The following is a 72,089-nucleotide window of genomic DNA, read 5'->3' on the forward strand; positions in this document are numbered from 1 at the left end:
CTCCTCCTCCCTTTCTCCTACTTTTATTAAACATAGATTCTTTTCTCAGAGAATGTAATCTGATTACAGTTGCCTCTCCCTCTCCTCTACTCCAAGTTCCTCCCACCTCTTCTCCCATCTGGATCTAATCCATTTTTGTCTTTCATTAGGAAAAAAAAATAGTCTTCTAAGAGATGGCAACAAAACATAACAAAATAAAATATAATGAGAAAGCATGTTCTGCTATACTCATAATCAGTGCCTTATTCAGTCCTTATCAGAGAGGCTTCCTCCCTCCTGAAGCAGATGGGAACAAATACAGAAACCTGTGGCAAAACATGAGAGAGAGAGAGAGAGAGAGAGAGAGAGAGAGAGAGAGAGAGAGAGAGAGAGAATGCAACACACAGCTCTAAAGGAGGTGTCCATCAAATCTTTTCCCTTAGAGCTCAGGGAATCCAGAAGAAGAGGAGGCAAAGGGAGTGAGACAGAAGGGATGGAGGACACCAGGAGAACAAGGCTCTTTAAAACAACCGAGCAAAGCTCGTATGAACTCAGAGACTGAGGTAGCCTGCACAGGACCTACTTGGTTCTGCACCAGTGTACTCTGCATGCTTCAGTTCAGTACCTTTATGGGACTCCTGGATGTTTAAATGAATGGGTCATTGATTCTACTGCCTGCACTTAGACCCTTTTTATTTTTCTGTTTGTTTGTCTTGTCCAACCTTGATATGGTAGGTTTTGTCTCATATCTGATTATTCAATGTAAATATAGGCATAAACTTCCTGCTTGAAAACTTCTGGCTGTAACTAAGATTCTGAGTTGTGTATGAATTCTTGATCCTGGGAAGTTTTAAATTTCTTCTCAAAAATTTTTAATGACGCATTGACCATTGAAGTGTATGTAATATAGTTATCCATGTATTTGTTTAGTTTCTGATTTTTCTTGCTGTTTATTTCTTATTATATTCCTCAGAATTCTCCCGCCTTTTCCTCCCCAGTACTAGGATTACAGACACACCATCATGTCTGTCCAGTTTGTCAATGCAGACATTGAGGATATGAATTTAGGATCTCATGCTTGCATGGAAAACGCTTTACCAACAGAGCCATCTCTCCAGACCTAAGAACAATGCTTTTTGTATGTATTCATAGGTAATATTATACAAACTCAAATTCTAGTATTATAACTGTAGATTGATATATACTTCTATATCCTACAGCCTATATTAAATATTCTATATCACACATTACATATTATGTATTATACATGTATTTCATATATTATACATTACATATTATACATTTCACATTCTGTATTACATATATATTACATTGTTAATTATAACTCTCATGGCACTTGCAAAGTAAATAGCTGAATAATACACTCAAAATGGATAAAAATAATTAAAAATTTTCTTTTTATAAGATTAGATTGATGCAAAAATACCACAACACAGAAAATGATAGATAAAAGCACTATAAGCTATACAGAAAATTAACAAAATAACAGAAGTAATTCTTTTAAATGGATAAACTTTCCAGTTGAGAGACAGAAACTAGAAGAATGCGCTCCCCAAAATCATCGCAATATATGCTATCTGAAAAAGACTCACTCAGGTCCACAGTCACAGCTGGGCTAAAAGAGGAAAGTGGAAGAGTGGTGCCCACACAAGCATTAGCCAAAAGGAAGCGGAGCTGATGTTGCAGGTGAGCTGAGGCTTTGCTCCTCTCCTTGAGAACTCAGTGAAAACAGATAATTTTTCTGTGGTGAAAAATGAATAAACAGAACTTTGCCAAGGAACCAAAGGAAGACCTTGATTAAATGTAGCCTAAGCAAAGCACAGTGCCAGGGAGTTCTGGGACTTAAATAGGTAGAATCCAGCCATGGGAAGAGCAGGCATTTTTGTAAAATATATGTTCAGTGGCAAAGGCATTGTGTAAAAACCCAGTGAACACCTCCCCCCTCTGGTATGTGTATGCGGTGTGTGTGTGTGTGTGTGTGTGTGTGTGTGTGTGTTCTGTTAGATGTAGCAGCAAAAGGTTGCTGACTAATCAAAGTCCTAACCAGACAGTAACAAAAGTCAAGACTAAAGAGGTAGGTTGGTATCCTGTAAGCCACACATCCCAAGTGGAAAAAAAACAAAAAACAAAAAACAAAAAACATTGCTCTTTATGCTGAGGGCAACATGCAAACATGCAAATGCAAACCAAGGAGAGATAGCTGAGCTGGGGTAAAGAGGGGAGGATCATTATTGTAGGAGACAGACTGGTTCCACAGACCTCACAGTATTAAAGCAGGAAACAGTAAAGACCTTGGCCATTTTTAAAAAGTAATTTCAACATCAAGTTTATTCAGATATAATTTACTTTTCTATATGTACAGCTTAATATTTGACAAATACATAAAATTATGTACCTATACCATTATAAAAAATAGAGAACATTTATGTGATAAAATGAATTTTAACCCATCAAAATTTATCTAAAGTCCTTAGGAGACAAAAGTCAACCACAAAACGAATCACCTATTTGGCCTAAAGACTATTTTGAGAAACAGACTCTGGAGGATTTTTAAAGACAGTGCATAAATTTTCCATTTATGGAAATGTGCAGTCTCCCATTCTGCACCAGGAGCAAAGCTGCTGATTACAGGAGGCTCTGATCAGTGCAGACCACAGCAAGCCTTGCCCTGATTCACAACACTCTCGCTGTTCTGCTCCTCTACTCTTAGGAGTTGCCTGCCCAGACCCAAACTCATGTCCTTCATTTTACCTCTAGTTGATGTACTAATTCAAGTTCTAGTCATCCTTTTGAGCATAGCCTACCGCCAAATCTATCCTGTGATTTTATAAAGTAATTATGTCAATATACTATTCCTTTACCACTATCTTTTACAATAAATCTAGTTTTGTTAGACAGTCTTATCTGAGAACCTAGAAGCATACAAGGGAATGTTTTATTCCTTTCAAATCCTAAGTATGTAAAATTATCTTATTCTCATAGGAACTCATGTAAACTTTAAGAGATAAGGCCCAGTACATGGATCTGTAGATCACTGGGGAGTGTATCCTTAAACAGGCCTGTGGGACCCTGGACTTTTCTCTTGATCTCTTTCCCTTCTTGGCCATAGGGTGAGAGGTTGGACTCTACCACAAACCCTTGACATAATGTGTGGCCACAAAAATCCAATCAACTGGTCTAAAGATCAAGAACTCAGCCTCTAAGCTATGGGCCCAAATGACCCCTTTCACTTTATAATTTTGTTATCTCAGGTATTCTTGATAATGATGGACAGAAGCACAGTGGTTATGTCAGATGCACAAGGAGTCTTGAGGATTGAAGGTTCCAGCTCATCTCTTGTCAGTAACAATAGTCCCTCCAAAATTGCCCCTCTGCTCTGGCATCCAGTTCAGCTTCTCCTGCAGTTTTCTGGTCTGACTCAGCTTAATTCCAGGAACTTCTAGGAAATTGCAAAGGTTGTAAAATGACAGGAAGATCAGATGGACTTTTGTTTAAATTCAGTAGAAGCACTTAAGAAAGTGACATAGACCTTAAGGATGTCTCATTAAAATTACCAGTTATGCTCTTTTGAGCGATTCACAAGTTGGAGTGGTCAGATGAGTCATGTGCTTTTGATGTATGAATTGATATTCATTATAAATGCAAAATTTGTGGAAAGGGTGTTCACAACAAAGCTCTATGTAAATTTCCTCTGACTTCATTTCTACCTCCATTAATACTTTTCAGTGACTCCTGCCTCAGTCCATTCTTTGCTCTCTGAATTTCTTTGAACAATTATGAGAGTAGTCAATTTCTTATAAGCACATAACCTTTGCATATTAATTAATACATTTCACGATTATGTATGTGCACAAGTTGTGTTTTATGACATTTAATCTACTGAAGGTCAAGAGTCACTCAAGGAGCATGGGAACAAAGCCTTATAGAAATGAGCTGATCATTTGTGGATAAATATTTATGAAGCAGCTGCTACCTGCTCAGTGATCTGTACATGCCAATACCCCCCAATGTACTTCTAATTCTTCTTTTGCTCTCATTTAACTCAATCAAGTCCCTATAACTCCTATATAGCCCATCAGGACTAAGAGACAAGATTGAATTTTAACTGTGGCCCTGTCACTTACTGACCACATGATCCCTGACAAGCTTTTGAACACCTTACCACCTCTTTAGTCACCAACAATACCTCACTTAAAGGACCTAAAATAATATATGCAGTTAAGCACTCAGGAAATGGGGATTATGTTGCTTATTTTTACATACACGATGGAATTAAAGCTCAGAGAGGTGAATTAATTGTTCATGATCCCAGGTAAGTTGCAGAGCTGATAATGAGACAAAGGACATACACTTTACAATTAACCACATCCTCTACTGATTTTATCGTTTCTGCAGTAACTTGTCACACCTAACTACTTAAGACAGGCCTGTGTTAAATGAGTTAGAGAAAAAGAGTTAACCCCGGGCAGGAGTTTCTTTGCCCACTTAGTGACTGATTTTCCAATCCAATTCTGTTCCCTGTTGAAGCCAAAGTTACACTGAGATTAGAAGAGCCACATCCCTATGGACTCTACCATAGTCTCTGCAACTGTACATACTGCCTTGACCTCCTACAAATGGGCCCAAATAAGACACTGAGTTTCCTCACTAGACCTCATTAAATAATGCCTAAGGGACCCTTGAACCCTAGAGTCAAGAGGAAGATTAATTTAAATGAAGATTTTTCATCTGAGATACATTTGAGAAGCCTTGCTAATTGAATGAAATAAAGAAATGACTACTGCAAGGTATGATTGAGAAGGATTTTATTGTACATATGAGCAAGAGTACAGCCAGAAGCCTCTGAAAGAGTGCAGACTGAACCAGGCCATAGAATGTTTGAGAGTAGGTTGGAGTAAAAGAAGAAGAGAAGGAAGAAAGAAAGAAGAGAGAGGTCAAGCAGACCAAGAGAGGAGCTACAGACCAAGAGAACTACAGTAGGGGACCATGAGGGTGAGATCCAAGAGTGTTAGTGGCTGAAATGACAAGATTATGTAGGAAAGCAAAGCTGGGGAGACTTGAAACCTGAGATGGAGAGGTTTAGGGTAGGAAGAAGGATAAGAAGTTCTTAGTGGAGCCCCTGGTCCTGAATGAGCCTAGAGGCCAAGCAGACATGTTAGTATGCTAAAAGGCACCATAGGTACCCATTTGTCCCCAGTTTCTTTAGGATTTGAAACTAAGATTTTTCTTGCTTGATGAAAAGGTCTTCCAAAAAGAAAACTGCCACAGTCCTCCATGAGAGTGAGTTTCCAGTTAGGAGATGCCATTCCCTCACCCTCACACTCAGGTCATCAACAAACTGACAAGCCACCCTACCCTTGCTTAGTTCCCAAAAGCCCATCTGTCACCCATAAGATCCCCCTCCCTTGCCTTTAAATTGATGTTTCAGCCCAGTCTTTAATTGTTCAGACAGCCCTTCATCTAAAGCCTCTTGTATTATGCAATATTTTTTCTCTGTATGTAATAATTAATCTGTCCACTCTCAGGTAATTTGTGGACCCCTGTTCACAAAGCTTAGATTAGTCAAGGGAGAATAGTTCTGAACAGGAGTTTTCTACATTTTCACACTTGAATTTCTGAAAATTGAGCAGTTGGGGGATGGGTGGGTCCACCACTCAACTGTACTCTGTTACTGGGTCAGTAACATCCCTAACACTTGTGTGCAGCACTCACCAAGCCTTCTGGGAATCCAACAGACAAAAATACTTGACGATGTAATAGTGCCTCATTACCTCCCCCAGGAGTTACTGTGGAAGCCAGTTATGGTTTGATGTGTCCATGCATGACTGTTTGTGTAACACCTGTCATTAGCTGTGCCCTCTTCCACTGGTACCCCCTGTTCTTACTTATCACAGCACAGGTAATGCTATCACCAATAGACCAAAGTAGCAGATACAGAGATAGATCATGGCTTATTTATTTATGGTTATCTTATTTAAGGATTTGTGAAGAATTTTTCTGAACTCCTTTTTCTCAAAAGTTGAAGTTTGATGTGTTTTCCATGTCTTGACTGCTAATGCTCTGTCTCTGCAATGACCATCAAAACTAAAGAGTGGACATCATTCACCTGTGTTACTGAAATCACATTATAACGAACTCCTTATTTCTACATAGCAACTAGTGGTCTTAGAGACTGCCATACCTGAGGATCCATCCCATAATCAGCCTCCAAAGCTGATACCATTGCATATACTAGCATGATTTTGCTGAAAGGACCCTGATATAGCTGTCTCTTGTGAGACAATGCTGGGGCCTAGCAAACACAGAAGTGGATGCTCACAGTCAGCTATTGGATGGATCACAGGGCCCCCAATGGAGGAGCTAGAGAAAGTATCCAAGGAGCTGGGGGGATCTGCAACCCTATAGGTGGAACAACAATATGAACTAACCATACCCCCTGGAGCTCGTGTCTCTAGCTGCATATGTATCAGAAGATGGCCTAGTCGGCCATCAGTGGAAAGGGAGGCCCATTGGTCGTGCAAACTTTATATGCCTCAGTACAGGGGAATGCTAGGGCCAAGAAGTGGGAGTGAGTGGGTAGGGGAGTGGGTGGGGTAGGATCTGGGGGACTTCTGGGATAGCATTGGAAATGTAAATGAAATAAATACCTAATAAAAAATAAAAATGAAAGGCAAAAGGGCTTGATCAAACCTCAATGGTTAATAGTAAGAACTTGCTGCTTTTCTAGAAGATCCAAGTTCAATTTCCTAGGTCAGTAGGTCATACTCGATCTACTGATCCAAGGGATTCAACACTCTCTTCTGGCATATTAGGGCACCTGCACACATATGATATAGTCTCACACAGACACAAAGAAATAACCACTTTTAAAATGTAAGACCAAGGAGTCTGTCAATGCTTATCATCCAAACTCTAATGTTGTCGTCAACACCCCCTCATCACCTGCTTCATCTCTTCGTTCACACTTTGATTAACATTTTTTTACATGAGCTGTTTCCCTTGCTAGGGTTCAGATAAAACATTCATATCATGATGTAAATACTTACTGTTGTGTATTCCACTAGAACACAAATTACTTAAGACCAAGTATCTGGCTTTTCATGCATATAACTAAGTGCCTAAAACATAAAAGGTATTCAGATTGTATCAATAAATTAGGTACCACTCCCATCTCTTTTCTTCTGCTGTGATCTCTCTCATGATCTCCCCTTTGGTCTGAGATGGTCTATAGGCTTCTTGTCTCCATAGCAACAAACATCAAATGTCATCATCTGTCTTCAATATTTGCTTTCAGAAACCTGTTAATTTTACTCATCTTTCAAAAGGTTTCTAATGCTTAAAAAATACTAATGAGAGAAAGATATCCCCTTGAGGCAATATGAAAGAGCCTTGTCTACCTGTTATCTTCTAACTGTTTCTTCAATATGATACTTGGCAACCCTGTGGTCAAACGCAACTGAGCATATTAACATTTGCATAAAGGATAAACTAAAGTTATAAAGGTCAATGGCCCCCTAGCCACGGGGATAACATTCTTTCTATTATACCACACAATACTGACTCATTATTTTACTATTTAAGACTTTCCTCCCTCTACAAATCCTTAGTCCTTCCTTTCAACCTCAACTTCTCTCAAATATTCCAGTTCTTTAATTAGCTCCACCATACATCTGCATCCTAATCTTCTATAATTTTAATGTTGTTCATAGAAGATATCAAGAAGAGTGGGTCTGATGGGTACTGAATTCCAGAACCAGCCTAAGATGCCTTTGACTCCAGCTTCTTATCCTATGAGCACAGTCTACTACCCGACTGGATTAATTTCATTGACTCAAAACCCCCAAGCCACAACATTAATTATAAACAGGATGAATAGCCTGCTTCCTAATGATGCGCTCCTACACTGAAAGTGTTCACATAACTTGCAAACTGAACACAGGGGAGCGACTACCTACTTGTGGTTTTTGTCTGATGAGCATTAGGGATTCTAGAAAGTGGTTGGAGCAACAGAGAAATGAGTTTCCTGCTAAGTGAGCCATCTGGGATTGCTCCCAAGAAGCTTCTGAGAGCCAGGGATGTTGCTTGAAACAGCATTTGCATTCTCAGCACCAGCTGCCAGGATCCCATCATATAATTTCAAGGATACCCCATTTAATGGCCACCTCGAACTAACAAGTGCCATGGTTAGGAGAATAAGCAAACTTCTCCCTAAGCAGCTGCCTTTTTCTTGTTAACACAGCTTCTGACATCTCAGTGAAACTGAGATCTCCACACTGACAAAGCACTTCTTCCTTAGGAAATGCTGTTCCACATTGGATTGTTTGCCTGTGACCTCTTAGTCCTCCTACACATACCACCCATATTAAGAACATTAGATGATGTACATGATTCTATTATCTTTTGGTTCCAAGTATTTTTAGCACCACTAGCCACTACTTTTTTTCTGAAAGGAAAAAAAATAATCTCTCCTCTCTTGTTTAATGACATGAAAACTAAGTGGTGTTTCATTTCGAAATGTCCTACATAAGCTAGTACATTCAAACACCTAGCCCCTAGTTGGTGGTATTATTGGGGAGGTTTAGGAGGCCACTGTGGGTGGCCTTTGAGGATTTATAGCCTACTCCTGCTTCCAGGTTGCTCTCTGTTCATGTTTTTGGTTGAAGATATAATCTCTAAGCTTCTTGCTCTGGCTGGCTGATGTTATGCTGTATTCACCATTATGGGTTATAATACTCTGGAGCAGAGCATCATAATTAACATTTTTGTCTATAATTTGCATTGATTGTAGTATTTTATCATGGTAACAGAAAAGAAACAAATACATCAAGTAAATCTCTTCAGATTCTGACGACCTGGCAGCACAGCAATCTTCTTTTTTAAGATTTATTTATGTATTATATGTACGTACACTAGCTGTCTTAAGACTCTCCAGAAGAGGGCATCAGATCTCATTATGGATGATTGTGAGCCACCATGTGGTTGCTGGGGTTTGAACTCAGGACCTTCAGAAGTACGGTCAGTGCTCTTAACTGCTGAGCAATCTCTCCAGCCCCCCCTCCTTTTTTTAAAAAACAAAGCAATCCCCTTGTCTCTGCATTATTATTGCATTAACTCTGGACCTTTATTTTGCTCCCTGCATTATAATGGAATTTTTTTTCTATCTTTTTTTTTCAGATTTTCATCATATATACATCAAATCCCTGCAATTAAGAGAGTATCAAGAATCACTGTAAAAGTTAATAGTAATAATAATAATAATAATTTTTAAAATCGATGGATTGAAAAGGTTAGCTCATAGGTTAAGAGTACTGGCTGCTCTTACAGAAGATCCACATTTAGTTTCCAGCACCACATGGCAGCTCACAATCATCTGTAACTTCAGTAATAGGGAATCTGATGATAAAACATGCACACAAACAATCATACACACGAAATTAAAATAAAATCTTGAAAAAGAAAAAAGAATCACTGAAAAGGCAATTGGAGACACCTTAAGCAACTAGTAATAGCATTTGCCACTATTTTTTAAACTCATTTTTTAAGAGCGATGTATATCCAGACTATCTATAATCCCAGTGCTATATGATGAGAGAGGGGAGCAGAGAAAGAAGGCTCCTTGAAAACTTACCAGTTAGTTTTGTGTACACAATAAGCAAACAACAAAGGCCCTGTCTCAAACAAATAGAACAAGAAGACTAACAATCAAAGTTATCTTTTGGTCAAGGTACTCTTTTGATCTCCACATTGACCCGATAGTATCAGTGCACCTGTATTCCTATACACAGAGGAGAAGGGGGGAAGCAGGGAAAGAATTAGTGAATCTCTGGAAATCCATGAAAAAAAAGCATGCACATACATATATATGTATAATTATCGAGTCATTCAGATGATTTCAGGCTACATGTGTTTAAGTGGCATAAGTTAGCACTCCATTTCTACATTTCTCTACAAAAGTAATGTTCTATTTAAGGACTGTTCACTGGAGAAATGATGTGAAAACATTATATTAGAACAAAACAAAATAAAAATACTTGAATTCATGCTATGCATGCAGATAATCCTGAGAGTCATTTATAACCAGAGTCAGTCTGATTATTGATTATGCAGCAAAACACATAACAACCCACCTAAGCTGTTTTAACTTCTGCACTTGTCATTGAGTATAGAGGTGTTGTGATTAATTTCATGAATGAAGTTTACTGTGTTAAAGGTTAACTAGATAGGTGGTGAAATACTTACCTCTGTGTGTGTGTGTGTGTGTGTGTGTGTGTGTGTGTATGTGTGTGTTTCTAGAAGAATTTCCAGACTAATAAAAAGTCTCTTGACTCATACAGATGGTATAATCAAGTCTGCCATTTGGTACCCAGTGGTGCCAAAATACAAAGAGGGGAAATTTTGATCCCCTCTTAAGCTGATACACTCACCTTTTGAAAGTCAGAACTCACTTGAAATCTGGCTGAGACTTATACCACTTCACTCTATCTACCCAGCAAGCTTCAAGCATCCAACCTAGAACTATGAATGGTCCCCAGCTTCCAACCCCATTCCTTTTGCAGTCAGAGTGAGTTATATCACCAGCTTCATTGTCCCTCCTGTCTTCAGGCCATTTCCAGTGTGTTCAATTGTTAAGACCACAGAAAGGTTCTCCCATTTTTCAGAGGGCATGTCCTGGGACATCTCAGTCCTCAAAGCCAGAGAAGCAATATCCATAATCAACTTCCTATGACTTACTTGCATACTGCATATCTAATTGGTTCTGTTTCTCTAGAGTAGCTTGATTAACATATTCTGTATATATGCATACACATGTGTATGTATATATATATGTATATATATATATACATATCACCAATTCATATTTCATTAGAGCATATTCATAGCGTCATAGACTCATTGTACTACAAAGACACTGAAATTTAATTCACAAACTTTGAAGGACTTAGTTTTCTAAAGTCTCCCACTGAAATAAAAATTCCCTGGTTGATCGGAAAACCTGCCAAAACAGATCTGGGATCAAAACAATCTTTGATTTGTTAGATACAATAAGTAAAATGCATAGATTCTCAAAGAAGTAGTGTGGTAGAGAGTGGCCTCATGGAACCCTCCACATAAGTGAGAGGCCCTAAGCTGCTACCAGGCTAGCAGGTACCTCATGCTGATAAGGTACTTTTTTTATGAAAAGACATCAAATGAGAATTTTAACAAGCTATCAAGTCTCATCCTAAAACAGCATGATAATCAGAAAAGCTACACATGGGCAGCATACAGCTTGCAATTCCACAAACCTCCCTTATTTTTGTTGTATTCATACATGTGCAGGCATATGGAGAGAGTGTGCACGTGTTGGACCAAATCAGCAACTGGGGGCGGACGTGCAAGGGATGTTAGTGGCAGTGGACTAGGATTAAAAGGTGAACTCCTTGCTGTGTTAAAACAAGTATCAGTATTTATTGCTGAAGCTAAGACTGTGACAGGAAGAAAATTAGCTTTGCTGCTACCATACTTAATTCTCATCTGGGAGCCTTGTAGCAAAAGACAGATTAAGAAAGGAGAGTTTATACCCTGGCAATGAGCAAAGAGACACTTTGTTGGTGTTGGTGTTCTTGTATCAGTCAGGGACAGAGCAGATGGCAGTCCTTCAGTCATCCTAGTTTGGTGCCTGGCTTGGTGGCCAAAGCTGTCTTATGTCTGAGTCTTGTAAAACAAAATAAAACAAAACAAAATAAATCAAATTAAAACCAGGTAGGGAAGCATGAGAGGAGGAAGACAGAGGCCTGAGGACTGCCATGCCACCCACAGACTTGCCCTCCAGTCCATAACACAGGCAGGCCATAGACACCTGTTTGCCAACTTGTCAGGCTGCAGAGATGGAGGATGTCACCCAGAGGCCTGCCAGCTGCATGGCTAGCCTGAAGTAGGAGCCACTATAATATGGAAGTATGGAGAGGTCAAATGGAAAAGAAAGAGAAGTGAAGAAACTTGGGCACTATGAAGAAAGATGGAACTGGAGACTGAAGGGTGGAGAGGAGTAGCCTGCCGTGAGTGGCCAGCCCTGCCACCTGGAGCCATGGTGAAGTCTCAGTCCAAGCCTCTACTGAAAGTCTTATCTAAGTCCATGACTACGCAGTACTGGGGGTCAGTGTCCATGGCTCATGTATGTGTGTGTGTGTGTGTGAGTGTGTGTGTGTGTGTGTGTGTGTGTGTGTGTGTGTGTGTGTGTGTGTGTGTGTGTGAGAGAGAGAGAGAGAGAGAGAGAGAGAGAGAGGGAGAGGGAGAGGGAGAGGGAGAGGGGAGGGAGAGGGAGAGGGAGAGAGAGAGAGAGAGAGAGAGAGAGAGAGAGAGAGAGAGGAGAGAGAGAGAGAATAACAGTAGAAGGTACCAAGCAAGGTACAAAGGAGATAATAAAGATATATATTGAGAATTTGTTGAGTCTAAGAAACATGTTTCTAGACCACTATACCATGTGATAAATAGGGTTTAGTACCTTCTCATGAATATCTTTCGACATTTTGATCATCAAGTTTAGAGACTTCTCCAGACACTGAATCATAGCATCATACTAGATTTAGCCAATAAAATCATAGTCACCACAACCAATCCGTGTATTACAACATTAAAGTCAGCTGACAACACAAAGCTAAAATCTACTGTATTTCTGCTTGATTAAGCTATTCCACATGTTCTATGTGGTGATTGGAGGAACTGAGCTCCACAGAGAGAACATTCCAGAAGCAGTAGAGTGGGCTTCCCTGCAGCACCTCATATGGAAGTGCCCTAGGGACAGGGCCATGACTGGAGATACAGAGATAAGGTCCAAAATCTCTAATCAAAGCAGTAGTATGACAAGGATCGTGAAACCCATGCCATAAGAGACACCGAGTGAAACAATGACCTTAGCTTGTGTTGGTGTCAATTTTACAAAAACTAACCAGCACACCCGGGGGCTGTTACTTCTGTGAGTATTCTGATGTTCTCTCTGTCTGTCTATGTCTCCCTCTTCCTCTTCCTCTCTGACTGTTTCTTACCTTTCTCTATACCTTTCTCTATGTATCCTGGCCAGAATGTCAACAGCTTTGCTTTATCTTCCCAACTCTATAATATGTCATCTTCCTACAGGATCATAAGCAATGCAACAAATTGAAATGATACTAAAGTCTTTAAAACTGTGTGAGCCAAATGAACCTTCCCACTTTAATGGTTTAATATCTTGAGTAATTTGTTATAGTTACAGAAAGCTGTCACAGCCATTAACCTCCAACACTATTATCAAGACAAACAGATTTATACTATGAAAAGAGATAGGGACCAAGGAAGAAATAGATCTAGGATCAAGTTTTAAAATTTGTGAAAAGTATAAGCCTCATACTGTTTTCCTCCTTATAATACAATCTTAGTAGTATCAAGTCTGAGTCTACTCATTTAAAGTAATTAAAGCTAGCATACATTTCCATTTTGCTCTTTAACGTGCTACCCAGATGGCAGGACTGATGGTCTCATCAATGATTTAAAGAGTTGCTTAGAAAGTATTGGAGCTAGGTGACCATTTTAAATAATTTAAAACCCACTTAGACTACTCTCTTACACCCAGGATAGAAAGAGCTCACATTCTCAAATTGAGACTAAGGCTAAGGGTGTTTATTCTGAATAAAATTAAGCTGAAAGCAACGAATGCACAGTAATTTGCAGGAGGTGATTTATTTGACAATATCTAGTAATAACTTCTGTTTGCAACTGGATTCATTGTGTAAACCTACCTGTGCCTTACAGAGAATTAGTCAACAGGGCAGAAAAGGGAGACAGTGCCTGTACAGATTTCTAAAAATGATGGTCAGACCTGTTAAGAAAAATATGCAAAATGTAAACATTGAATTACAGTAAATCACCATATTCTACAGACAGGTTGAGCCCGGAATTGGCATGCCCTCCTTCATCCTAATGAAAGGTAACCATTAGAAACAGAAAGGTAGTCTTTATGTGAAGTGCCTTCTTTCAATAAAACCTGTAAAGTAAGATCTAAGAAAAACACTCTGAATATTTCCCTTTTGAGAGCTTCAATTTTGTGAACATTCATCCATTTGATTTTCTTTCTTTCTTTCTTTCTTTCTTTCTTTCTTTCTTTCTTTCTTTTTTCCTCCTCCTCCTCCTCCTCCTCCTCCTCCTCCTCCTCCTCCTCCTCCTCCTCCTCCTTCTTCTTCTTCTTCTTCTTCTTCTTCTTCTTCTTCTTCTTCTTCTTCTCTTCTTCTTCTTCCCTTCTTCTCCTTCTTTTTCCCCTTCCCCTTCCCTCCTTCCCCTTCCCCCTTTTCCCCTTCCTCTTCCCTCCCCCTTCCTCTTCCCTCCCCCTTCCCCCTTCCTTCCCTCTTCCCCCTTCCCCTTCCCCCTTCCCCCTTTTCCCCCCTTTCCTCTTTCCCCTTCCACTTCTTCCCCTTCTTCCCCTTCCCCCTTCCTTCCCCTTCTCCCTCTCCCTCTCCCTCTTCCTTCCCCCCTCCTCCTCCTCCTCCTGCTCCTTCTCCTTCTGCTGCCTATTGGCTTTTATTCTGCCAGGGGGAAATGACTAAAAATATAAACACATTGGGTGCTGAGTCTTCAGATGAAAGCAGGGATCTAAACACAAAACCATAATATTTAGCGAAGAAGCCCAAGTGCTCATTACTGGCCCCACTTCATGTCCTGGTGTTGGCATTCCACAATCAAGTATCATGGACCAAGGGTCTAAGCAACAGGACATTCCTGTTACATTTATTGCCATGTTGGCAGCTATGGGACCGTGCAGTCTGAGGTCAGCATTGACTTTCTTCAAGCCTTTCTCTTCCATGTGGATATGGTTCTCACCCCTGTCTTCTTATGGCCTTTTCTCTGGGTGAATTTACAGCAGAATCTCCTCTTTCTGTGAGGATACCAGACATATTAGATTAGATCCAAAACATATGATTTCATTTTTTTCTTGAAAGGTTAATATGAGTTTGATCTTCATACTAATTTTTTAAATGTGAGATTAATATTTAATATATTTGATACTGTTTTATTAAGAATTTACTAAGTATACAACATAATGAGTTGGTGACATTTTTGTAGATTGTATCACTGTATTTTGATCATATTTACTCCCCCATCATCCTCTGGTGTACTCCCAGCTCCCTTTTCATTCAGTTTACGCTTTCCTCTTTTAAACTGATTTGGATCTCCACGGCATGGACCCTCTGATTGGTGCAGTTTGCTCTCAGGATAGGTTTCTTGTTTTCCTAGATTTTATCCTCAATAGTTTTGACCTCTGTAACAACCATGGCTCTTTTTTTTTCTTTTCTTTCTTTCTTTTTTTTTTTTTTTTTTTTTTTTTTTTTTTGACAGGGTTTCTCTGTATAGCCCTGGCTGTCCTGGAACTCACTCTGTAGACCAGGCTGGCCTTGAACTCAGAAATCTACCTGCCTCTATCTCCCAAGTGCTGGGATTAAAGGCATGCATCTCTGCCCTATCTTGAATGCTTCCTCCGCAAAGCAAATTAGTTCATTATTTTAAATTTTAACATCATGGAAATTCACAGACTTTGTGGTGACACAGGAAGGAGTTCAGCTGCTAGTGTTGCAAGCATTCTCAGGAATCAGCATGAACCAGGAAGTGGAGCCAGGCTATAAACATCAAGGTATATATACTCAGTGACCCACTTCCTCAAATGAGGCTGTGCCTCCTAAAAGCATCACAAACTTCCCAAACAGGACTACCATTTGAGGACTAAGTGTACAAAGATGTGAGTCCTTGGGGAAGGAAGACTCTTGTCTAGAAGAGATACTGAATTTTGTTAAAAGTGTGTGTGTGTGTCTAATAAAATAAGTATAACTTCCTTATTTTATTCATTGATATTGAATGTTGAAATGAAGTTTCATCCCTGCAACCAAACAACTTGATTATAGTGTATTTCTTTTAATTTTTGGTCAAATTGAGTATATACATTTCATTGAAGCTTTGGCCTCTACATTCATCAGAGAAAGTCATTTATGGTTTTCTTTTCTGTTGTTGTTGTGTCCAAAGTTCTGCCCCATACTGCAAAAGCTGTGATCATTAAAAATATGTTCCCTTTCTCTGTCTGTTTGCTAAAGACTTGTGCTACAATAATGACTTTAGAACTCATGGAATTGGGTCACAATGGGTGTGCCCAAGGACTACATATTTTGACGTCTTCATGTTATTATGAAGCATCAGTCTGCTTGTTGTTCTCAAGGTCTTCATGTCCTTCTTAATCTATGTTTTATTCTAAGAGGATAAGTGAAGATTCTAAGAGGACTTCCAGCCTTCCACTGGGCTGTATCATTGGCATTCACAATAACAATGCTTGACCTTTCTCAACCATTGCCACTGGAACAGATTAATGATTCAATCACCAAACTTATAAAGACCTTAATATAACTAAATGTAGATTGTTAGTAATGACCACCATCCTTAGAAAGATATAGATTGTTAACAAAGTTCATTTAAGATGTTTTTGTCAATGGCTCTGATGTAGAAAATCCTAGAAAGTAATTTGAAGTTTAAAAAGGCACACTCTTAATCATTGAGCTGGGAATTCTTTAAGGTCAGGGGATGAGAACAATGGCAGCACTGGCTGACGCGATGCTGGACTGGTGATCAAGTTGATGATTGATTTCTCTTACCCATTTTTGTCCTCAGCTTCCTAATATAAATTAATAAAATATTGGTAATGAGAAAATGTGAACCTGAGGATATAAAGTTGAAAGAACTGATTTTTTATATAATTTTAGATTTGTGATTCTTTTAAGATTTTTATAAGATTACCTTTTAAGTTAAATACTAAAATAATTGATTCTTTTTTTTTCATTTTGTGACCACATTACAGCCTGGCAGTAAGAGAAATTGACTGAGAAAACTACCTTGCTTGCTTATATTTTGTTAATCTATAACAAGTTGCTTAGTTACAAATGTATCTGGGTCCTTGGGAATAATACATTTTTCACCAAGAATACCTAGGACACTGATCATGTGATGATATGGGGAACATGTTTTTTCTTATGTATACTCATTGTAATTATTCACTTAAAGAAAATTAGATACATGTATGTATATGGTTGTAAAGTGGTTGAAGCTTTGCCCCATACTCCCAATGTGTGAATGCATGTATGTATGTATGTATGTATGTATGTATGTATGTATATGTATGTGTGAGGTTGTTGGAGCTTGTCTTGTTTCATCTATTGACTGTGTGTGTGTGTGTGTGTGTGTGTGTGTGTGTGTGTGTGTGTGATCCTCCTCCCCCCAATTTTTTTCTTTTTTCCTTCTCATTGGCCTTCGAAGCATTTAGAGACGTTCTCACTGATCACAGGAAGTGGTAGCCTCAGCAAATCTAGCTTTATTCCATCAGAGAAAAGCCTACTTAGTGAACAGTCACTGACTCTAGGCCCTCACCTCGGTTTCTCCTGACCTGTGGGAGCTGGCCTTTGACACTACAGATCCTCTCCTCTGCATTACGGCTGGGAAAGCTCTCACTTCAAGACTTGTCTAGCTGCATGTAGATCTGTCTTTAAACTGGGAGATAGAGATATTGAGGTAAATATTCAGAGGAATCTAAAGACACTTCAAAGAAATACCCACTGTACCTGTAGGTATGCCTAACGCTGGATAGTTGGGTTTCTGAGGGTTCAAGACAGCAGTGCCTGGCCCAGAATAAGAGATTGGCTGATGGGAACAAAACAGGGGGCGGGGAGGCTGGGGTCCCTAGGGAAAAGTGGAGAAGAAAGGGGGCCTAACATCTGGCCAGAGGTCCTGTGTTTTGGGCAGGCGGACATAGGCAGAGCTGCTGGACACTTTTCCACTCTGCCCCAGGTGAGCCTGCCTGCCCCATGCAGCTGGAGGTGAAAAAGGGGAAGCCCCCAACCGGGGACCTCGGAGTTACCTTGCTAAAGCCCCGGGGTTGTAGGAGAGAGGGAATGAGGGAAGGAGTTCCCAACACTGGTGAGAGTGGCACAGCAGATCTAGATGGAGCAGAGACTCTCTATGGTTTAAGAGCTTCATTATAGAAATGCAGGGGAAAGAGAGAAGGTAGAAAGAGAGAGGGGAAGGCTAGAGAGAAAGAGGGAGAGGGGAGAGGAAAGAAGAAGACAAAGAGAAAGGGGAGAGGAGAGAGAAGTGAGAGAGGTGAGAGATAAAGAAACAAAGGAGTAAGAGTAAGAGAGGCAGGTGGGGACTGAACAGCCCTTTTTATGGACTTTCCTGTTGCTAGGTAACTGGGGAGGAGTTTAGCCTGAAGGTCAGAAGCTTGGGCCATTGCTTATGTGACTACTGGCCATGCTTCTCTTGTGGGGCTATGGGAGGTGGTACCTTAGGCAGGGGCCAGAGTTCCAGAAGCATGAGGGAACGCCTACCATGTCATGAAGGTGAATTATGACCATCAGGGTTCAGGCCTCAGCTCAACTGGATACCAGCCTGCAATTCGCCATAATTGGCCAATGTTCCTTCTCTAAGTTGGACACTTGAGTGCAGAGAGCATCCCAGACTTATGCTGAGATTCTTTTGTCGTTTTCCTTTCCTTTTTCCTCTGGGGTGCACGAGTGGGTAAGGAAGATATAGCATAACCCCAATATACATTTACAAAGTAAAAGACTTTGGCCTTTGGTGACAATAAGATGGAAAATGAATCTTAAGGGCATCTCTGCTTCTAGCATTAGCATGAGAATGGGAAAGGGGTTTGGGTTTAGGTTTATGTGACTGGCTTTGTGTTCTTACAATAATGAGGTTAAACTCAGCTTTTGAGATGCAGGTTTTTCTGCTTGGTTTCTAGGAGGGGACAGTTGGGCATCAGACTTGTACGTCACTGAGGGCAGAGTGTTGCCTCATGATTCACTTTGGATCCCACCTCATATTTCCTTGGTAAGATTAGGAAGGGAAGGTTCATGTTCTCCTTTCTTTAAGATTTAAAACACCATATGGAAAGATGGCCTTCCTGGGGCTTAGTAGAGGCCTCTTTAAGGAAAACTTGCTCTCTTCTGGCCAAAAGAATAGATTACATTTGGCTCTAAATGAAGTCAAGACTTTCTGAACTGGTTTGCTATGGTCTCCTTCTGTGGGAGTTAATGGACCAGAGTGTAGAATAAATCACTGCTTGTTTGATTTATCATTTATCATTTTGTAATTGCTGCTGCCTCCCCTGACAACCCATCAAATGTGCTGGAGCCAATCAACCACTTGGCCAAGAGTGAACTCATTTGGAAGGCTAATTCCCTCATGGCATGCCCAGTATATGGGAGGAATAATTATCTCTTTAATGAAAAAACGCACTTGCTCACTTAACCTGTTTCATAATTTTCCGAGTTTTAACCCAGAAGATTTCATCTTTACCTTGACATTTTGGGCTTTCTCGGTCATTCTCTGAAGCTCTCTCCCTCTGTACTATTCCTCATTGCTGTACATGCTGACTTTACCAGACTCTAGCTCAAATGGTATGGCTTCCTCTCTTCTTCCCCATCATCCTCCCAGTAGCTGCTGGGATTTTCAATTTGCCAACCTTATTGTTTTTCTTTCAAACTCTATTGAAAAGATAATTGAGCTTCCTTCTTGAATCTGTTTCAATAAATATTTTTAAAATTTATTCTTCTCTTATATATGACACATGACCACAGTTACCCCTCCCATCTCTCTTCTCAGTCTCTCCCCCACCATCTCCCCTTCCCCCCAGATCCACTCTTCCTCCTCTCTCTTCAGAAAGGGGTAGATTTCTCAGGGACAGCATATAAACACGAAATACCAAGTTATAAGAAGTCTAGGCATATGACCTCATATTAAGACTGGGTGAGGCAACCAGTAGGAGAAAAGGGGTCCCCAATGCAGGAAAAAGAGTCAGAGATAACCCCACTCCCTCTGTAAGTAGTCCCACAAGAACACTGAGCTACACAACCATAATGTACAGGCAGTGGACCTAAGTCGGACCCATACATTGTTGGTTCAGTCTCTGTGAGCCTTCCTGAGCCCTGGTTAGTTGATTCTGTGGGCTATTTTCCTGTGGTGTAGTTGACTCCTCCTGCTTCAACAATTCTTCCTTACGCTTTGCTGCACAATTTCCTGAGCTCTGCCCAATACTTGGCTGTGAGTCTCTGCTTCCATAGGCTTCATCTAGCATAACCATCAAAACATGTTTTTAATTAATAAACCTGAGAACCCCTGTCCCTAGAGGTGTTGCAGGTGTAGCTGCTGTGACACATATGAGTCAGGAGGTGGCAGAGAGAAGAGAGGCTATGTAGGCTCAGTGTTCTGAGCTGTGAATTTCTGAATGATTAGTTGCCTAACACTCCCTAAAAACAAACAAAACGGAGACACCACCAAAGGGGCATCAGGAGCCAGGAGAGGGAACTAACCTGAGAGACCACCAGTTGGTGCTGTACAGGCCCAGAAGGGCTTTCCAGGATGAGGAGCAAGCAGGAGACTAGAAGAACCCTGCCTGGGGTCACAGTGGGTGAGCTGGCGATAGATGACTCTCACATGGGGGCACTCAGGTAAGCCAAGAAAAGGAGCAACCACTAGACTATGGGGTTCAGGTGGGGAGCTAGCCTGAGATGATTACCAGTTCAATACCACGTAGACCTGGGGAAGAGCAGACCAGACCATATCCAAGTGCCACAAAGTACAAGTGGGGCATAGCACTCCTGAGGGGACACCTGGGTGCCACTATGAAGAGCAAGTAAGTGGTGGAGAAATGGAAGAGGAAGAGAATCAAAAGAGTATAGGCACAATGAAGAGAGCTGGCCCAACAACTTGCCTGACATGTAGCAGAGTGGGTGAGAAGAGATGCCTTCCACATCCACACCCCTTGCCATCTGTGGCAGGCAGTAGAGCTTGCCTTGGGGTCATGAGAACAGAAGAGCTGTACCTGCCCCTCATCTACTGCAGCACTTGGGAGAGTGAGTGGGGCCTGTACCTCACCCCAGCAGCAGGGTAGAGCTGACCCTGGTTGTAGGGGCTGCTGGCGAGCCATCCCAGATGTTGTGAGACCAGAAAAGCCAGTAGGCTGACCAGCTCAGATACTTCTCAGGCCCAGATCCAGGGCTTGGAGTTGGCCTGCCCCAATATCTACCCCGTCAATGAACTGCTGGGATTCTTGAGAGTCAGGTCATTTGGTTCCAAAACTACAGGATCTCCATGACACTGGGCAACAGCAGGACATGTCCCAGTGAGATACTAGTATTGGTAGAGTAGCAAAAGCCAGTATTGTACCAGATCAGTAGGTTACTGGAAAGAACAATTGCAAGCAAAGAAGTGTGGACAAAAATGTATACTGTGGGACACACTGTAACACAATACAGCTTCAACAACAAGATTCTGTTGTGGGTGTGGTTGCAGGGGTGGAGGGTAGGTATGAGAAAAGGGAGAAGTGAGAGGGACTGAGGTACATGATGTGAAATTCACGAAGAACCAATAAAAAGGGTTTTAAAAATTAGAAACAGAACACACATGCACACACACATTCTCATACAGAGAGAGAGAGAGAGAGAGAGAGAGAGAGAGAGAGAGAGAGAGAGAGAGACTAAAGGAAACCTGGATTTCTCTGGTAAGAGCAGCAGCAGCACCACCACCACCACCACTACTAATTTTCTTCTCCTTCTCTTCCTTCTTCTTTTTCTCTTCTCCTTTCTATCTTTATGTGTTTCTCTATCTCTTTCTCTATCATTGTCTATGCCCGCAGCTCTGTGTGTGTGAGTGTGTGTGTGTGTGTGTGTGTGTGTGTGTGTGTGTGTGTGCCTGTAGTTGTGGCTAGTAAAGGATGGGCCTCCTTTCCACACTCAGCATATCTCCACAAACACTCTTTGCAAGCAAAGTGAGCTTCCTCCATCTACCTGTGCTCTGTCCTTCAAGGACGGTGATGATCCTCTTATTATTTGGCATCTGACCCAGTGAGCCTTAGCTGAATTTCTGATTTTCAAAACAGCTCAGAATTGATAGTTCTTAGTGATATTAGTTCCTCCTTTACACAAGAAAGATAAAAAAATAAATTCATGCTATAATTTTAACCACCCAGTAACTCTCAGAAAGGCTGAAAATAAGATCATTGTGTCTGCATGACTTCATGCATATTTTCTAATAGTTTACCACATCAGCTGTTTAATTCAATCCTATTCTATGTTGGCTGAGTTAATGTCACATTGATTTTTATCCATGTGTCTTAATGGAGATTTATTCAGATCATTTGGATAAGAAAGAAAAAATAATTAGAAGCCAGGGCACAAGGATTCTAGTTTCTAAGATTTTGCAATAGTTTACCTCATTGTGATCCAGTATGAACATCCTGCTTTTAATGCCTGTGTGCTTTCTAAATATACACTCTGCCATGATGAATACCGAGCCAGCAATGTCAACGCAAAGTAGGTGCAAATGCAAATTGCTGCTGTGGTGAGAACATTGATGCAGGAATAAAAATGCTAATATGATAAAATGTCGCCTACAGTTAATGCTTTAATACAACAAACCTCTTCATTTAAAATTGCACAAGGACAGAATCCATTGGGGTCCATCCTCGGAATACTAGTAAGCAGAGGGCAGGAAGTGATGTGCTTATCTTTACCACACCACTAAAGAGAAACAATGTGATTAACTGTTCACTCTTGTATGTAAACTTAACCACTGCCCACTGATAGTCAACAGATGAGAAACAGAATTACAAAAGAAAAAGTTACAAGTTTCAGTAGACATATTTGGGGATGGCAAAGTTGCACCAGAGCATTGAATTGATAGCTTCATATCATATGCAATTAATGCTGCCTCCATTGAAAACTCATAAAACGCACTGTATACAGAAGATTCCTGTTTTGCTGTGGAAAGTATAACCATTGAAGCAAATATTCTCGACCTTCTCATTTGTAAATGTCCACCCCATGAGATCCTTGTTTGCAGCTCATTTACAGTGTTTTTGTTGAGTTCCACGATATTCAGACACTATTGTCAGTCTGGCTAATACAGCAGTTAACAAAGGAAAGTGGGTCGATGACAAATGCATTCTCTGTCAATAAAAGAACCACCCTAACAGAATGATTGTACAGCAAAGAAAAACAAAATGATGATGGGCTGGTTTGCATTAACAAAAAAAGGGATAAAGACACTAAGAGATAGGTGATCTATTTTGGATGATAGCCAATGGGATTCACTAATGATTAGAAGCTGGAGTCAGAATGGGCCTTCAAAGGTACCTTCGAGGTCTTTGTCTTGGATACAGGGAAAGAGAGTGTGGATGGAACCATATGTCTCCTTATGTTAACCCAGTGGAGTCTGTATTGTTCTACAATTTCATGTTTTCTCATCATTTTTAGTATCTTGAGACTTACCATGATATTCACTATGCTTTTGTATGTGAGCCTGGCTAGCTGGTATCAGGATACTTGAAGACCAGGTAAGTTGCATGATTCCAATGTTAGTGAAGCTACATGTTTACTGGATCCATAAACATACACCATGAAAAGACCATGTCCTTACATTTTTACACTTTGATGGCATTTGTTTTAGTGGCTACGTTATAAAGATGAATGAAAGGGGCTTATTCACTTGTTCAGACTTACGCAGTGATTTTTTCAAGCAAGAATCCATCCTAGGCCTCGGTTCTAATTTCCTTACTGTTTCTGTGAGAAAACACTCTAACAAAAATGAACTTAAGGAAGGATAGGATTTACTTAGCTTATTTTTATAGGGTACAGTCCATTATTGCAGTAAAGTCAGGGAGGGATCGCAATCAGGAATCTGAAGGCTGAAATCCACAGAGGAATTGTCAATTCCTGCTGGCTCCCCTGCAGGCTGCTAACTAGCTTTCTTATACAAGGAGAGGCTACCTTCCCAGGAAAGTGGTGCTGCCCACTCACTGTAGGCTGGGGCCTCATACATCAACTAACAGTTCCCACAAGGCAATCTCTCAATGGAGATTCCCTTCTCAAGTGACTTTTTGCTGCATCAGGTGGGCAGTTAAAGCTAATTAGGATGATCTCCTTAATATTGGTTTTCCCTTCTTTTAGAAGGCCAGACTACAGGCTCCTAAGCTTCCTCAATGTCAGTGATTTACTGCTCCTCTGGACTAGCTCAAAAAACACAGCCCCAGAAGGTAACCTGGGATGGAATAACCTTTAATTACTTGAAAAGGAGAGGGGAAGGCACTGTAATGAGTGGGTGGCCATCAGACAGGCCCACCCCTAGAGTTGTACATAGATGGACTAATTCTTCTCTGCTACTCTGATAAAACACCCACCGTGACCCGATTTATGGAAGAGAAATTTTTTGGATTGCAGTTCTAGAACAAGAGTCCATAACGACAGGAGAGACAAGGAAGAAGGCAGCTGGAGCAAGAAGCGGAGCTATCCCATCATAATGCTGAATATGAAGCAAAGAGAGCAAACTGGGACTTGGCTGAAGCTATTAGCACTCAAAGCCCAACCCTGGTGATTACTTTCTGCAACCAGGCTTAATCATTTATTTTAGTAATTAATTTAATAATTGATAATTTAGTAATAACTTATTAGGATTTAATAATTGAGACTGGAGGACATTTCACATTCCAACCACCACAACAAGCAAAGTGAAATGCAGGACCCATGACAGGGAGGAACATGACAGGGGAGTAGAGGGAAGCGGGACAGAGGCCCCTGCTTATTGTCTCTCATCAGTACTACTTTGAACTCATGGTCCTCTTGCTTCTGCTTCGCTGGCGAATCCCACAAGCTTGGGCTACCATGACTGAATAGTCAGCACTATTTTAAATGTAAAGCCAACAAGAACCTTGGAGTCAAAGAGAGATTTTGAAAACATTCCAAAGTGCTTTTGTTTATATTCTCCTTCTCTTACATTTGGTTGTGCCATGTTTCTGTGTAAATAGGAAAGAACATTTCCTTGACTTTTTATGGCTTCTGTTGGGAGGTGCCACACTGAAGCTGTTTTCTCAAGTGAGTTCACACCCAGGTGATACCTCCCTTACTAAAATGCTTGCTAGTTTAAAAAGGAGAATTTGGAATCTTTCAAATATTACACACATTAATGAACTTATTTCTAAGACACACACACACCACTCTACCACATGGATAGCTAACATTACATAGGTGATTTTCTTGCCCCTATTCTGAGCTGAAATTTAGCAAAGCAAATATGAGCACTCAATTCAAACAAGGGAGGAAACCATTTAGAGAGAGCATCTATTGCTGTGCAGGGAAGGGCACTAAGGGTTTCAACAGACCCAGTAAGAACTGGATTAAAATGCATGCAGGAAAACTGTACTTAAACATTTTGTTCTGAGGCTAGGGCAGGAGGGAGATGAGCCTTATAAGGAGTGTGGAGACATGCCCTCTCCTGCCTTTCCAGCCAGTCCTTTAGGTTGCACAGAATCCTAAAAAATTCATCATTTTTCTCCCAATGAAAATAACAGTTCCTGATCTTCAATAACAACATAAATAATGGAAAGCCAACATTCACGTGGAAACTGAATAACACTCTTCTCAATGATACCTTGGTCAAGGAAGGAATAAAGAAAGAAATTAAAGACTTTTTAGAGTTTAATGAAAATGAAGCCACAACGTACCCAAACCTATGGGACACAATGAAAGCATTTCTAAGAGGGAAACTCATAGCTCTGAGTGCCTCCAAGAAGAAACGGGAGACAGCACATACTAGCAGCTTGACAACACATCTAAAAGCCCTAGAAAAAAAGGAAGCAAATTCACCCAAGAGGAGTAGACGGCAGGAAATAATCAAACTCAGGGGTGAAATCAACCAAGTGGAAACAAGAAGAACTATTCAAAGAATTAACCAAACGAGGAGTTGGTTCTTTGAGAAAATCAACAAGATAGATAAACCCTTAGCTAGACTCACTAAAGGGCACAGGGACAAAATCCTAATTAACAAAATCAGAAATGAAAAGGGAGACATAACAACAGATCCTGAAGAAATCCAAAACACCATCAGATCCTTCTACAAAAGGCTATACTCAACAAAACTGGAAAACCTGGACGAAATGGACAAATTTCTGGACAGATACCAGGTACCAAAGTTGAATCAGGATCAAGTTGACCATCTAAACAGTCCCATATCACCTAAAGAAATAGAAGCAGTTATTAATAGTCTCCCAACCAAAAAAAGCCCAGGACCAGATGGGTTTAGTGCAGAGTTCTATCAGACCTTCAAAGAAGATCTAATTCCAATTCTGCACAAACTATTTCACAAAATAGAAGTAGAAGGTACTCTACCCAACTCATTTTATGAAGCCACTATTACTCTGATACCTAAACCACAGAAAGACCCAACAAAGATAGAGAACTTCAGACCAATTTCTCTTATGAATATCGATGCAAAAATCCTCAATAAAATTCTCGCTAACCGAATCCAAGAACACATTAAAGCAATCATCCATCCTGACCAAGTAGGTTTTATTCCAGGGATGCAGGGATGGTTTAATATACGAAAATCCATCAATGTAATCCATTATATAAACAAACTCACAGACAAAAACCACATGATCATCTCGTTAGATGCAGAAAAAGCATTTGACAAGATCCAACACCCATTCATGATAAAAGTTTTGGAAAGATCAGGAATTCAAGGCCCATACCTAAACATGATAAAAGCAATCTACAGCAAACCAGTAGCCAACATCAAAGTAAATGGAGAGAAGCTGGAAGCAATCCCACTAAAATCAGGGACTAGACAAGGCTGCCCACTTTCTCCCTACCTTTTCAACATAGTACTTGAAGTATTAGCCAGAGCAATTTGACAACAACAGGAGATCAAGGGGATACAAATTGGAAAAGAGGAAGTCAAAATATCACTTTTTGCAGATGATATGATAGTATATATAAGTGACCCTAAAAATTCTACCAGAGGCACAAGTCCCTTCCGCTCGACTCGAGACTCGAGCCCCGGGCTACCTTGCCAGCAGAGTCTTGCCCAACACCCGCAAGGGCCCACACGGGACTCCCCACGGGACCCTAAGACCTCTGGTGAGTGGACCACAGTGCCTGCCCCAATCCAATCACGCGGAACTTGAGACTGCGGTACATAGGGAAGCAGGCTACCCGGGCCTGATCTGGGGCACAAGTCCCTTCCGCTCGACTCGAGACTCGAGCCCCGGGCTACTTTGCCAGCAGAGCCTTGCCCAACACCCGCAAGGGCCCACACGGGACTCCCCACGGGACCCTAAGACCTCTGGTGAGTGGACCACAGTGCCTGCCCCAATCCAATCGCGCGGAACTTGAGACTGTGGTACATAGGGAAGCAGGCTACCCGGGCCTGATCTGGGGCACAAGTCCCTTCCGCTCGACTCGAGACGCGAGCCCCGGGCTACCTTGCCAGCAGAGTCTTGCCCAACACCCGCAAGGGTCCACACGGGACTCCCCACGGGACCCTAAGACCTCTGGTGAGTGGATCACAGTGCCTGCCCCAATCCAATCGCGCGGAACTTGAGACTGCGGTACATAGGGAAGCAGGCTACCCGGGCCTGATCTGGGGCACAAGTCCCTTCCGCTCGACTCGAAACTCGAGCCCCGGGCTACCTTGCCAGCAGAGTCTTGCCCAACACCCGCAAGGGTCCACACGGGACTCCCCACGGGACCCTAAGACCTCTGGTGAGTGGACCACAGTGCCTGCCCCAATCCAATCGCGCGGAACTTGAGACTGCGGTACATAGGGAAGCAGGCTACCCGGGCCTGATCTGGGGCACAAGTCCCTTCCGCTCGACTCGAGACTCGAGCCCCAGGCTACCTTGACAGCAGAGTCTTGCCCAACACCCGCAAGGGCCCACACGGGACTCCCCACGGGACCCTAAGACCTCTGGTGAGTGGAACACAGCGCCTACCCCAATCCAATCGCGTGGAACTTGAGACTGCGGTACATAGGGAAGCAGGCTACCCGGGCTTGATCTGGGGCACAAACCCCTTCTACTCCACTCGAGCCCCGGCTACCTTGCCAGCTGAGTCGCCTGACACCCGCAAGGGCCCACACAGGATTCCACACGTGATCCTAAGACCTCTAGTGAGTGGAACACAACTTCTGCCAGGAGTCTGGTTCGAACACCAGATATCTGGGTACCTGCCTTGCAAGAAGAGAGCTTGCCTGCAGAGAATACTCTGCCCACTGAAACTAAGGAGAGCGCTACCCTCCAGGTCTGCTCATAGAGGCTAACAGAGTCACCTGAAGAACAAACTCTTAACAGTGACAACTAAAACAGCTAGCTTCAGAGATTACCAGATGGCGAAAGGCAAACGTAAGAATCCTACTAACAGAAATCAAGACCACTCACCATCATCAGAACGCAGCACTCCCACCCCACCTAGTCCTGGGCACCCCAACACAACCGAAAATCTAGACCCAGATTTAAAAACATTTCTCATGATGATGATAGAGGACATCAAGAAGGACTTTCATAAGTCACTTAAAGATTTACAGGAGAGCACTGCTAAAGAGTTACAGGCTCTTAAAGAAAAGCAGGAAAACACAGCCAAACAGGTGATGGAAATGAACAAAACCATACTAGAACTAAAAGGGGAAGTAGACACAATAAAGAAAACCCAAAGCGAGGCAACGCTGGAGATAGAAACCCTAGGAAAGAGATCTGGAACCATAGATGCGAGCATCAGCAACAGAATACAAGAAATGGAAGAGAGAATCTCAGGTGCAGAAGATTCCATAGAGAATATCGACACAACAGTCAAAGAAAATACAAAATGCAAAAGGATCCTAACTCAAAACATCCAGGTAATCCAGGACACAATGAGAAGACCAAACCTACGGATAATAGGAATTGATGAGAATGAAGATTTTCAACTTAAAGGGCCAGCTAATATCTTCAACAAAATAATAGAAGAAAACTTCCCAAACATAAAAAAAGAGATGCCCATGATCATACAAGAAGCATACAGAACTCCAAATAGACTGGACCAGAAAAGAAATTCCTCCCGACACATAATAATCAGAACAACAAATGCACTAAATAAAGATAGAATATTAAAAGCAGTAAGGGAGAAAGGTCAAGTAACATATAAAGGAAGGCCTATCAGAATTACACCAGACTTTTCACCAGAGACTATGAAAGCCAGAAGAGCCTGGACAGATGTTATACAGACACTAAGAGAACACAAATGCCAGCCCAGGCTACTATACCCGGCCAAACTCTCAATTACCATAGATGGAGAAACCAAAGTATTCCACGACAAAACCAAGTTCACACAATATCTTTCCACGAATCCAGCCCTTCAAAGGATAATAACAGAAAAGAAGCAATACAAGGACGGAAATCACGCCCTAGAACAACCAAGAAAGTAATCATTCAACAAACCAAAAAGAAGACAGCCACAAGAACAGAATGCCAACTCTAACAACAAAAATAAAAGGGAGCAACAATTACTTTTCCTTAATATCTCTTAATATCAATGGACTCAATTCCCCAATAAAAAGACATAGACTAACAGACTGGCTACACAAACAGGACCCAACATTCTGCTGCTTACAGGAAACCCATCTCAGGGAAAAAGACAGACACTACCTCAGAGTGAAAGGCTGGAAAACAATTTTCCAAGCAAATGGACTGAAGAAACAAGCTGGAGTAGCCATTTTAATATCGGATAAAATCGACTTCCAACCCAAAGTTATCAAAAAAGACAAGGAGGGACACTTCATACTCATCAAAGGTAAAATCCTCCAAGAGGAACTCTCAATTCTGAATATCTACGCACCAAATGCAAGGGCAGCCACATTCATTAGAGACACTTTAGTAAAGCTCAAAGCATACATTGCACCTCACACAATAATAGTGGGAGACTTCAACACACCACTTTCTTCAAAGGACAGATCGTGGAAACAGAAACTAAACAGGGACACAGTGAAACTAACAGAAGTTATGAAACAAATGGACCTGACAGATATCTACAGAACATTTTATCCTAAAACAAAAGGATATACCTTCTTCTCAGCACCTCACGGGACCTTCTCCAAAATTGACCATATAATTGGTCACAAAACAGGCCTCAATAGATACAAAAATATTGAAATCGTCCCATGTATCCTATCAGACCACTATGGCCTAAGACTGATCTTCAATAACAACATAAATAATGGAAAGCCAACATTCACGTGGAAACTGAATAACACTCTTCTCAATGATACCTTGGTCAAGGAAGGAATAAAGAAAGAAATTAAAGACTTTTTAGAGTTTAATGAAAATGAAGCCACAACGTACCCAAACCTATGGGACACAATGAAAGCATTTCTAAGAGGGAAACTCATAGCTCTGAGTGCCTCCAAGAAGAAACGGGAGACAGCACATACTAGCAGCTTGACAACACATCTAAAAGCCCTAGAAAAAAAGGAAGCAAATTCACCCAAGAGGAGTAGACGGCAGGAAATAATCAAACTCAGGGGTGAAATCAACCAAGTGGAAACAAGAAGAACTATTCAAAGAATTAACCAAACGAGGAGTTGGTTCTTTGAGAAAATCAACAAGATAGATAAACCCTTAGCTAGACTCACTAAAGGGCACAGGGACAAAATCCTAATTAACAAAATCAGAAATGAAAAGGGAGACATAACAACAGATCCTGAAGAAATCCAAAACACCATCAGATCCTTCTACAAAAGGCTATACTCAACAAAACTGGAAAACCTGGACGAAATGGACAAATTTCTGGACAGATACCAGGTACCAAAGTTGAATCAGGATCAAGTTGACCATCTAAACAGTCCCATATCACCTAAAGAAATAGAAGCAGTTATTAATAGTCTCCCAACCAAAAAAAGCCCAGGACCAGATGGGTTTAGTGCAGAGTTCTATCAGACCTTCAAAGAAGATCTAATTCCAATTCTGCACAAACTATTTCACAAAATAGAAGTAGAAGGTACTCTACCCAACTCATTTTATGAAGCCACTATTACTCTGATACCTAAACCACAGAAAGACCCAACAAAGATAGAGAACTTCAGACCAATTTCTCTTATGAATATCGATGCAAAAATCCTCAATAAAATTCTCGCTAACTGAATCCAAGAACACATTAAAGCAATCATCCATCCTGACCAAGTAGGTTTTATTCCAGGGATGCAGGGATGGTTTAATATACGAAAATCCATCAATGTAATCCATTATATAAACAAACTCAAAGACAAAAACCACATGATCATCTCGTTAGATGCAGAAAAAGCATTTGACAAGATCCAACACCCATTCATGATAAAAGTTTTGGAAAGATCAGGAATTCAAGGCCCATACCTAAACATGATAAAAGCAATCTACAGCAAACCAGTAGCCAACATCAAAAAAATGGAGAGAAGCTGGAAGCAATCCCACTAAAATCAGGGACTAGACAAGGCTGCCCACTTTCTCCCTACCTTTTCAACATAGTACTTGAAGTATTAGCCAGAGCAATTCGACAACAAAAGGAGATCAAGGGGATACAAATTGGAAAAGAGGAAGTCAAAATATCACTTTTTGCAGATGATATGATAGTATATATAAGTGACCCTAAAAATTCTACCAGAGAACTCCTAAACCTGATAAACAGCTTCAGTGAAGTAGCTGGATATAAAATAAACTCAAACAAGTCAATGGCCTTTCTCTATACAAAGAATAAACAGGCTGAGAAAGAAATTAGGGAAACAACACCCTTCTCAATAGTCACAAATAATATAAAATATCTTGGCGTGACTCTAACTAAGGAAGTGAAAGATCTGTATGATAAAAACTTCAAATCTCTGAAGAAAGAAATTAAAGAAGATCTCAGAAGATGGAAAGATCTCCCATGCTCATGGATTGGCAGGATCAACATTGTAAAAATGGCTATCTTGCCAAAAGCAATCTACAGATTCAATGCAATCCCCATCAAAATTCCAACTCAATTCTTCAACGAATTGGAAGGAGCAATTTGCAAATTTGTCTGGAATAACAAAAAACCTAGGATAGCAAAAAGTCTTCTCAAGGATAAAAGAACTTCTGGCGGAATCACCATGCCAGACCTAAAGCTTTACTAGAGAGCAATTGTAATAAAAACTGCATGGTACTGGTATAGAGACAGACAAGTAGACCAATGGAATAGAATTGAAGATCCAGATGAACCCACACACCTATGGTCACTTGATCTTCGACAAGGGAGCTAAAACCATCCAGTGGAAGAAAGACAGCATTTTCAACAATTGGTGCTGGCACAACTGGTTGTTATCATGTAGAAGAATGCGAATCGATCCATACTTATCTCCTTGTACTAAGGTCAAATCTAAGTGGATCAAGGAACTTCACATAAAACCAGAGACACTGAAACTTATAGAGGAGAAAGTGGGGAAAAGCCTTGAAGATATGGGCACAGGGGAAAAATTCCTGAACAGAACAGCAATGGCTTGTGCTGTAAGATCGAGAATCGACAAATGGGACCTAATGAAACTCCAAAGTTTCTGCAAGGCAAAAGACACCGTCAATAAGACAAAAAGACCACCAACAGATTGGGAAAGGATCCTTACCTATCCTAAATCAGATAGGGGACTAATATCCAACATATATAAAGAACTCAAGAAGGTGGACTTCAGAAAATCAAATAACCCCATTAAAAAATGGGGCTCAGAACTGAACAAAGAATTCTCACGTGAGGAATACCGAATGGCAGAGAAGCACTTGAAAAAATGTTCAACATCCTTAATCATCAGGGAAATGCAAATCAAAACAACCCTGAGATTCCACCTCACACCAGTCAGAATGGCTAAGATCAAAAATTCAGGTGACAGCAGATGCTGGCGAGGATGTGGAGAAAGAGGAACACTCCTCCATTGTTGGTGGGAGTGCAGGCTTGTACAACCACTCTGGAAATCAGTCTGGCGGTTCCTCAGAAAACTGGACATAGTACTACCGGAGGATCCAGCAATACCTCTCCTGGGCATATATCCAGAAGATGCCCCAACAGGTAAGAAGGACACATGCTCCACTATGTTCATAGCAGCCTTATTTATAATAGCCAGAAGCTGGAAAGAACCTAGATGCCCCTCAACAGAGGAATGGATACAGAAAATGTGGTACATCTACACAATGGAGTACTACTCAGCTATTAAAAAGAATGAATTTATGAAATTCCTAGCCAAATGGATGGACCTGGAGGGCATCATCCTGAGTGAGGTAACACATTCACAAAGAAACTCACACAATATGTATTCACTGATAAGTGGATATTAGCTCCAAACCTAGGATACCCAAGATATAAGATATAATTTGCTAAACACATGAAACTCAAGGAGAATGAAGACTGAAGTGTGGACACTATGCCCCTCCTTAGATTTGGGAACAAAACACCCATGGAAGGAGTTACAGAGATGGAGTTTGGAGCTGAGATGAAAGGATGGACCATGTAGAGACTGCCATAGCCAGGGATCCACCCCATAATCAGCATCCAAACGCTGACACCATTGCATACACTAGCAAGATTTTATTGAAAGGACGCAGATGTAGCTGTCTCTTGTGAGACTATGCCGGGGCCCAGCAAACACAGAAGTGGATGCTCACAGTCAGCTAATGGATGGATCATAGGGCTCCCAATGGAGGAGCTAGAGAAAGTAGCCAAGGAGCTAAAGGGATCTGCAACCCTATAGGTGGAACAACATTATGAGCTAACCAGTACCCCGGAGCTCTTGACTCTAGCTGCATATATATCAAAAGATGGCCTAGTCGGCCATCACTGGAAAGAGAGGCCCATAGGACTTGCAAACTTTATATGCCCCAGTACAGGGGAATACCAGGGCCAAAAAGGGGGAGTGGGTGGGCAGGGGAGTGGGGGTGGGTGGATATGGGGGACTTTTGGTATAGCATTGGAAATGTAAATGAGTTAAATACCTAATAAAAAATGGAAAAAAAAAAATTCTACCAGAGAACTCCTAAACCTGATAAACAGCTTCGGTGAAGTAGCTGGATATAAAATAAACTCAAACAAGTCAATGGCCTTTCTCTATACAAAGAATAAACAGGCTGAGAAAGAAATCAGGGAAACAACACCCTTCTCAATAGTCACAAATAATATAAAATATCTCGGCGTGACTCCAACTAAGGAAGTGAAAGATCTGTATGATAAGAACTTCAAATCTCTGAAGAAAGAAATTAAGGAAGATCTCAGAAGATGGAAAGATCTCCCATGCTCATGGATTGGCAGGATCAACATTGTAAAAATGGCTATCTTGCCAAAAGCAATCTACAGATTCAATGCAATCCCCATCAAAATTCCAACTCAATTCTTCAACGAATTGGAAGGAGCAATTTGCAAATTTGTCTGGAATAACAAAAAACCTAGGATAGCAAAAAGTCTTCTCAAGGATAAAAGAACTTCTGGCGGAATCACCATGCCAGACCTAAAGCTTTACTACAGAGCAATTGTGATAAAAACTGCATGGTACTGGTATAGAGACAGACAAGTAGACCAATGGAATAGAATTGAAGATCCAGAAATGAACCCACACACCTATGGTCACTTGATCTTCGACAAGGGAGCTAAAACCATCCAGTGGAAGAAAGACAGCATTTTCAACAATTGGTGCTGGCACAACTGGTTGTTATCGTGTAGAAGAATGCGAATCGATCCATACTTATCTCCTTGTACTAAGGTCAAATCTAAGTGGATCAAGGAACTTCACATAAAACCAGAGACACTGAAACTTATAGAGGAGAAAGTGGGGAAAAGCCTTGAAGATATGGGCACAGGGGAAAAATTCCTGAACAGAACAGCAATGGCTTGTGCTGTAAGATCGAGAATTGACAAATGGGACCTAATGAAACTCCAAAGTTTCTGCAAGGCAAAAGACACCGTCAATAAGACAAAAAGACCACCAACAGATTGGGAAAGGATCCTTACCTATCCTAAATCAGATAGGGGACTAATATCCAACATATATAAAGAACTCAAGAAGGTGGACTTCAGAAAATCAAATAACCCCATTAAAAAATGGGGCTCAGAACTGAACAAAGAATTCTCACCTGAGGAATACCGAATGGCAGAGAAGCACTTGAAAAAATGTTCAACATCCTTAATCATCAGGGAAATGCAAATCAAAACAACCCTGAGATTCCACCTCACACCAGTCAGAATGGCTAAGATCAAAAATTCAGGTGACAGCAGATGCTGGCGTGGATGTGGAGAAAGAGGAACACTTCTCCATTGTTGGTGGGAGTGCAGGCTTGTACAACCACTCTGGAAATCAGTCTGGCGGTTCCTCAGAAAACTGGACATAGTACTACCGGAGGATCCAGCAATACCTCTCCTGGGCATATATCCAGAAGATGCCCCAACAGGTAAGAAGGACACATGCTCCACTATGTTCATAGCAGCCTTATTTATAATAGCCAGAAGCTGGAAAGAACCTAGATGCCCCTCAACAGAGGAATGGATACAGAAAATGTGGTACATCTACACAATGGAGTACTACTCAGCTATTAAAAAGAATGAATTTATGAAATTCCTAGCCAAATGGATGGACCTGGAGGGCATCATCCTGAGTGAGGTAACACATTCACAAAGAAACTCACACAATATGTATTCACTGATAAGTGGATATTAGCCCCAAACCTAGGATACCCAAGATATAAGATATAATTTGCTAAACACATGAAACTCAAGAAGAATGAAGACTGAAGTGTGGACACTATGCCCCTCCTTAGATTTGGGAACAAAACACCCATGGAAGGAGTTACAGAGACAAAGTTTGGAGCTGAGATGAAAGGATGGACCATGTAGAGACTGCCATATCCAGGGATCCACCCCATAATCAGCATCCAAACGCTGACACCATTGCATACACTAGCAAGATTTTATTGAAAGGACCCAGATGTAGCTGTCTCTTGTGAGACTATGCCGGGGCCTAGCAAACACAGAAGTGGATGCTCACAGTCAGCTAATGGATGGATCATAGGGCTCCCAATGGAGGAGCTAGAGAAAGTAGCCAAGGAGCTAAAGGGATCTGCAACCCTATAGGTGGAACAACATTATGAACTAACCAGTACCCCAGAGCTCTTGACTCTAGCTGCATATATATCAAAAGATGGCCTAGTCGGCCATCACTGGAAAGAGAGGCCCATTGGACTTGCAAACTTTATATGCCCCAGTACAGGGGAACACCAGGGCCAAAAAGGGGGAGTGGGTGGGCAGGGGAGTGGGGGTGGGTGGATATGGGGGACTTTTGGTATAGCATTGGAAATGTAAATGAGTTAAATACCTAATAAAAAATGGAAAAAAAAAAAAAGAAAAAGAAAATAACAGTTCCTGAAAGGGGTCAGAGAGTACAGCCGATTCTACAATGAAACTGACTGAGGTTGATGAAGAAAGATGAAAAGTAAAGGTAATTTACTTTCCACTTTGGGTTTATGAAAGCTATTTACAAATGAGAGCAATTGACATGGTAGAAAGAACTGTAGTGTGAGCGCCCTCCAAATAGAGGATCACCTGTCGCCACTGTGATCTGGGAGGTTGAATGACTTTCCACTTACTAAGGCCCACCCACTCTCTTCCTTCCATTATGTTACTGTATTTCCTGAATACTAAATTCACATTCTTCGAAAACTCTGAAACTGAGATGGGTCTTATACAACCCATGTACCCAACTGAAATCTTAACCACCATATGGTTGTAGTTATGTCTCTTTCCTATTCATTCTCTCTCTCTCTCCCTCTCTCTCTCTCTCTAATAGGGGCAGTTATTAATACAGCAATTAGTCAGTAGAAATTATATAGCCTCTAGCATCATGAGGAATGAACAGTGACTGAACTCAGTGGGAAAGGGTATTTAAGTACTTTCCCTGTCCCAACATGTGATTACCCATGTGCTCTGCCTGAAACCAAAGTATATGAGTACAAAGAAATGTAAGAAGATGTATATTAGGATACAAAGATTTTCCCAATGGGCAACATTACAAAATACAATTCTTTTAACAAATACAACAAAACAGAATATTTGTAACAAATATCTTCAAAAAGACTCATTTATGTGAAGCCTTATAATGATGTTAGTTATGTTTTAGATGTCATGTCTTTACCTGCTATAATCTTTATCACAGCTTTAGGGTACCCTACCAGAGAAGACAAAGGAAAAAAAGAAGAAGAAAATTAAAAAAAAAAAAAGTTTTCATTCATTTACAAAGTGTTTACCAATTAGTTTCTTTTTCTAATTATTGGGTATTTATTTCATTTACATTTCCAATGCTATCCCAAAAGTCCCCCACACCCTCCCACACCCACTCCCCCATCCACCCACTCCCACCTCTTGGCCCTGGCGTTCCCCTGTACTGAGGCATATAAAGTCTGCACGACCAATGGGCCTCTCTTTCCACTGATGGCCGACCAGGCCATCTTCTGATACATATGCAGCTAGAGTCACGAGCTCTGGGGGTAGGGGTGGGGGGGTACTGGTTAGTTCATAATGTTGTTCCACCTATAGGGTTGCAGATCCCCCCAGCTCCCGGGGTACTTCCTCCTGCTCCTCCATTGGGGGCCCTGTGACCCATCCAATAGCTGACTGTGAACATCCACTTCTGTGTTTGCTAGGCCCCGGCATAGTCTCATAAGAGACAGCTATATCAGGGTCCTTTCAGCAAACTCTTGCTAGTGTATACAATGGTGTCAGTGTTTGGAGGCTGATTATGGGAAGATTCCCCGGGTATGGCAGCCTCTAGATGGTCCATCCTTTCGTCTCAGCTCCAAACTCTGTCTCTGTAGCACCCATGGCCTTACTCCCAATTCCAAGAAGGGGCAAAGTATCCACACCTTGGTCTTTATTCTTCCTGAGCTTCATGTGTTTCGAAATTGTATCTTATATCTTGGGTATTCTAAGTTTCTGGGCTAATATCCACTTATCAGTGAGTACATATCATGTGAGTTCTTTTGTGATTGAGTTACCTTCCCTTTCATGAGGACATAGGCTCAGAATATTTACACAATCTAATTTCTCTTTAGCTTACTGAGATGGTTTGACTCATTCTTATAGCAGCTTCATCAAAGTAAAACACGAATTCTGCTGTCATTTATGAGACTGGCTCCCTGGGAGAAGGTTACAAATATGAAAGCCGTGGTCACTGCTCTCTGGTGTCTGATTATCTAGCCAGACAAAAGAGTTGACATGAGCTGGAATAAGAGCTAAACACCAAACTAAACACAATGACATCCATGATGGCACATTTAGGAAGAGAAGTGCAAATCCAATGCCAAGTATTTCAGAAGCAGATAGTTGGTATAAAGAGTCTTAGACAAGCTTCTGTTATGGATGGTAGCTTGAATGCCTGTATTTAAATTATCTGATGCCCTTCCTTATCTACTTTGAAGGAATTATTTCTTTCCATTCCCTAAGGTCCTGTGTACTACAATCCAGAAATAGAGGCCACAGTTATGAGAGCAATCCTGTTTATTTTGAGGTGGGAAGACATACACTTTAGATCTGGATCTTAAAGACTGGGAGAAAGTCCTTTAATTTGAATCTTAAGGTGGGAAGACTCACCTTTAATCTGGGTGACATCTTATGATGGAAGCCTATACAACAACATGGAAGAAGGAAGCTTTTACTCTTTGCCTGTTAGCCTTTCTAGTACATCCATTCCTTCATAGGCATTAGAACCTACATCCTTAGAATTCCAGCATATTCAAAAGACCAGCTAAAACATCCATCTTTTCAGGAATAAGCAACTACTGAATTCTTGGACTTTCTATTTATAGCTAGCTGCTGTTGGATTAGCTGGACGATAGCCTATCAGTCATTCCAATAAACTTTATACCCATTCCACAAGTTCTATGACTCTAGAGAACCCTGACTAATACAGATTTATTAATACCTGATCACTAGGAAGGAGGCATTCTCTCCTGAGATATCTACACAGGAAAAGCATGAAGATGCTATGGTTAAGTACAGTTATATAAAAGCTGTATCTACAAAATGAAGCCAAGGGCTGGGAAGGAAATTAAGTGGTTAAGAAGACTTTTAGATCTTGAAGAGGACTTGGGTTTAATTCCCAGCACCCATATCAGGCAAATGATGACCATCTCTAACTCTAACTCCAAGGGATTTGATGTCCTCTTCTGGCTTCCATAAGCCCTGAACACATGTGCTACACATACATTCAGGCACACATGTACATAGAAAGAAAGAAAGAAAGAAAGAAAGAAAGAGAGAGAGAGAGAGAGAGAGAGAGAGAGAGAGAGAGAGAGAGAGAGAAAGAAATAAAAGAAAAGAAAGCAGCCAGGGGAAGAGGAAGGCATCCAGAGATCCAACTATCTCCATGCCACATGGTGGCTTAGTTGAGCAGAGGACACCCAGAGGTCAGCCCACCGCCACTGGGCACAAGTAGGGTGTAGGCACACAGAGGTCCACCTTCAACCATACTGCACAGCACAGGCAGGTAGAGGACTTGCCTGCTGCCATGCAATGTAGCACAGTGCTGGTGGAGGAAGGCACTTAGAGGCCTTTCAGCTGTATGGACCACCCACAGCAGGAAGTGGTGGACAGATGGGAGAGAAAAAAAGCAGAACAGTTTCCAGCATTATAAAGAGAGGTGGAACCAGGGATGCAAGAGTGGAGAAGAATTGCCTATTATGAGTACCCTACCCCACCACCTGAAGCTGTGGTGAAATACTAGCCCATGGTGCCACTGAGGACCCATGTCTGGGTCCATGGCCATGTAGCAGCAGGGATATGACACTATATCTGTGGTTCAGATTACCACTAAAAACCATGCAGATATTTCTAGTCTAGACAGTTACCTGGGACCAGATAGATGCCCAAAGACTGTGCAGAGGTGGCCCTACCTCTCACTAGTGACAGCACTGGAAGAGTGGACCCTGCACCTAGCACAGTGGAACTAACACTAGTGGCAGGGCATGGGTGAGCCAATCCCAAGAGTGTGAGAGCTAGAGACCTGAGCATACCCCTGCCAGCTGCAGCATTGGGTGAACTAGCCTGGGCAGTACTAGAGAGCTTGCCCTTGTGGTACAGGTATGAGAAAGCTAGTGGGTTAGCCATCTCAATCACTACCCCAGGACTAGATCCAGGGCTTTGAGTTGGCTAACCCCCAAACCTACCTCATCTACGAACTTCTGGAGTCTGTTAAGGGGCCAGTGCTGCAGATCCAAGACTGCAGGATCTCTATATGATACAGGACGCACAGGAGGACAGAGGAGAATGCCAGTGAGGATCTGGGGTTGGTGGTGCAGTGGAAGCCAGAGATCTCAAACCAGATCAATGACTCAGTACAATAAACATTTGCAAGTAAAGATGTGTGGACAGAGGAGTATACTGTGGAACACACTGTGACACACTGCAGCTTCCACAGTGAGATATTTTCTATGCTTTTGTTTCGCTTGTGGTTTTTAATTTTTTAAATTTTTGTGGGGAAGTTGCAAGGGCAGAGGGCAGATGCAAGAGAAGGGAAATCAAGTGGCACTGGGGTACATTATGTGGAACTCACGAAGAATCAAATCATTTTTTTAAATAAATAAATAAATAAATAGATCTCTTTTTTTTAAAGAACTCTTAGAATGATGGTGAAAAGCCAGGCATGGTGGTATATTTCTTTAATCACAACACTCAGGAGCAAAGACCATCAGATTTCCTTGAGTTTGAGGATAGCCTGGTCTACATAGTGAGTCTGGCATACCCATGGCAACATAGTCTCTGACTCTAAACAACAACAAAAAGTGTGTCTCAAGAGAGAATAAGAAATGTTCTTTCCAGCTCTGGCAGATGGTGGTAATTACACTGGTGGTGCTCAGTGGACTAACATCAGTTATATCGCTTGGCTTCTAGCCCCAAAATAACACCTCTGGTGAGTCATGTCCCCTCTGAGAAGGTTCTGGAAGTTTTGTGGAATGACTGACTAAAATCATTGGAAGTAAAATGTTCACAGCAACCACTCAATATCCTGTTTTGCTTTTGTCTGTTTGCTCAGTCAGTCTCTGTTGAGGTCTGAACAAATGATTTACCACAGATTTGTATATTCATGCAAATAACATTATTTCCATACAGGATAGTATCATTTGTTCTTCCAGAAACCAAAACATTCAGTTTGCTCTTATATCCTGCTCTCAAGGCTTCAGATACAGCTGTGTAGCTGCTAGCTATCCTTATTTTATCTACGCTCCAATTTGTCTCTGAGTGAGGTAAGAGCAGCCTCCTAAACTTGAATTTTCTGTTTTTTTTTCAGTAGATTATGAGAAGGACTTTGGCCAGAAAGAGAACTATGCAGTGTCAGCTCTTACGGGAGAAATGACTATTCTGCCTTTGGCCAGAATATTTTGGATTCAGTGTGCTTCACTGCCAACTTCCTTATTCTACAACTGTAAATTGTGATGGCATCAGATTTCAAGCTTTTTTAAAAAAAGAAATTAGTTAAGTCGTCTGCATGCCTACCTCCTCACTTGATAGAACGTAGAATCACAGTTTTAAGACCATCTAGGCAATTTGAAGTAATCGTTGAAAATTCTCAAGTTTAAGTCCATCAAAGCCTCTTCAGAAGACATGACAGGACACCCATGACCTCTTTCTTGTTGCCTGAGCTATGCTAGAATAAAAAAATAAATCTCCTAACGTGAACCCAGTCTTTGGAAATTAAAGGAAGTAAGCAATACTCCATGATCAGAGGCAGGTCTGTGACCACAACCACATCAAGTAGAAGTAGCTATGTTACCTTCTCCATTGTCTTAGACCTATCGTTCCCATAACAAAACACCAGACAGCAAATAAACTGATAAACAATAAAGATTTTCTTTGCATTTTTCAAAAGGCTAGTAGATCTGAGACAAAAAAAAAAAAAAAAAAAAGAAAGTTCGGTGTCAGTGAGAGCCCAGCACTGCATCCAAGATGATACATTGAACACCATCCTTGTGGGGCAAAAGATGGACAGGTAAACAGAACAAGAGTTGTGCTTTTGTATGGTGGAGGAAGAGAAGATCAGGGAAACATTGACCTTTTCTCTCTAGCACAAAAAGCAGCTTTTAAATTTCTTTGAAAAGAAGGTCTTTAAACAAAACCTAGCTGTGCTTCACAGTAGCTCATCCTGAAATTTTTTTCTTTCTCTTTTTTTTTAATTTTGATATTTTCTTTATTTACATTTCAAATATTATCCCCTTTCCTGGTTTCCATTCCAAAAACCCCTATCTCCTCCCTCCTTCTCCTGCTCACCAACCCACACACCCCAACTTCCTGGCTTTGGCATTCCCCTATACTGGGGCATAGAACCTTCACAGGACCAAAGGCCTCTTCTTCCATTGATGACCAACAAGCCCATTCTCTGCTACATATGCAGCTGGAGCCATGAGTAACACCATGTGTACTCTTTGGTTGGTGGTTTAGTCCCTGGGAGCTCTGGGGGAACTGGTTAGTTCATATTGTTATTCCTCCTACGGGGCTGCAAATCCCTTCAGCTCCTTGGGTCCTTTCTCTAGCTCTTCCATTAGGAACACTGATTAGTCCAATAGTTGGCTGTGAGCATCTACCTCTGTATTTGTCAGGCACTGGTTGAGCCTCTCAGGAGACAGCTGTAGCAGGCTTCTGTTAGCAAGCACTTGTTGACATCTACAATAGTGTCTGGGTTTGGTGACTGTACATGGGATGGTTCCCCAGGTGGAGCAGTCTCTGAAATTGTTTTCTGTGTGGAAGCTAAGGATTTGATTTTTACCTGAGTCAAGATTTCTGAAAGATGAAGAAAACTCTTCTGACTGCTTCTGATGACAGCATAGAGTTATGGCTCCACCCCTATCACCTCTCACAGGATGAACAGAGTACACTTACTAAATGAGCTGCTCAGTTCCCTTCATTATTTTTGGTTGTTATGAATTGCTGGCAGGCATATGCTCATAAATCTATCAGCATATTGGAAGTTTAACAATATATACATATGAAAAAATTCATTCATTCAACTCTATTCTTAGCATTCAACTGTTAAATGATATATTTGTGAGCACGTAAGTAAAAAACAGTTACAATAATATTATAGTATTAGTTCAAATCATTTGAATTGAAATATTAAAATATTTTACCTACAAAATAGCAACTTCATATTTGCAACTAATATATACATAATTAGTGAGATTACAATAATGATCCAGAATGGTGAATTTTATTGCAGTTACCCACTTGACTAAAGACGTCTCATTTTCCATGAGTTTATATCTAAAAGTACAGACCTGAATGTGTAATTATCTTTGTCCATGCCTCTGTGCTTAACCACAAAGTGTAGTACAGATCACTGAATGTCCTATAATTTACATTTTTGTCATATGAAAACACTATCTATCATTTATATCTTTGTTTAAAATCGTAGTAAAATAAAGATATGGCCATGTGTGTAATTTGAGTTTCTTGTAAAATGTGCTAAAATGAATATTTATTAAAACATAAAAGAAGTTAATCTTTCGAGTTTTGTCAACAGATGATAAAGGACTGGAGCTCAGTAGCCCAGTGCTTCCTCTTATGCAGAAAGGACTAGGTTTAATACCCAACACAGGAGGAAAATTCCACCAGATGCAACTATGCGCACATGTTGCCAACAGAATTAAAGACTGAGTCAACATCATTCTAACTAACTAGAGAAAGAGCTGTCAGGGTCAGGTTCATGTAGGATTACAGCAGCCAACTGTAGATGAGATATATGGTCCTTTGGTATGAACTGCCTTGATGAGCATCCCCCATTCCAGTGCTATCTGGTCCCACACCATCATGTCCTTAGTCCTAGAATAAAATCATAACATTGCAATACATTATCTGATTATCATCTTCCACACTGAGCTATCAGGAACCATTTTTTTTTTTTAGAAAAGAGTTTATTTGGCTTATGCTTCCATATCACTATTCATCAATGAAGTGAGTCAGGGTAGAAACTCAAACAAAGCAGGAATATGGAAGCAGGAGCTGAAGCAGAGACCTTGGAGAAATGCTGCTTAATGGCTACTTCTTGCTTCCTTAGATTTCTTACAGAACACAGGACAACTAGCCCAGGGATGGCTCCACTCAAAATGGACTGGTCCTTCCTCCATCAATCACTCAGTACACAAATTTCTTAATTCATTATATCACTTATAATATAATGCCTAAGACATAGCAGAGCTCAATAAATTCTTGTTGGAGGAGAAAACAACTGAATAACACTTTTCATGAAAGCAGCTGAATAGATGGCTTGGTACAGCCTTCTTCTACGCAGGAGAGAATGCACAGTGCATGGCTGACAAGTGGTTGTTTAGTTGTACTAACTCTGAGTTTAAAAGTAGCATATTTCACTAATTAGGACTTGAGTCTTGTGTGAACAAATGGTATTATCACTGGGAGATAGTTCTTTCAGGTCATCTTTTCATGAACCATGTGTGCAGGAGAAAAAAAAAGACACCCTGGAGGGAAAATAGGTAAAAATCAAACTCCCTTCCCCTCTTTATATTTAATTTCAAAGAAATGCCTCTACTTTGTTTTTTTTCCATATTTGACTTTTTTTTCTTTGAAGTCATATTAAACAAAAAAAGAAAACATTGCTTTTAAGAGCTATAAAACTGCAAAGACACTTGCAAATTCATTTATCACTTTAATGCAGGAAGATAAGCAAGAGGACCAAGAGAAGATATTCCATTAGACAGCAGGGGCACCGTATTTTAGACTTGGCATTGGTTTCACTCAAGGAGACTCTGCTAATGGAAACATCGATCAAGTTTACCACATTGCATTCCAGGATTCTGAGTTACAAATTCCTTCCCAGTTTTTTCATTTGTCTGTAAACATTATGGATTAAATCCACCCTATGGTGATACCTACACACAACTACTTGGTGGGTGCTATTCCTGACTACTACAGTGTTATGTTCAATAAGTAGCTATGTGTTAATTTTTAGGAATGTCAAACATCCAGAAGCAGTCAGTAACAGACATTAGTATAATGTGCTATAATTATTTATATGTCTAAATAACTGAACTGGGAAATCTGTTAGATTTCTGTCAACTTGCAGAATTTTCATTAATATTTTTATAGGCAGCTCACAAGATATTAATAGCCTGAAGCCTAAAGCAGGAAATAAACCAATGGCCCAAAAACAAATAAATCACTTTGGTTGGTTTTAACAGAATTCAGTCTAACTCTTCTGTTTACACTGCAATTACGTATTTGAATATTTATGTCATATGATCATTTGTCCCTTAAACTAACTTGTCTACCATCTTCTTTTAGTCCATTTTTAAGTTACTGATACAGATAAACCCTGGCCCTGTTGTGATGGAATTTGAGGCCCAGTGGGAAAAACACAAATCAAGCCTCCATTGAAAACAACCTACACAAGTAGACACTCAAATGAGTGTCTCGGGAGTCTGGGACACCAGGAGTCTGGGACACAGGGTTCTGTGGTTATGCTGGAGCCAAGGGAGTATTGTAAGAAAGATAATGTTCAAGTTGGTCTCAGGCTGACTGTGAGTCTTCCATGTAATGAGAAGAAGAATCTAGACAAAGAGCACATTGTGAGAAGCTTTAGAGTAAAATAGAGTGGTATGAGCAGGCAGAAGTTGGCAATGAATGAGAAAGTGATTGGGACAGAATATGTGTGGTCTTGCCTCTCTGCTAGGAAGTGTTGAATTTGACCCTGTGAGAAATGTGCAGCCACTGCAGCATTTAAGCACAATAGCAATGTATTCACCGTACATGGATGCCCTCACCACAAAAGTAGAAGCCCAGTCTACAATGAAAATGTCTAGGTGATTTGTTCTACTTAGAGACATGCTTGGCTCAGGCTGAAGTAGTGTCAGTATGCTGTGGTGTGTGTCTAGTGTGTATGAGTCCCTTAGTGTGACTCTTCAGCAATGATAGGGTGAGGGGAAGAATTGGAGAAATAGGGCAAGCAAGAAATACAAGGAGAAGGAGAAAAGTAGAGAACAGAAAAGTTCTGATTCAAAGTAATTGTTAGCCAAATAAACTTTGAAAAATAATGAGATGACCATACATAAACAATTTTTAGTGTTGCTCAAAAAATTTTTTTTGACTTGATTGATATTATTTTATTTTCCAAGAAAGAAAACATATAGCTTTCCTCAAACTTATCTCAGTAGCAAAACTTCTGCATGTTCACCAAACACCTCATAGGATTATGGTCACCAAGAACACTGGGAGATGCAGATATAGAGGATGGGTTTAGAAGTTATGGTGAATACAATGTGAGCATTATAAGACTATCAAGCCAGATCTGTCATGAGGCAAACTACAGTTAATAGTAGAGGTAGAGCAATGATCTGGTTAAGCCACATTTGATAATGGAATGGCCAAAATGGCCAGAACATTGCCTGATGAGCCACCTCAATACTAGTGACATTTGTCTAAGAACCTAGCAGAAACTTCTTAAAAGAGAACAGATTGATATTTAATGCCAACTCCCTCCTAATATAGTGAAACAAGCTTCCAATAAATTAATATCTGATCTGGAACAAAAATATTCTACTCTTGATATGCCTTGGTTTATTGTACAGGAGAGCCAGGAAGTGAATATTTATAAACACTAAATAATTGCCAAATAAGTTCTGTTTACCTTTGGATCATATTTTCTTGTGATATTTAACCAGGGATGAAGGTGACATTTAGGGAATACTGATGAGGCCTTAACAAAACTAATAAAGTCTCACTGTGCTCACTTGATTTGATGCCCTGGAAAGTTGCCCTGGATTTTTAGCCTGTCAGCTACTTCCTCTCTTTAGACAGAGCAAGCTGGAGGGAGCACCTTCCAGGCAAACCTGTCTAATGCCTGTTGACAGCTAGCTGCACAGTTATTCCTTCAGACAATTGGTTTTGAAACCTGCTGTTCTAAGTAAGTGATCAGCTATTATTGTAAAAATGTATCAAGAAGGAATTTAATAGGCAATATGAAACCATGAGTAAAGGTCATTGATTTGGTTTGAAATGAGATTGTCTTCATTCAGAACACTGTGGAAAGAGCAGCAATATTTTGCTCTGACCTTCTTGCTGCAGAGGCAGTTTCTCACAGACCCTTGTCAGAGATCTCCTTCCAGGCAGGTGGGATGAGACCAGTACTTGCCACAGGAACATTAAAGGACAGGAAAGCCTTTGAAGGGACTCTGGTGCCTCACTGGAAGTGTGTTAATGTCAACTTTCAGACACATCTTGATGCTTTTGCCTTGTTGTTTGTATTTTTTGCTGTTGTTGTTGTTGTTGTTGTTGAACCTTTAAACTTTCCCTGACAGAAAGATTTCTTCACAGATATATACACAGAATCACCTGCCATTGAATGTAGCAGTTACAAAGGTTGCTGATTGGTTAGTCAACCTCTTTACCTGGGCACTAAAAAAACAGTAAGAGTCAAAGACAAACAAACTGCTTTATTCTCTTGCAGTTTTTAGCTTGTTTTGTTTTTGGTTTTGCTTTGTTTTGTTTTGTTTTTGTTTTTGTTTTTGCTTTGTTTTGTTTTGTTTTGTTTTTATTTTTGTTTTTACGAGATAGGGTTTCTCTGTGTAGCGCTGGCTGTCCTGGAACTCACTCTGTAGACCAGGCTGGCCTCGAACTCACAGATCTGCCTGCCTCGGCCTCCCGAGTGCTGGGATTAAAGGCGTGCACCACCATGCCCGGCTTAGCTTTGTTTTAAAAAATGTTTATGGCTTGATTTTACACAAGAGTGACAAGAAGCTAAGAAAATTGTTACTGACAAGCTGCCATCTTTGTGCTAAGAGACTTCACTGGTTTCCCACCCAGGAAAGGATGATGATGGGAGGGAGAGAGGGAAGGAAGAAAGGATGGAAGGAGGGAGAAGAAGTGTGTAAATTTTTAAGATAGATTGAAAGAAATACATATAAGCTGATTGAAAAACTACAAAAATTAAGCAACTAATAAGCTCTTAATATAGCCATTGTGAGTGAGGAGGGCCAGTATATGTTTTATTCTATAAATCATGAATCACTTTTTATTTACTATATATTTCAATGAATACTTCCTGTCTCTAGGAAAAAATAGTTCTGATAAGGCAAACAGCAAATGTGGCAACCTTCTATCAAGAATGGTGAGATTTATAACCATTATGAGACATTGTGGATGGAGATTGTCATTGCTAAAGAAAAGCAACTCGAGAGGATAATGAATGCTTTTGAGATGTAGCTACTCTTAAGCTTACTCTTAGGAATAACACTCAGCCTGTATATGTTAAATTTACTTTGGAATCACTGAGCAAAACTGTGCATAACATTATTTATGACCTAAACCAAATACAAACCTTCTTAAATTTTTTTCTAATCTACATAGACAGAATTGTATACTACCTCAGGGTACTCTGAGATAATTAGTTAAGAACACTGAGTGATGAATAAATAAGTAGATGAATGGTGCTAGTAACATTTGTGCCAAAATGTGACATGCAGGTCCCTGTCTGTGGAAACCTATAGATAGTCACCCATAACTGGAGGAAGAGAGTCCTGCACTCTGAGTGGTTAGCAGGTGTACCACACAGTTGTGTGTGTAATGGGTTATTTTTTGAAACATGTCATAAAGCAAATGTTCACATAGATGCAATATAATAAACTAAAACTTTAACCTTTGGCCCTGAAAAAAAAATGAGTATTCTCTCAGCCTCTAAATCCTACCACTCACAAAAACACTGTTTTTGTGTTTTCAGTGTTTTCACATATTAGAAACAAATTCCACACATATGCATAAAGTACATATGATAGAAAGGTGGTTTATTTTGAGTAGAGAATTTTAAATTCCAAAAATTATAGCATTTCCACACTTCTTGTTTGAATAGCATTAAAAAAGTTGAAGGGAATAAGAGACTACAGAATGCTCAGCCCTAGCCAGAACATCTACACCACACTCTCACCTCCCAGTGCTCAAGCAATATTGCAGAAGATGGCATGGAAAGAATGTGAGAGCCAGAGAAGGGGGGTGACTATGCAAGGAAACTGTTGTCTGTGCATAGCAGGGCAGATGCACAGTGGTTTTTGACAGCATGCCCAAGACCTGTGCAAACTCAAAACCAACAACATCCTAGCATGGAAAGAGGGGATATAATTAAAATATGTTATTACTTAAATGCTTTAAATACATTTTATATATCAGAGATCATTATATAATTATATCTTAAATGTGTATTAAAATTGATAACATCTATTTCTTTTCTTTAAAAATGTGGCCACTAGGAAACTTTGAGTTGTTGACACAGTGATTCAGATTATATTTTCTTTAAACTGTATCACTATTATACAGAGTCTTTTTTTTTTTTTGTAACTAGGTTTTTAGTTTAAATTGGTCATTACCTGGAGTGCAGCTTTTCAGTAGTATTCAGGCTAGATCTTTTAAAAAATGTATCTTCTCTTATAAGATCCTCTGGGTATATTCTAACAAGCACACTGTAATATGCATCAATGAAATTGCAGGATGGTATGTAAAATACCTACAAGGGAAAAGACAAAAATGAGCTGAAAGCAAAAGAGGGAGCAATAATCTTTTAACACAAGTGAAGCATTTGGAGATGAACCACTCAGAGAGGAGAGAGGTGGAGCACGGCCCTGATACAGGGCAAAGGAGGACTGCTGACGCACTGTGCACCTAAGGTCAGAAGCCAGAGAACTAACTTTAGAATTATAAAGAAAATGGACAGAGAAAAGACAACCTGCCAGAAAAGAGACCTTTCAAAAGAATGTGTTCTGTTGTTAGGGTTTCAGATGGAAACCAGACATATAATGAAAAGAATGATTATATTTAATTGCTGGATCTTTAAGCAAAAGAGAACGTGTCTTCTATGTATGTTAAAAATGTTTTACATCATTAGCCACTGAGAAACTGAAAGTCAAAAGTGAAATGTTATTAGCTGATTCCCATTAAAATGGCAATTACAAAATAGATAACAAAGCTTATAATGAGTATGCAGAGAAAGAAATTCTTATGCATGGTTCACAGGGATGTACATTGCTGACAGTTCCTCAGAAAACTAAAAATAGGTTCTCCACATGACCCCGTTATTTCATTTAAGATATATAGACCCTAGAGAAAGGAAATCCACACGCTAAGGTGACCCCTGCATCTTTATGTTTAATCAAGTGTCTGTTGAAGGATAGATGGGGAAGAGAATGTGTTTATACACCATAAAATACTATTTGGCCATAAAGGAAATGAAGTTTTATCATTTGGAGTGAAAGGGTCAGTCCCATAGAACATTTTATTAGATGAGTTAAACCAGACACAGAGACTCACCATATATTCTCATGTGTGGAAACTTAGAAAGAACTTTAGAAAAGTTTCATTTATTTTATTTGTAAAATGAGTCTGATGTGTGTGGGTGAAATAGGGCACATACACATAATGGAAGCCAGGGAAGATTCAAATCCTCCTGGTTGTGAGGCAGCCAGCATAGGTGCTGGGAATCAAACTCTAGTCCTCTGCAAGATCAGTACATGTTCTCTGCTGATGAATCATCTTTATAGCCCTTAGAAGCTTAATGTAGAATAGTGTATATTGAGCCTATAAAAGTGTATAGGGAAGGCTCCAGAAGACTACAGAACAGTTAAAATCTCAAAATTAGTATTAAAACACAAACACGTAAATTCTGAGGTTCCTCAGTATAGTGGAATGTCTATCCATCACAACTATCTATTATATATTTTATAAAGTTCTAGAAGATAGGATCTTGAAGATGCAAAACATAAAGAAATGAAAAAGATCTAACTTTCTTCATCTATCAGCATTGTGCCTTGTGTTCTGTCTGTCTGTCTGTCTGTCTGTCTGTCTGTCTCTCTCTGTGTAAACATCATGCTGCACATCACTAAATCCAAAATTAATAAACATTAATCAAAAACTAAATTTTAAGCAAAGTAGATTAATTATAGACAGCAGAGAATATAAGATTCAGAAAAATAACTGTAAGAAAAATTGTGTCATTAAAATTTAAAGCTATATTAAAAGACTAGAAGTCTTGTCTGAATAACAGCCAAATCAGATTCAAGCTGAAATATAAAGCCTTTAAAGTCTTTAAATCATTTGATTCAAAATCTTCCTAAAAGTCTTATTCTCTCAGGAAATAAATTACTTCAATTTTTTAAAGATTCATTTATTATTATGTGAATGAACACACACATACACACGCATACACACACACACAAGTTTATATGCACTGTGTGGACGCAGGAGGTCATATTCCCTGGAACTTGAGTTACAGATGGTTTTGAGCTTCCATGTGGATGCTGGGATTCAAATCTGGGTTCTTTGCAGGAGCAGTAACTGTTATTCACAGCTGAACCATCTCTTCAACCATGATTCCAATATTCCTTTGAGAAACCAATAAAGAAAATAATGCCAATTAAGTAGTTGTATAGTAAACTTAATCCCAAACCTGTCAAAGATAGCATGAAAATGTAAATCTATAGTATAATTATAATTATTAACATGTATGTGAAAATATTATTTTTTTTAAAAAAGGAGTAAATTTGTCAAGGCATTTACTTGAAAATTGACACACCAATGCATACACTAGCAAGATTTTATCGAAAGGACCCAGATGTAGCTGTCTCTTGTGAGACTATGCCGGGGCCTAGCAAACACAGAAGTGGATGCTCACAGTCAGCTAATGGATGGATCACAGGGCTCCCAATGGAGGAGCTAGAGAAAGTACCCAAGGAGCTAAAGGGATCTGCAACCCTATAGGTGGATCAACATTATGAACTAACCAGTACCCCGGAGCTCTTGACTCTAGCTGCATATGTATCAAAAGATGGCCTAGTCGGCCATCACTGGAAAGAGAGGCCCATTGGACACGCAAACTTTATATGCCCCAGAACAGGGGAACGCCAGGGCCAAAAAGGGGGAGTGGGCGGGTAGGGGAGTGGGGGTGGGTGGGTATGGGGGACTTTTGGTATAGCATTGGAAATGTAAATGAGCTAAATACCTAATTTAAAAAAAAGAATTTAAAAAAAATAAATAAATAAATAAAATAAATAAATAAATAAATAAAAGAAAATTGACCCAAGTTGGGTCAATGGAAAGACTCTATTTTTCACAGGTTTGTTCTTATGAAACTTTTGAAAACAAAATGGCAAAATGGTTCTGTTAGCAAATAGTTTGATGGTTCCTAGAAAACAAGAGAGGATCAACAGCAGTTGACACAGAAGCAAAGCAGGAGACTAGGAAAGAGACTGTCTCTTTGTGGTGTTAGGTGTCCATTAAAATGTAGAATTTATTGTTCATAAATAAATGCCTTAGTAAAAGAAACAGAGACAAATGATCAAACGGGCTCCTACTTACCACATCTGAAAGAAACTGAGCAATAGAATAGATAATGATGCTGGCAAATTATAATTTATTGTATAATGTAAACACACACCAAATGATACACATAATGGATATGATAAAGAGAAGGAACGTTTCCTTGTAGTCAATCTGATTGAAAAATACTAAAGGTTGATGGAAGTAAAACCATTTCACTATGCTACAAAAACTACCATAAAATAGACTGTTGAAAGAAACATCTGTTTATTCATGAATTGTTTCTTTAGTCTGTCACTACACAAGAATCTGGGATAAATTGAAATACCCTGCCCCAATATCTGGCCTGATTTTCAAAAGTCTTAGCATCATAGAAGAAGAAGAGGAGGAGGAAGAGGAAGAGGAAGATGAAGGAGAGGAGAAGGAAGAAGAGGAGGAAGAAAGGAATTAATTCAGAATAAAATAAAATAAAAATGACATAGCTAACCAAATGTAGATTTTCACTTTACACTACTTTTGTATATAAGAAAATGCCACTGAGAAATTTGAGGACAATTATTACTAAGTTGAAATGTTGACACTGCATAAAATACATCTGTGTTACATTTTATAAGTGTATATTGGTCATGCAAGCAAATTATATGAACCTTGAGAAAGGCAGTCTAGTGAGAGAAAGGAGAATAGTGTGCAGAATCTACTCTCAAGGGGTTTACAAATTATTAACACATTTGTGCTCAGAATGAAAAAATAAGTTGAGGAACTGGAGAGATGGCTTAGTGGGTAAGAGCACTGACTGCTCTTACAAAGGTCCTGAGTTCAAATCCTAGCAACTACATGGTGGCTCACAACCACCCGCAATGAGATCTGACACTCTCTTCTGGAGTGTCTGAAGACAGCTACAGTGTACTTACTTACATATAATAAATAAATAAATAAATAAATAAATAAATAAATAAATAAATAACTTGAAATATTAAAAATTGAGTGAACTTTGTGAGGATTTTAAGGGCACTTTAGGAACATTGAACCTTTTTGTTTAGACTTATTGCTGGATGATTATGACTGGAGTTTGAGAGACTTTAGTAATTGCTTGCAAGTATGAGAAACTAGTTTGTGTATCATGATGTGCTCCTGCAATCTTATTGATGACAAGGCAGAGAGGAGGGAAAACCTGGAGTGAGTTTCTTAGCTAGCTAATCTTGCTGAATCAGTGAGCTGGGGGTTTAGTTAAAGACCTCGTCTCAAAATTAATGTGGAGAGTTATGGTTGAAGGCACTCAAGGCCAACTTCTGTTGTTGGATCCCCTACATAGACATATGCATATATGGCATGGAAAGAGAGGGGGAGGGAGGGGAGGGGGAAGGAAGAGAGAGAATTCCAGTGCTATAGAGACTGTAACTGGATCCAGGCACACCCACCATGGTTCCATAATGGGACTCTACTTACCTCATTGCCACTTGCCCCCCTGGAAAATGCCAGGTTACTCATCAAGAACAATACATATCTCATATGAATAATCAATGATGGTGTCTATTTTTTGTTTTCTTTTTCTTTTTCTCACATTCTTATGATCTCAGGGCACCTAAGTGTTCCTAACATCCTATGAAGACCCCAGTACCATATGGATAACAGTTTACGAGTGGCACTGTCTGTCATCTAAAAATCTGTATTTTCCTTGATGCTGGAGAGGCTTCTGTGAGTTGTCTCATCTGAGGCACGGGAATAAAACCTCAGGATCCCTGGAGAGGTTCTTTATGTGATTTTATGAATGACCACTAAACCGCTGAGAACTTTATTTCTCTCACCCGTGTTAATAGATAAGGCTTTAATTTAATTCATTTCAGTCAATGTAAAGTAATACTTGCAGATAGTGATCAGAATATAATATGTTTTCTTTCATTTTCCTATCAGTATACCAACAATGGTCTTTTAAGACTCCAAAAGTGGGACTGGCAAGATGGCTGCCCAGATCCAAGTACTTGACACACAAGCCAAGTGACTGAGAATGATCTCTGGAGCATGCATAGAGATGGAAAGAGAAAACTGACTCCATAAAGTTATCCTCTCACCTTTACAAGTATGCTGTGTTGTGTGTGCACCCCCCCACACACACACACACATGCGCATGCGCACTCACACACACACACACACACACACACACACACACACACCCCTACATGCACACACATGTACATGCACACATACAAATATGTCATATATACTGTTACTCATGATAATGACAAATAAAGTCAAAATCGTAAAGAAAGGTTGATACTTCAGACACACAGTAGAGAATGTAAGGGAGCCAAGGAATTCTGAATAACGATGCAATCCCTGAAGTCTTGTTAATCAGATTTTTATGTATAGAAATAAAAGTGCAAAATCTCACATGGCCTCCAGATCTTATAAATACCCAATTAAATGTAGACAAAACAGTGAATTATTATTTTTGTCTCAGATGAAAACTAGTTTTCACTAAGTTTCAAACAGAAACTTAGAAAATAGAGACCTTGAGACATTTCTGGTAAACAGGCAAACGAGATGTATGACTCTCGGTTGATTGAAATCCCATAGCCACACCATCTCCAATAGAACCTGACGGCACACGTCTGAGACATAACTTTTGCATTTGCTGGATATAATTAGACTGGTTATTCCTATTTCAACCTGCAAAATCTGTGAGGACCCAATATACAAGACTTCCCAAGTGCCAACAATGTGTCATAAATGTCAAATCAGCTCCTGCTGTCATGTGATAGATCGCAAAGGAAATGGAGATGAACCAGAAATAGTGTGGAAAATGACCTTCAGGGGGCAAGTCTAAATGAATTTCATGTTTAGACTTGGATCCTATCCCAGTGTTTTCTCACATGTATTCAAATATTTCAAAGTAAAATCTCCAATCCAAACCAACTCTTCCACCAAGAATTTTGAATATGGGGTACTCAGTCTGTGGAAAAAAGAGAGAAGAAAGAAAAAGAAAGAAAGAAAGAAAGAAAGAAAGAAAGAAAGAAAGAAAGAAAGAGAGAGAGAGAGAGAGAAGGAGGGAGGGAGGGAGGGAGGGAGGCAGGGGATGGAGGGAGGGAAGAAAAAAGAAAAGGAAAGAAAAGGAAAGAAAAGAAAAGAAAAGAAAAGAAAAGAAAAGAAAAGAAAGCCTCATTTTCTTAAGCTTGTCATATTGAGGGACGACCACAAAAGAGGTCAAACAAGAAAAGCAGTTCAGAGGCAAGTAAAGGAAGCATGTACAACTCTGGATGCCCAATGGTCACATTGGATACCCACATGGTCATACTGAATGTCCACACTGTCACACCGATGTCCATACTATGACACTGAATGCCCACACTGCCATATTGGATGCCCACACTGTCACACTGGATGCCCACACTGTCACACTGGATGCCCACACTATCATATTGGATGACCATACTATCACACTGGATGTCTACACTGCCATACTGGATGGCCACACTGTCACACTGGATGGCCACACTGTCGGATTGTATGCCCACTCTGTGACACTGACATGCAGTCATATCCTTCGAACTTCAACCTTCAAGCGCCTTTCTCCAGTCCCTAGAAGACACCCAGAGAATTCAAGTGTGCACACAGAAACACAGTACTTTACTTGTTCAAATCTCTGTGACCCTATCAGTTTTCAGTTCCCAGAGGCCTTATTTCTGACCCAAGAGCTGCAGGCTGTAATACAGAGGTAATCAGATTGCAGTAAGGAGCATGGCTACACATGGGACCAGGCAGCATAATAGAAACCTTTAGTCTTTGTGGTAAGTCAGAGTTATGCATGGAGGCCCAACCCTTGGAAACTGTGATCCACTAAGTACACCAGTCTAATGGTGACTGACATTTATGACACCTTTCTCTGAAGTCAGAGGAAATGGGAAGAGTGTGGAAGATCTAGGATACAAACTATTTATGTCAAGATGAAATTTGACCAATGTCACCTCTGCTCATACTCCAGTAGCTACAATTCAATTCCTGTCTATACAAACTATGAGGGAGATTGGGAAATGAATTCTGGCTAAGTTCTAGGAAGGGTGGCAGCGTAATTTTTCATAAATAGCTATCAGCATCTGCTATAGAAGGAATTTAAAAAGCTACCAGAACTCTTCTGGGTACATAGGAAGACATACCTGTCTTCCTTACATATCTGTTGTTGTGTCAACACCGACCAAAGCAACTTGGGGGAGAAAGGATTCATTTGGTTTACATATCCTAATTACAGTCCATCAGAGGGAAGCGACAGCAGAGACAAAAGCAAAGCAGGAACTGAAGCCATGGAGGAACATTATTTTCACAACGCATGCACGCGCGCGCGCGCACACACACACACACACACACACACACACACATACATTTTAGCTTTCTTGATTCTTTAGGTTTCTTTCTCTTCAAGCTAGAGAAGGAGTGAAGTCATTAAATTCTATGCCCTTTCTCATTCTGTCTTCTTTCATATAGTAATAAAATCAAAGGCCAGAATTACTGTGGTTAAAGAAGGTCCCATGATAAACACCAGAGATATGGCTAGCTAACAGCTATTTAATCAAAGAATTACAGAGATCCATCTGTAGCCTTAAAAGAGATTTCCACCTAACGTTTGTTGTGTTGAAATGCGGTATAGAACCCTGTATTAAACAAGGAAGTACCAAATTTAATAAGAGGAAATGTAAAAAGCTATTTTCTTCAAATGCCTCTAGCTGGCCATCGACTCTAATCACATATAGGCTTCAAAATTGTTTTCTACTGACAATAATAGGCTCTATAAAGAGTATTACTGTGGAGTGATTTCAGAGACCATAGCATATTGTGATCCTTTGCCTCCATGGAGCTGAGCCTACCTAGATGTGAATATAAAATCAGAAGAAAAGGAGAAAGAAGGGCACTGAGTACATGGCTCCCTCTGCATCTGCCCTGGCATGGTTTTTAAATCTCTCATAAGGACAAAGGACAACTCATTAGTTATGGATCTTCTGACCCTAGGAACAACAGCATAGCAGAAAACACTATCATCAATAAGCAAATTGGGATTTTAAAATGTGGGTTGCCTGTAGCTGTCACTTTGTAACGAGCCTTTACTGTGCTGTCCCTCAAGTCCACAGATAGTTAGAGACTGCAATGGAGGCACCAGGGAATGGAGCAGGATAAGCAGAAGCCTTGAGAGCCTATCTGCAAGGGTTTGGGGAGGTCCAGGAGCCTTTCCTTCACCCTTCCATCTTGTCTTCACATAGTGAGTCGGGAAGCACAGAGGAACTCTCACTGTTGTGACGATGCGTTCATAGAAACCCAGAACAACAGAGACTGAGGCCAGATGATCTAATAGGGAGATCCTGGCTCTAGACAAAGCAAAGCAAAGCTAAACTAAACCAGCAACGGAGGCAACCCTGTAAGATAAGAGAACTCAGAATCTTATATAAAAAGATTGAGATTCCCAAGAGATCTTCTTCTCTTACCTTTCTGATACCACTCAGAAATGTGAAATAAATTACCTCTTTAAGTCCCAGATTCCTCATCTGAGAATAAACTATCCCATCCAAGATTGCCATGCACAGAGGTTGAGGTGTCATTGGAAGCATTTTGAACATGGAAAACTGCTGTATAATAGTACTGAGTGATGTTTAAGAACACAAAATATACTATACAAAAATATTAATATTAGAGCCTCACTTTTCAGCAACAAAAGCACACTTATTTAGCAAATTGAGGAAAATGAGCAAGCAGGCTAGAAAAGCAAAATTGTCTAGTAACTGGAAAACTCCACATCTAGTGTGGCACCTGTGCATATTTATAGATTATATGCTGGCATTTTCAAAAATACATTGCTTAAACTGATCCTTGAAATGACTGTATGTGCTGATATTTAGATCCTGAATGGTCCCTGTGATGACTATTCTTGGTTGTCAACTTGACTACATTTGAAATTAACTAAAACCCAAGTGACTGGGTACATCTGTGAGAGATTCTTTTCTTAATTAAATCACTTGAAGTGGGAAGGACAACTTTTCATAAAGATCTCTTTAGGTGGAAATATCCACTGCCAACCTTGGCCACATCTACTGGCAGTTGACATAAAGGACTTGGAAGGAGGATGCTTTCTCGTTTTATCTGCTTACTTTAGCTCTCACTGGTAAGCCCACTCTTTGACTGGCATTAGAGCTGGCTTCTTTAGGATTCTGCATATACTGAAGAGAGCTGAGACATGTAGTCTCAAAGACCGAGCAACTATAGGATTCTTGGACTTCCATTGCGTGACACCCATTTTTGACTAACTAGATCACACAGCTAGAGCAAGACGGACACAGAGAAAGTACAAAGGCACCAGGAAGTTAATGGAGCGAATTCCAGTGACCATGGAGACTAAAGGTTTAAAGAAAAGCCTGATGCTAAATGGAAAAAAAAAGAGTAGTAATCTCAAGACAAGACCCCACCCAGCTATGCTTGTAAAAGGGAATTAAAGGAAATTTTAAGAAGTGAAGGAAACCATCAACAACAGAAAGTTAATACAAATGTAATTGAAGGAGGGGGACAAAGTTCTAGTCCCACCAAGCAGAAGACTGTGACAATTTTAGCAGCATGGTTCTGGCTTTAGAGTCAATAAGGAAGTGATTGTGGAATCTCCCTCTGCAGCTATGAAAGCCACTGAGGCTAGATGTGTGGCAGAAGAGACACTCTCCTGCATGGAGGCCCAGAGAGGCTACTGGATGAAGCTGTGGAGATGAAGTCTGGGTTGTTTTAAGGATTCTAAGATGTTTATGATGACAGAGTCATAGGATACTGGCCAAGGAGAACTTTCAACTGGGTATGGAACCAAGCTATGCAAGAGAAGTGGGTTGTAGTCAACAAAGCTGAAAGAAGCCAGAGATCTGAATACTTTAATATCAGACATGGAGATGTAGAATTTAGAGTTTGCCCTGCTATGTTTTGTTTTTACTTTAACCTAGTGTTTCATCCCTTTTAGAGTTGTAGTGTGTATTCTGTTGACACTGTATGCTGAAAGTATATAATCTGGTTTTTATTTTTATTTTACAGGGCTTTACAGTTAAGAAATGGCCATGAACCTCAAAACTTTGAACTTTGGACTTTTAAACAGTGTTGAGACTTTCAAAGATTATAAGGAATTTTGTTGTTGGACTGCATGCATTTTTGTTTTATGATATGGCTTCAAGCCTATGAATGCTAGGGAGTGAAATATGGAAATTTGAGTGAGAATAGGCCACATAGGCTCACATATTTGAAGGCTTAGTCATCAGGGAGTAGCGCTATTTGAGAAGACCAGGAGGTATAGCCTTGTTGGAAAAGGTGTGGCCTTTTTTGGAGTTAATGTGGCCTTGTCAGAGGAAGTATGCCATTGAGGGTAGGCTTTAAGGTTTCTGCTTGCTGATTAGTAGTTCTTAGCTACTGCTCCAGTGCTACACAAGCCACCATGCCCCCTGGCATGATTGTAATGGACTAAATATCTGAAACTGTAAGCAAGCCCCCAGTTAAATGCTTTCTTTTATAAAAATTGCTTTGGTCATGATGTCTCTTCACAGCAGTAGAACATTGAATAAGATAGTCCCTAAAAACCTGTTTGTGGTTAGCAACTTAAACCACAGCCTGTGGTACTGTTGAATGATGTAACCTTCAAAAGAAAGAAGTTAGTCATTAGGACATGCTATTTAAGGGGCTACTAGGACCTGACTCATGTTTCTCTCTGTGTTCCCAGCAGCCATGATGAGAGAGAAGTCTCCCCTGCCAATCACTCTTAACACAAATGCTAAGCTGCCACTGGACCAAAGCCACTGGGCCCGGACACAGACTAAAAGCTTTGAAGTTGTGAACTCAAACAAACCTTTTTTATTTTAAGTAATTTTATCTCAGGTAAATAACAGAAATGCACATGCAATGTGCAAAATGCTTTCCTCACAGCATGTCCTGCCCAACAAGCTTATGTGTTGTGCAGTAATGGCATCTTACTTAAGCACAGTGAAGGCTTCATTTTTGTTGTCCCTTCAGAGTCAAAGAAGCATGGGTAGTCAGTGTTCAAAGATAAGTTAATGACTTAGTGGCACAGGCCCCAAGTTTAGCAACACCAGGGCACATACAGAAGTTAAAAGTCAAAGAATATTCAAAGTAACTCAATAAACAAGGTAAAATTGAGTCCTTCTACCTCCAAAGATTAGTGACATAATGTTGGGATGAAAAAATATAACATATTAGCTCTGTTTTTCCCCAACTGTTTATTTTAATAAAAAAAGAATTCATTGAACTACTTCAATAGTATTGTATATATTGTTGTATATATTAATCTTGATCTCTTAGGGCCTAAGACAGAAATTAATAGGAATGCTTAAGGTCACCTTAAGAGAAACTTTTCTTCAAAACAATAATGCCAAAATGTTTTGAAAAGTTTATTTACTTCATTTATACCCACAGTGAAACCTTCCACATTCTTTATTATGCCTTGGAATCTGCTTGGTTTAGACACTTGACTATTTTACCATATTTTATTATGAGCAAAAAGTCCTGTGATCTTTCCTCACTGGTTGCCTTTGTGGCTGGTTTGTTCTCATCTTCTTAGCTAATTCTCAATTACATGCAGGTCTCACGTCTGGATTTACATGGATTTCAGACTACCATCTTCTTCAAAGGGCAAGGATTTTAGCTAATCCAGAAAGACCTTATCCCACTGTATCCTAATACCGAGTATTTAGGGATGTTAAAGGCATTCTGTGTCTGACAAAGGCTGAGCAGAGAGAACAAGAGAGTCATCTGTTCCTTAGGACGTCTATCCCTTGGTCACATAGGGATAATCTTTATGCTGGACTTTTTCTGGCTAGAAAAAAATGCTAATCAATCTTGCTTTGGATTTTCATTTCTGAGTTTCTATTTCTGTTTTTTCTTCAGAAAAAAACAACAACAAACAAAAACAAAACAGATTAGGAAACGATGGGTCAGTGTATCCCAAGGGAACATTCTCAGGCTTGGAAATTTGCCAGCAGTGACATCTGACACAAGTGTTGAGAGAAATGTTCAATGGGAAGGTTCATCAGTTCTGCCCTTAATAGACGGGAACCAGAAAGGCTTTCAATTCTAACTGTATTTGTTATATTTCTCATTGCTATGATAGAGTACCTGACAAATGAAACTTAAGGAAATGGTTCAGTTCACGGTTTGAGGATACAGTCCATTGTGCTGGTGAAGGCATGGTTGCAGGAGTGTGAAGCAGCCAGCCATATTATGCTCACAGTCAGTCAGCCAGGAATCAGAAAGGGGAGAGAACGCTGGAGCTCAGCTCCTTTTCTCCTGTTTACTCAGTCCGTGTTCCCATCGCATTATATAGTGCTATCCACAATTAAGGTGGGTCTTCCTTCAGTTAAACCTTTAAGTAAACTCCTTCATAGGCTTACCTGGAGGTATCTTTCCACAGGATCTACGTCTAGTGAACCTGAATACACAGGTTCCCTATTACACCAGCCCACCATTAAATGAGACTAGGACTTTCACACAATTTTTCTGTTCTTAAGTTTCTTTCCAGCAGTTTAGTTCAATAAAAAGGAATATTTTCTGAAGCCTGGAGTTAATTCAATAAATAGTCATGAAATATATGAGTAAAACCTGTGTTTGTACCCATGAATAAGAAGTGAATGCACTCAACATCATCTTGGACCCCATAAAGGTGAAGGACAAAAACCAGGAACCTATGAAAATGTTTAAAACCAAGGTTGACCGTAGATTCCTGGGCAAGCTCATTGAGTGATAAGCAGGCATTCAATACATATGATAGCTTCTTTGTTGACTGCTTAATGATTTGCACGTGTAAATTTCAGATCATTTTCAAAAGCATCTTATCTGAACATTTACCATGCTCTCCTTACAGACATAAAATATTTAAGGAAATTTAATACCTTGTTAGTAGAGAACATAACATTTTCTAAATCTAAACTAAGCAGTCAGGTTTTAAATACAAAGACAGCCAATTATTTCATCAAATTATTTATCTTCCACTCTGTATTACATCTGGTGAATTCTTTTGAAGTTTGGCAAGCAGTTAAGCAGTTCTGGTTTTTCAGAAAGATGAAGCCATCAAAGCTCAAGGCAATAACAATCTGCAGCTGAAATGGGCTACAGTCTCCACAATGGCGGTTTCAATTGGCCCTGCAGGAGTCATTCAGTAGCAGTCTGGTCAGGCTGTATTCTCTCAAATAAGGAACTGACCATTCTTGGGTAGAGGAAGAAGCAGGAAATGGAGACGATTTTCTGAGCAATTTAGGAGTAGAGCACTTTCATTTCAATGATAGAGGAACAATAATTGGTAAAAATATCTACCTTGTAGTGGGGACCTCAAAATTGTGGAACTAAAGTCCATCATGGAGCCATGAAAGAAGGGAAGCTGGCTAAAGGAAAGCACATTTGCTTTGCCCTAAGATTGGGATGACAGTTCCACCCATGTATCCATATGTGGCTAATGATCAACTCCCCAGTGTTGCTAGAAGAAGACATTCATTGTATTAACTCACATGGCCTATTTCTAGTGGTGATTCCCTTTAAATTTGGCAGAGGTTATCTGTGATCCTAACAGAACAGTCAGTAGTCAATGTCAGAAAGGAGGGTGAACAGATGCCCAGCAGCCCGCCAACACTGATAACAACTCCAAAGAAAACAGCATCCTCCCTGAACTACTGGCCAGAATCCTATCACACAACTTTAAAGAACTAAGACCTTGTGCCAATAGTTATCCTTCACTGTGCCATTCCAGTAGGATGTTTAGTAATTGTTCAGCTTGAGCAAATGTGCTAATTCATTAAAAATAAAAACAACATTAAACTCTCAGTGAAGAACTGCTTCACCATCCTGAAGCCCAGCCTTCAGGAATGAAGACAGCTCCTAACCCTTTCCCTGGTTACATCCAGTAATGCCAGATAAAAATCACGAAGAATCACAGGGATTTTGATTTGACTCTGAGAAGCATGTGAGATAATTAGGAAAAAGCACTGGATTTGAGACAAACAGAAGGGTTCCAAAAAAAATGTCTCCATCCAGCTTCTCTAACTTGAGTTTTCTCAACTACGCACTGAGTATCCATGAGTGCTAGCTTGTCTACACAAGTGACGTGTGGTTTAAAGTAAAATAAGTATTTGGTAAAAATCAAACACACATACACACACACACACACACACACACACACACACATCTTTTCTCTATCTCTGTCTCTCTCTGTATCATTCTGTCTCTCTGTCTGTCTCTCTCTCTCTCTCTGTCTGTCTCTTGCTCCCTCCCTCTCTCTCAGAAAATAAGCCTTTTCTCATTTTCTTTCTTCATTCTAGCGTTCACTCTGCCCTCCAATTCTGCCCAAACTTTTTGAAGCAAAATTTATGACAAATAATTACTTTAATTCAGACATCCTCCTCAATTTGTGAGATACAATTGATTCTTCATGCCTAAGAGGCCTGCTTCATGAAAGCAGAAGTCTTAAATAGCTCCTTCAGTCCCTTGGATCATTTTGCTAGGCTTCATTCAGGACATTACTAAACAAGTATGGCTAACTGTGAGTCTGGAATGGTACCCTTACCTCTATATAAATGCTATGGCTCCTTAGAACATTCTTCATTCTCCCGGAGTGGCGTGTCTGAGATATCATAGTCATTTGAATCAGAAACAAGGATGTTATTAAGAAAAATAAACACAAATCAAAGTGTCCACACTACTGCTGTTTGGAGTCATGGTGTTGATATTGTAAGTGGTGGGAAATGGTAGTATCAATATGCTGCTCATAGTAAGGTAAGTATGCTTCATGGGTGCAGGTGAGCCTGCCTAGACAGTACAGACACTGTCATCCCAAGACTTTGTGAAACCCTGGTACAGAATTCTTATTATGTCTTCAACTGATCTTGATCCTCTCTACATACATCAACTCACAGTTTGAATGGGGCTAGTAGAAAAATATTCCATAATATTTGGAAGTCTGTTGTTTTCTGAGACACACACGAGGATCATAATAGAACAAATTTGGATGGAAGTGAAGATGCTATAACAGAAGCCCAGACACAGACAGTAGGCGAAGGTTTTTATTGCTGATTTGTTGTCTCGTGGATACTTTGACAAAATATTTCATGCTTTGTGTGAAGTCAATCTCACACCATCCCAACATTTTAGTTATATTGGCTCAAGACCTCAGCCTGCCTGTCTGTGACTTCAGAAAAAAGGAAAAGGAAGAAAAGAAGGCTATCTATCTAAGCAGTATGTTTCAGCAAGTAGAACAGGGTCAGTAGAGATGAGGACATCAGAAGCAACAGTACTGAGAGGCACCAAGAGCCCTCAAAATGTGTGAACTTAATGGTGTTGCCCAGATGGGTATAATTCTCAGTCTTTAAAAGTCCTAGTCACACCTGTTATAGGGAACTTTAAACTTGCAGGCACTCTCATAATGATATTCCATCCATGTTCCCCTTTTTATGCAAAGGGGATATTAAGTATGTACAGGTGCTTCAAAAGTCTCTGCAGTGATTAGCCTTTGAAGAGTATAATTCATTTTATCCTAATCAAAACTGAACTTTCTGGAGTTCTTGGAAATTATAACATACAGTTATCTTAAGTTTTCTCCATCAACCTATTACAACTGTAATTCAAGTAAAAAAGAATTATGTGGCTATGTTCTAGATATACTCAAATTTTAAATCAATATGATTTTAGAAACCCAGAATTCAAGAGTTCAAATAGGCTGAGGAGATTAACAAGACTATTCTTTTCATTTTACAGATAAGGAAATTAAGGTTCAACAGAGGAGACTGGACTTCACCGGTTTTATTCACTTGTTTTCATTGGGTCTCAGCAAACATAACCTTTGACAGAGGGCCTACAAATTCAGCTGATACGCAGCACTCATAGTGTGAGATTTGTAATTGTGAGGTGTTCATGTTATCCTCAGTTGTTCAACTTGCTTATATTTACCTTCCTTGATACATACTTTTCAGTTCCTCCCAGGAAAGGAGTAGAAGGTATTTTCCCACACCTCTGAGTTAAAATATGAATTTATCCAAATATCCTACACTGGCAAATGATTTGAAATGGAAGTAATGGTGAGCTAGCAGACCCAGAATCTAAGATATGCTGTCTTGGATGACTCTGTTCACAATGAGAACACTCGGCTAAAAATTCTATGAAGCACCTGGAGCCCAGCACAGCCCACAGCTAGGTATGGAGATGCTGAGCTCCGTAGCAGCCTTGGCTAGAAGCAGAAGCATGCACCTAAGTCCAGTGCACCTGCTGGTGTGTGAGCAGCTACAGTGGCTTATATGAAAGTTATAAACTTCAAGTTACTTGCTGTGAACAGTGACAAACTATGGCAAGATGAATTATTCAAAACCTCCAAATCCATTTAAAAACTTAGCATCTTTTAACTTTTGAATGCCCTTTTTGAACAATTAGGTACATTCTAGACTAAATTTTATCTATAAATCTGTTAAAGCCTGTTATACTATGCCACTCTATTGCTCAAAGGAAACAACGCAGAGGAGATCCTGAGAACATAGAAAGCAAGTTATGATCCCTTCAGATCTGTGTGATCCCTACAGATGAATCTTTTCTACTTGCTATGTATTTCCTGGTTTCAACAGGAGTTGATTAACAACTCACAATACTGATTTGTATACATAGAACATAGATTTCAAAGTTATGGATGTGGATTCAAATATTGGCTGTAGAGGAATTTTAATAAAGCAACATGGGTGCTCTAGGTCATTGTGATCTGGCTGGAATCCACCTTTAGCCCCTCTGGCTCGAATATAGACATAACTTTAGTTACACACCTTTAATTCCAAACAAGGACATCTAATTGAAGGGCAGAGAAAGTGATGAATCAGAGAAATATTTGATAGACTGAGTCAGAGATGGGAGACATCTGACTTTCATGAGAACAGACAAGAGAGGCAACTTAAGAGAGCAATGGAGGCAGAGACAGAGTAGTTTTACCAGGACAGTTCTACAAAGACAGGGTACAGGTAAAAACAGAACAAGTCAAAGAATGAGAAGATGCCGGAAGATTAGAACAGATTGACACAATTAGTTTGAGGCCAAGCAGAGCAATTCAGTCAGAAGCCAGTTTGAATCTGTCATCTTTGAGAGGAGTTTGGTCCAAACCAGTTGAGTTGAACCAGCCAGCCAGAGTTCAGTAAGAGCTACCTAGAAAGGGTGAGTTTATTCAGCAATAAGCCTCTGAGATGACAATTACATCTAGCGAATAAAAGATACATGGCCTTTTTACTCGATTGTTAATTCCCTTTGGGTGAATTCCTTTACCTTAAACCTTACGAATAACTTTACCTATTGTCTTAGGGTTTCTATTGCTGTGATAAAACACCATGACCAAAAGCAACTTGGGAAGAACAGGTTTATTTAAGCTTGTTGCTTGTAGTCCATAGTCCAGAGAAGTCAGGCTAGGAACTCCAGGCAAAAGCTTGTATGCAGTAACTAAAGCAGAAGCCATGAAGGAGTGCTGCTTGCTGGGTTGCTTTGCCTGCTTTCTTAAATCACTCAGGGCCACCAGCCCAGACAGACATAGCACCACCGCTAGTGAGTGGGACCTTCCCCACATCAACCATAACCAAGAAAATGTTCCTACATGCTTGTCCACAAGCCAAGCTGTTGTGTGAATTTTCTCAACAGAGATTCTCTCTTCAAAAAGAACTCTATCTTGCATCAAGTTAACATAAAACTAGGCCAACATACCTTCCAAACCACTAGGGTATTATAAAATTCAGCCACACAAATAGAAAACATGCCACAGTATTTACCTCTTGCAGGAAATGAAATGAAGACACTTTCACCTTTGTTTTTTTTTTTTTTCCCCACTCTGTCCGTTCAGATGAATCTCAAACTTTTGTTTCTTAACTGGGTGACTATTAATGTTAAAGCTGTGATGCCAAATGTTCATCATAGGAAAAAGAACATTCAGAAAAATGAATTTAGTTAGAAATCACCATCTCTTAAATTATTTCATTGGTAGTCAGAATGATAGTGTTTAAAGCTAGATTAGACTCAGAAGTGTTTTTGTTTTTGTTTTGTGTTGTTTTGTTTTCCAGTCTGTATTTTCTCAGACTGGGCATTTTCTTAGGATGTAGTTCTCTTTGATTCCTGCCTCCAAATGGGTGTGAAAGAAAAGGCAGTGTAAGTGTCCTCATTGATCTGGCTGTTGGGGCTGAATATATCCACAGGTGTACATAAATGCCTTGATTTGGGGTAGAAGGCAAGAATTCCATTCCAGTCCCAATTCTAAGACAGGATCCCTGCTTACTCTCTTGTTTAATTAAAGCTTTTCTTCTTATGTATTTTCTACCTTGAAAGTAGGGATTCCCCTGAGAATAGACCTTGTTCTTCAAACACAAGTTGTGACCTTGACCTCTGAGTCCCTGAAGTAGAAGGAGGTTCTACTCTTCAAATGGCAATAAATCTAATCTCTGTACAGCTAATATGACTTTTGTACGTTTAGTCTCTATTTTCTGTGGTTTCATATTATTGCTTCTTTCTATTCACTTAGTCTTCACATTATTTTGCTGTTCTTTGCCTTTGGAAAGACTATGCCTGTACTAACTGGTCCACATGGCCGAGTGCCCAGCATCAGCTCACAGGTAGTATGCCCAAACTCAAGCTGACATATTTCTCTGACCAAATCTCTTTTCTTTCTGCCTACCTTAGTCTCCTATACCTTCCAGGCAATTGTTAATTATTGATTCATTCCAATTCTTGGACCTTATGGATTTGCTCTCTATGCTCTATTTACTATTTCTAATATACCTTCCTTAAGTGGGAAATAATGAAACCTATGTTTCTTGGTTTTCAAAATGACTGAAGAATTGCTGGTATCACTTGAAAATTTATAAATAAGAATCACAGAGAAATAGCACCGTCGTGCCTGGCTGACTGGAGAATGCTATGCTGATGAATCCTGTCTGGGTTGGTTAGTGTTAGCGATGTCTTTCCTAAGAAAGAAAGGAAAATTGGAACTCTACACTTTTGTACTTGTTAAAAAGGGGGTTCTGGAATTTCAAATTCTCTCTCTCTCTCTCTCTCTCTCTCTCTCTCTCTCTCTCTCTCCTCCACCCAGGGACTTATATTGATATGAATCAAAATATTAAAATCACTCTCAAAGAGAGTAAAAGCTGAATCTTATGGACTAGCCAGTGCTTGGCCCACCACAGTGAGGTAAGTATGCTATTGTATATGGGCAATACCAGGAATAACTAGTTCCATAAAACCTTTAGAAAAATCTGTGTTTGGAAAACACAGCATGGAGACTGTATTGCCATGGCAACAAATTACTTTTATATAAACACTGAGTGAAAATAGCTCTCTCTTCCTCTGTGGAAGCGCATATTTTAAAGTACAAGGAACACTAAAAGTAATGGGCAGACAGGGCTACATGAATCTGGTTTTACTGTCTCTTGCTTCATTTATACCATTGTCGGTACAAATCCAGGATGAAGAAAAAATATTTTTAACTAGGGTACTGTCTCAGTTCTAAAAAGTAAGATAAACTTAGGAGAAAAATGTATAAATCATTCAAAAGCTTTGTTTTGACTTTAATATATTGATGGCAGAATTGAAGGTATCCAAACAGAACGTCCCTGATATGAAAATAGCATTTCTTCAAGAAAATGTTCCCTTTTCTATTTATAATAATTAATAATAATAATAATTCCCCAAATGTTTTACTCACCGTTCTAGCTACCCAAGAACCTTTCCTTTCAAGTTACATGAGAAGCAAATGTTTTGTTCTTCAGGAGTGATGACCTATGGCTTTTTCTTTAAACTGGGGCCTTGCTGCTCAATGCAGTAATTGCTGCAGGACATCACTCTGGGCTGGAGAAATGGGGCCATCCATCTCCAGAGTAGAAGAGCTCTGAGGACATAGAAGACAAAGTCACAGCACCCACTACCACAGTTGAATATCTCTCAGGGAGAGTTTTTCATTGTGTAGCTGGCTCCAATAACCTGCTTTGACAAAAGTAGAGACATAAACACCAAGTCATGTAAGGTAGATTTGAAGGGACTAAATATTGCGACATTTTCTTTCTCGCCAAGCATTATTTTCAACATTTAACAACAATTCTTCTTGCACATGCTCAACTGGCCAGGAAGAACGATGCTGCAACAGGATCCTTCTGCACACGTTTATTGGGAGAGCATTGATTGCATAGAAGAAGAACCCCGAACAAGGAAAATGATGCTGCTTATATACCCCTCCATGTGATGTGTCAGCTCCTGATTAGCTGCTCACTCATCACCCCACTACTATGCCCCAGGATGGGCAGTGACTTGGCACGAATTTACTCTTGCACCTGCGCACATTACTTGTTTACCAGTTAGGCACAGCGGAGGCTCGTGATGGCAATTGCTCACCGCTCTCCACAATTCTTATTTACTTAAGGAAATCTAAAGAAAGATACTTACAGTGTTCCCTTCCAAGCAACAAACCATTTGATATAATATATGATACTGCTATTTTAATATGCAAAAATGGCCAAGTAGAGGGCTGTGGGTGTAACCCAATAGCAGAACAGGTGCTTAGCATAAGCAAGGCTCTAAGTTCAATTTGTAGCTAGCTCCACAGTAACAAAAATAGCCATGTAAAACTTTCATAAGATGTAATGTTCTTTGTATAGGATTGAAATTGGGCAAGTACTCTACCAGGAAGCAATGCCAGGAGGCATTTTATGTTTTGTTTTGTTTCAGGAAAAGTCTGGTTTGCTAAGTTTCCCAAGCTGATCTCGATCTCTCTCTCTCTCTCTCTCTCTCTCTCTCTCTCTCTCTCTCTTAGGTTTTTTTTAATTAAGTATTTTCTTCATTTACAATTCCAATATTATCCCAAAAGTCCCCCATACCCTCCCCTCTCCCCCTCCCCACTCCCACTTCTTGGCCCTGGTGTTCCCCTGTACTGAGGCATATAAAGTTTGCAAGACCAAAGGGCCTCTCTTTCCAATGATGGCCGACTAGGTCATCTTCTGATACATATGCAGCTAGAGACACGAGCTCCAGGGGTTAAGGTTAGTTCATATTGTTGTTCCACCTATAGGGTTGCAGATCCCCCCAGCTCCCTGGGTACTTCTTCCAGCTCCTCCACTGGGGGCCCTATGATTCATCCAATAGCTGACTGTGAACATCTACTTCTGTGTTTGCTAGGCCCCGGCATAGTCTCACAAGAGACTGCTATATCAGGGTCCTTTCAGCAAAATCTTGCTAGTGTATGCAATGGTGTCAGAGTTTGGAGGCTGATTATGGGATGGATCCCTGGATATGGCAGTCTCTAGATGGTCCATCCTTTCATCTCAGCTTCAAACTTTGTCTCTGTAACTCCTTCCATGGGAGTTCTGTTCCCAATTCTAAGAAGGGGCAAAGTGTCCAGACGTTGGTCTTTGCTCTTCTTGAATTTCATGTGTTTAGCAAATTGTATCTTGTATCTTGTGTATTCTAAGTTTCTGGGCTAATATCCACTTATCAGTGAGTACATATCATGTGAGTTCTTTTGTGATTAGGTTACGTCACTCAGGATGATGCCCTCCAGGTCCATCCATTTGCCTAGCAATTTCATAAATTCATTCTTTTTAATAGCTGAGTAGTACTCCATTGTGTAAATGTATCACATTTTCTGTATCCATTCCTCTGTTGAGGAACATCTGGGTTTTTTCCAGCTTCTGGCTATTATAAATAAGGCTGCTATGAACGTAGTGGAGCACGTGTCCTTCTTACCAGTTGGAACATCTTCTGGATATATGCCCAGGAGAGGTACTGCGGAATCCTCCAGCAGTACTATGTCCAATTTTCTGAAGAACTGCTAGACTGATTTCCAGAGTGGTTGTACAAGCTTGCAATCCCACCAACAATGGAGGAGTATCCTCTTTCTCCACATCCTCACCAGCATCTGTTGTCACCTGAATTTTTTATTTTAGCCATTCTGACTGGTGTGAGGTGGAATCTCAGGGTTGTTTTGATTTGCATTTCCTTGATGATTAAGGATGCTGAACATTTTTTCAGGTGCTTCTCAGCCATTCGGTATTCCTCAGGTGAGAATTCTTTGTTTAGCTCTGAGGTTCCCGGATCCCTCAGAGACTAGTCTGCGCAGGTGAGAGTGTGGACTACAGAAGCTAACAGCTTCTGGGACAGGCAGAAGCGACACAGCTTCTGAGGTAGACCCTGTTTCAGGCTCCAGACATCCGGGCACCTTCCCTGCCAGAGGAGAGATGTCTGCCCCGCCAGGGAGGGCTTTGTCGGAACACCTGGGGAAGCCATCTTGGTTCCCGGATCCCTCCAAACTAGTCCAAGCTGATCTTAAACTCACTCTGTAACTCAGGTGAACCTTGAACTTGTGATCCTTCTGCCTCAGCCTCTTGAGTAACTGGGCTAACAGAACTACAACACCAGGCCCAGCCTTAGTGAATATTTTATCCATTTTAATACACTAAAACTTTAATACGCCAATACACAACATCATAATCATTTTCTCACTTTCAGAGATTAAAGATGAAAAGCTTTGCACTTACTAGTGTATAGCAGACACAGCTAGCTATGGCTCTTCCTAAACATCACCACCATGCTTAATTTGCCTGCCAACTTGCCTGACGCTTGCTGGCACAATTTCCCCAACCTGAAAGACTCTCATCTCTGGATTGACAAGGCAAATGAAACTTTCTTCCTTAAATGGTGTTAGCCATGGTGCTTTATCACAGCATAGAAACGTAGAACCTAATACCAGTAGAGACACGCCCCTTGGGAGGAGGGAGATGTATGAAGCACCTCTGTAAGATGCCTATTTACAAACTCTGTTCATTTTATAGCTCTGAGACCATTTTCTTTGTTTTTAACAGTTTCAGTAATACGTGCTTGCTTTTTCATTTTTATATTACATTCTTTATGAAATGTAAGAGTTATGAATCGAATTTACTTTTC

General features: G+C 40.2%; 2 non-coding genes across 2 annotated transcripts; both read left to right on the plus strand.

The window, feature by feature from the left end:
- Positions 1-11,558: 11,558 nt before the first annotated feature.
- LOC115489838 lies at positions 11,559-11,701 on the plus strand. The gene has a single exon (XR_003954790.1). It is a non-coding gene; the product is annotated as a small nucleolar RNA SNORA48 (small nucleolar RNA).
- An 8,458-nt stretch (positions 11,702-20,159) lies between these two features.
- Gm22269 lies at positions 20,160-20,289 on the plus strand. Its single transcript, XR_003954802.1, has one exon. It is a non-coding gene; the product is annotated as a small nucleolar RNA SNORA17 (small nucleolar RNA).
- Positions 20,290-72,089: the final 51,800 nt, after the last annotated feature.

This window comes from Mus musculus, chromosome 3 (assembly GCF_000001635.26).
Source record: "Mus musculus strain C57BL/6J chromosome 3, GRCm38.p6 C57BL/6J".
NCBI lineage: Eukaryota > Metazoa > Chordata > Mammalia > Rodentia > Muridae > Mus > Mus musculus.